The sequence below is a fragment of the Argentina anserina genome, chromosome 4 (assembly GCF_933775445.1).
Source record: "Argentina anserina chromosome 4, drPotAnse1.1, whole genome shotgun sequence".
Classification (NCBI taxonomy): Eukaryota; Viridiplantae; Streptophyta; class Magnoliopsida; order Rosales; family Rosaceae; genus Argentina; species Argentina anserina.
In genome coordinates, this window is record NC_065875.1 from 12,728,563 (window position 1) to 12,789,510 (window position 60,948).

General features: G+C 36.7%; 5 protein-coding genes across 9 annotated transcripts; 3 read left to right on the plus strand and 2 right to left on the minus strand.

The window, feature by feature from the left end:
- Positions 1 to 7,325: 7,325 nt before the first annotated feature.
- LOC126790133 (uncharacterized) lies at positions 7,326 to 13,607 on the minus strand. Of its 5 annotated transcripts, none has more exons than XR_007671669.1 (9): positions 13,489 to 13,607; positions 12,656 to 13,318; positions 11,642 to 12,082; positions 10,946 to 11,462; positions 9,244 to 10,706; positions 8,865 to 9,152; positions 8,646 to 8,761; positions 8,252 to 8,319; positions 7,326 to 8,037 (listed from the first exon to the last, which is right to left on the minus strand). XR_007671669.1 is itself a non-coding variant. In XM_050516278.1 (6 exons), exons 2-6 carry the CDS (start codon positions 13,188 to 13,190, stop codon positions 8,986 to 8,988), a joined length of 3,123 nt encoding a protein of 1,040 aa, XP_050372235.1. In that variant the 5' UTR covers positions 13,191 to 13,318; positions 13,489 to 13,607; the 3' UTR covers positions 8,482 to 8,985. The 5 variants fall into 5 exon arrangements, 1 of the variants encoding a protein (XP_050372235.1); XR_007671668.1 differs by having other exon boundaries at positions 7,332 to 7,500; positions 7,877 to 8,037; positions 8,646 to 9,152; XR_007671667.1 differs by having other exon boundaries at positions 7,332 to 7,508; positions 7,877 to 8,037; positions 8,646 to 9,152.
- Positions 13,608 to 23,633: 10,026 nt separating this feature from the next.
- Positions 23,634 to 27,434, plus strand: LOC126790142 (probable magnesium transporter NIPA2). Its single transcript, XM_050516286.1, has 8 exons — positions 23,634 to 23,760; positions 23,901 to 23,957; positions 25,169 to 25,259; positions 25,387 to 25,547; positions 25,763 to 25,890; positions 25,977 to 26,114; positions 26,516 to 26,608; positions 27,249 to 27,434. The coding sequence occupies exons 1-8, from the start codon at positions 23,634 to 23,636 to the stop codon at positions 27,432 to 27,434; spliced, it is 981 nt and encodes a 326-aa protein (XP_050372243.1).
- Positions 27,435 to 32,937: 5,503 nt separating this feature from the next.
- LOC126790131 (disease resistance protein RUN1-like) lies at positions 32,938 to 44,493 on the plus strand. Its single transcript, XM_050516275.1, is given in 8 exon segments — positions 32,938 to 33,528; positions 33,886 to 34,981; positions 35,099 to 35,377; positions 35,535 to 36,406; positions 36,408 to 37,137; positions 37,236 to 38,110; positions 38,197 to 38,310; positions 44,209 to 44,493. Coding segments are annotated over 6 exon segments (4,248 nt in total). The 5' UTR covers positions 32,938 to 33,049; the 3' UTR covers positions 38,028 to 38,110; positions 38,197 to 38,310; positions 44,209 to 44,493.
- Positions 44,494 to 45,293: 800 nt separating this feature from the next.
- Positions 45,294 to 48,639, plus strand: LOC126790139 (uncharacterized). The gene is made up of 4 exons (XM_050516284.1): positions 45,294 to 45,537; positions 45,644 to 45,776; positions 45,897 to 46,070; positions 47,252 to 48,639. The coding sequence occupies exons 1-4, from the start codon at positions 45,350 to 45,352 to the stop codon at positions 48,491 to 48,493; spliced, it is 1,737 nt and encodes a 578-aa protein (XP_050372241.1). The 5' UTR covers positions 45,294 to 45,349; the 3' UTR covers positions 48,494 to 48,639.
- A 539-nt stretch (positions 48,640 to 49,178) lies between these two features.
- On the minus strand, positions 49,179 to 53,536 carry LOC126790140 (uncharacterized). The gene is made up of 11 exons (XM_050516285.1): positions 53,380 to 53,536; positions 53,180 to 53,291; positions 53,029 to 53,092; positions 52,820 to 52,921; positions 52,646 to 52,710; positions 51,727 to 51,822; positions 51,305 to 51,384; positions 50,898 to 51,102; positions 50,374 to 50,429; positions 49,741 to 49,835; positions 49,179 to 49,518 (listed from the first exon to the last, which is right to left on the minus strand). Exons 1-10 carry the CDS (start codon positions 53,421 to 53,423, stop codon positions 49,766 to 49,768), a joined length of 894 nt encoding a protein of 297 aa, XP_050372242.1. The 5' UTR covers positions 53,424 to 53,536; the 3' UTR covers positions 49,179 to 49,518; positions 49,741 to 49,765.
- Between the last annotated feature and the right edge of the window lie 7,412 nt (positions 53,537 to 60,948).

Genomic DNA, 60,948 nt, shown 5'->3' on the forward strand with positions numbered 1-60,948 from the left:
CGATTGACTGCTTCCTTCCTCTATTTACAAGAATGTGATATGGTGCCCATTAATCCAAGTAAAGTTGTACAAGTCCAAGAGCTTCTCGTATCTCCCATACCTTGGACTCCATTGCTTGAATTCTCCACGTGAGCAACCCTTGCTTCGATATAAGATTGATCGTAGGTTAAAGGTTTGATCTATGAGTTTCTCTACCCATAAACTGATGCATCTATACACAACAACAATTTTGATCTATTCGAGCGACATCTTCTCTACTTCAAAGTCTACATCATGTCTTCTAAAACCGTTCGTGGCTACTCCTTTCCGGTGCAGTGATGCTAGCATAGTTATATATCCACCCACATGAATTTGGATGTTCACAAACACTTCCAGTTCTATAGGGGGTATAATCCAGTCCTCCCATGAGTCATGATGCGACTCTACACTCATGGCGTTCAAGTAAACTGTTTTGGGTGTTTCGGAGTCTGATTTCTCCTTGGAGGCAATCATAGTGGCTGCTATGTGTCTATACTCGCAATGTCTTGCGAAATGACATTCTTTTCCACATATAAAACAGCCATTAAACCGTCCCCTATTTATAGGAGCAATTAATGTGTTGGAGTTGATTCCATTGAATTTTTGACTTTCTCCAACTGCCTTCATCCTTTTCCGACTGACCCTATCTTCATGCACCACGTTCTCCTTGGTTTCTACATGATTTCTAGTGCTTGAGCTTCTCCCAATGTCAACTGAACTATCCCTATGCAAGCTATTGCGGTCTTGCACTTTTAAAGGTGTCTTGGCATTCCCCAACTGCTCGGCAAAGTCCAACGAATGTTTTCGAACTAAGCTTGTCTTTCTGAGGTTTCTTAAGGCCGTACTCGCCACTTTCTCCTCTCGGACTGAGGTCTGTTTTGGACTCTTGACAACGAGAACATCTTTTTCCATTGCTCATTCCCCATCATTGTTGCCTACGCGCACTAGCATTCCAATGTTGGTGTCAAGTCCTTCTTCTTCTGCCTTCACATTGTGCGCAAGGTCTTTCAATTACTTGATGGACATCTCCATTCTGCCCATTGATTGGGTATTGCGGTTGAATGCTTCATGCAGCGTCGCCATTTCCCATCTTAGTTTTCTGATTTGTTCCACTATCGCCTTGAGTATATCTTTATCCATCATTGCTTGATCCTTGAAGAGCTTCTATCAGACTTCGGAAATTGTTTACTGAGTCTCAGTGTATCCAAGTTGACACTAAGCCCTGCCGCACGCCATCGTCTGCTCTATGCGCTGTTTAATCTGAGTTAGGGTATCCAAGTTGACACTAACGGTTTCTGAATGTTGGTGACTATCTGCAGCAAAGTATGGGGTCTTAGTGTGTCCTAGTTGACACTAAGAAATCCCCTCCGCACGCCATCATCAGTTTCGTGCGCTGATTGTGCAATCTCAGTGTGTCCTAGTCGACACTAAGTGCATTTGATGTCGGTGTTTCCTAGTTTACACCAATGCAATAGTCTTGGTGTGCTGCCGTTTTCACCTTACTATGATGAGTCTAGTGTTGTTGGTTGCCACTAGCTCCAAACAAATGAACCTTAGTGTGTCCTTAGTTGCCACTAAGCCCCCTCATTCTCCTCCTTCTGTTCGGTGATCAGTCTGTCTCGTCTTGTGGTGTGTCTTGGTTTCCACCACTGTATTCGTTGGTCTAGTGTATCAATCTCAGCGCTTAGTGGGCGGTTATCAAGGGCAGTTGGTGCATGATGAGAGGGAGGTTATGCAAAAGGGCAGTTGGTGCACGATTTCAGGGGCAGTTACTTGGGCAGTTACATGCCTTGGCAAAGCATGCAAGCCTGCCACCTCGTCTTGACAGTTAATAAACCTAGTAGTGGGGGCTGTCCACTACATCTAGAATAATGGCATGCATGACATGTGTCTTAGGGAAGTTGGGGATGTCAACTTCCATGCTGATTAGTAGGTTTAAATAGCTTGTAGGTGATGCATGAGACTTTGGGGAAGAAACACTTGTAAAGATCTATGCTAGATTTGTAGGTTGTACTTTGAATTCCATATATGAAAAAGATCTGAGTGTGTGTGTTTGCATGATCCCAACCCCCGCACAATTGGGAAACACTTGTGTGTAGAATGACTTGTGAGTTGGGAGTTAATCGCTCATAAGGGTAAACAAAACGTAGAGATTCTGATGCGTAGAAGGAAGGCTGGCTGGGATTGATCACCCTAGCACCATCATAGGTAGAAGGCAGGCAAGAAAAATTAGCTTGCGCACGGTTAGCATATATTGCACGTGATACCTGTTATCGTATATGGATATCTTTCTGACTATCAATAACCAAACGTTTTTTTGGTTACTCCTTTACTCCAGTTTCGTACTTCCTAATCAAATGCTCATTTACATGTTTTTACATTTGAGCATTACACCCTTGTTTTATTTCCTTTCTTAAGGATCTTACTTCGCAGTGTCTCAGCTTTCCAGTCTCCGAGTTGGATTCAATTGACGCATTTGGCGTACTCTGGTGATTCTCTCCTTCTGACCCTGTCTCTTACCTTCTTGTCGAACCAAGTTGGCCCATTGAGACTTAGACACGTTCTTTGTTTGATGTTTGAGTCTTTCATTGCTACCTTCCTCATTTCTATTTATTTTCGTATGTATTTCATTTGCTCCTCACTTCTTATCGTCAATTTGTTTATATTTTATTCATAGCCTTGTAGTTTTGAGTTGATAAGTAGTCGACATGCCAAGTTGAAACCATGACAGTGCCTCTTAAAGTCTCGACGACAAAGGCTGATCTGATAGATCTGGACACCTCACTGACGATGCCTCGCAGTAGATATCTCGATCAATGCCACACCTTGATTCCCTAACGACCCTGAAACAAAGAGAAAAATGGAGGCTAAAACCCGCCAACATTCACCGCGACGACGCTACAATACGATTTTCTTCACTCAATTTTATTTTCTTACCTTTTCGTGTCCATCGTTTCCAAACCAGAATACACGTGTCCAGATCGTATCCAAGCAAGCATACGTGTGTCCAAAATGTTTCCAAGTAAGCATATGCATGTCCGGACGTATTTGAGTGTGTTCGGGCGTATCGTGTCAGTGTCCGTGTTCATCACGTGATACGTGAGGTATTGTACGTGTCCGTGCTTCATAACTTCTAGATATCAAAATAAAGAGATTTATTGATACCCAACTCACCTGCGGCTCAGTAATCTTAAGTTAATTGGTCGAAATCTCAACTATTCTCCTGAAGTTTTTTTTTTAATTATTATTATTCTCTTGATGTTAACTTGGCACAGATATTCCTCTAAAAAGAACTACTACTTGGATATGAGTTGACAACTGGCAAGATGTGTATAGAAGATGTTAAATTGATTATTGATTAGAAAACAGCCATTTTCATCTAAACAATGTTATCTGAATTTATTTTTAGTAATTATTAAAGAAGGCTGAAACGTGAAAGCTAACGATTTCACTATTTTAAGATGTCATACATCAACCATGCACGAGAGTTATACACCTAGATAATATTAGACTATAGTGACAGCTATGCAGCTATTTTCATTTCTAAAATGATAAGCAAGTAAAGTTGAAATTGATGCGAGTTATAAATGGAAATCTAATTGAAACTTGTACAAGTTGACAACTATAATACCCGATTTGCATCCTCAAAATCATGAAATAATCAGTAACTAACCTTTTTGTTTATGAAAGGGCAGGGGACTTGTTGTACTTTTTTTTTACAACAAGGGGACTTGTTGTACTTAGATATCATAGTTTATATGTTTTACAATAGTTAATACGAATCATCAAAACTAGATTCCAAGAAAGCCAGACTTACGTAGTTCTATGTGACCCAATTCCATATATTAAGCACTTGATCGTTTAGTAACGTTGTTCCCTATTACGTCTTTATGATTTCAGACTTTCAGTAGGCTCAAGAGGCAAGCTTTTCTCGAATAATAGTAATGGTTTATAGAATGTAAGGGCATGTTCGGTATCATTTTGCAATACTGTTTTCAATTTTACGAATACATAAACTTGAGTAGATTGCGGTTTGATTTTAAAAACAAACAAAACGAATTCTGGGATCAACTCATTAAGTCTGAATAAAATTGTGAAACGTATTTTCGTTGTTCTCTCTATTTTTTTAACGAGTTAATTTCGTTATCGGTACTCAAACTATTGTGGTAAGGTCAATGTAGTACCTCAACTTTGAGTTGTACTAATGTAGTACCCAAACTTGTAATTCCCTATCAACGAAGGGTCTGAGCTCAATTTCTGATACGGTTTCGTTATCTCGGTCACATGTCCCGCACGTGACCACAAAAAAAAAATTTAACATCGATACCCAAACTCTTGTGGCAAGATCAATGTAATACCTCAACTTTGAGTTGTACCAATGTAGTACCCAAACTCGTTTTTCTCTATCAACGAGGGGTCTAAAGCCAATTTCTATCACAACTCCATTTTCTAGATCACATGTCATAACTTCTTGTATTTTCTCTTTTTCTTCTCATTCTCCTTCACTCTCACTCCTTCCACACTGTATTTCTGAGCTCAGATTTCGAGGCAAAGTAACACTACGGGTTGTGTTTCTTCCAAACTCTTCAATCACGATGACGACTTCTCCCAGCTCCGCCTTGAGCCACAACATCGTCTCCCTCACATCCTCCACCTACGACATTCTCTCCCTCCACCTACGACATTCGAGGCATGTAAAACGGTGCGGTCGGCGGTCGAGAATCTCAGAGTGAAGGTTTGCGATCGTGACATGTCGATGGATCGGGGGTTCCAAGAAGAGGTGGAGGAGCTCGAAGATGGTGTTGGTGGTGAAGGAGGAGGCGGTGGGGATGAGAGGAGGTGGAGCACCTCAATGAAACACTGTGGTGGTGAGGTGTCCGGAGCATAATGAGAATGGGTTGGTATTTTGCCCAATTTGTAAGTTGTTTCTTAATTCTAGATATTTACTATAAGAGTTTCTTATTTAGGGCCTTAGAACCCACATAGAGTTATTTAGGTAAATACCCTTTTTATTTTGATCCATAAGACGAAACCGTGACGTAAATTGGCCTTAGACCCCTCATTGATAGTGAAAAACGAGTTTGAGTACTACATTGGTACAACTCAGAGTTTGGGTACTACATTGACTTTGCCACAAGAGTTTGTGTACCGCTGTTGAATTTTTTTTGTGGTCACGTGCCCTGCACGTGACCGAGATAATGGAGCCGTAACGGAAATTGGGCTCAGACCTTTCGTTGATAGCGAATTCCAAATTTGGGTACTACATTGGTACAATTCAGAGTTGAGGTACTACATTGACCTTACACAATAATGTGGGTGGTGAACTTTTTTCTTTTTGACACCCGCACCTCTCTTTCAGTTTGTCTCTCTCTCTCCCATAAGTTCCATCGAGACTTTTCCTCTCTCTTCATCTGCCAGGGCTTAATTACAGCTTCTTCATGACTATATATTTCTTTTTCAATCAAAGCGGGCAGGATCATGAAGTAGAGAAGAATGAAGAACTGAAAAAAATCCCTATATATTGGGTCATTGAATCTGCTATATGAATTGACAACTAAGCTTGGGAGATATGATTGAATTATCATCTTGAATTAGAGATTCAAGAACTTGCGATTCCATATATGCATGGGTGCTTAAAATTCGTATACTGTATCTGTTTCTTTTCTTATAGTTTTCAACAATTTAGAATCTATATTGCAAAACAAAGTAGTAATCTCCCATGAAAACTGAAGAATAGTGACAAATGATCTTTTCTCTTCAAAGAAAAAGAGTTTGACTTAAGATTGTGCATAAACAGAGTGCCAGACCTTTTTTTTTTCTTTTTAGAATAGTTTTAAAATAGTCGTACCGAACAGATATTAAGATCTCAAAAACTTCTAATTTTATCCTCCGTTTTTGTTTTGCAATCCAGTTTTACAAAAATATTTTCAAAATAGGTTACCGAACACACCCTAAGTACCTTTCCTTCTATTTAACAGCAATCACATCTCCAATAATGGTTTCATTACCTGCTTAGTTAATATCACTACAGATGTAAGGAAATTAAAAAGATGAAACTGTTTTGAATTTCATTTTTTTGTCATTACCAGATTTGTTGATAAATGTGTTTGGTAAGCTTAATAATAGAACTATGACGGAATTAAAACTGATTGGGTGAGCTGCTATTAATCTGGGATTCAAATTTGCTCACAGCATCTTGAGTATGACTCGCAGCATATTTTTGCTACAGGCCATTCCCAACCGTTAACCGTCTGCTTTCTTGTGGGCGCCGACTACATAGTGTTTTCCGATGGTCCTGCACTCTGCCGCTGCTGCTGGCTGCAAATCTCAGATGAGCCAACACGGTGTCTCAACTGCATGCAGCAGTGCAGAATGAGTCAACCACCCTTGTATCTACATCACATCATCGGAGCTGGCACACTACCCCAAAGGCCTATCATCTCTTGCCTCGTCTTTGTAAACGTAAAAAGCAGCAATATGAATATTTCCCGGGGGGAACTAACAAGAGAACTCTCAGCGTCGAGAACAAATATTGGACCGGGAAGAAAAGGGGGTAAAGTCAAGTCTAAGCGCATATGGCACGAAAAGGAAATCCGATTTCGGTAAGACGTGATCTGAATCGTAGTTCAGATTCAAGTCGGTTCAGTGAGGGCGACCGCGAAAGTCACCGAGTTACATGTTTCAATGGCAGACATTGACATGATGGCATCTGTATCCGACATTACACCGTCAGTGTTCCCCAGTTTCAATCAAACCAGCTTCCAAAGGGGTGCAGAAGGTAAAGGAACAATTTCGGTGGAAACAACCTCCCCCTCGACACTTTCGACCCTCCATACATTGCCGGCAATGGCTCATAACTAAGAGTGCTGTAGATTTCTGATTTTCTGATTTCCTAGTTAGCTCCTTTTGGTTTCGTGAACAAGGCAACATGTAAGACCTATTCCCATCGAGTCGATATTTTGATGAGCAAACCTTGCACCGATGAGCAAGGTTGACAACAAGGAAGAACGGAAATGATTTATATCTTCCTGGTCTTTTGGTAGTGAATATACACGTCCGCTGGTTCATGTATCAATATGTTGCCCCGAAACGATATCCCAAGTCTGCTGAATTAAAAATTATGTGGTTATAGCCTGTAAGTGGCTCAAGTTAGTGATGTATGTTATAAACTTCTAATATGTGCGTAGCATTGCCTCAAAGTAACTGCATACATAACCCAAACACTTATCACATGTATACCACAGAAGTAGAGGACAACGCGTTACAGTAGGCCACACAAGAACAAACTGCATTTTCAACTTGGAACCAATTATTTCCCTTAAAAGATATCTCTAACTGGTGACTTATTATTTGAAAAAAAAAAAAGATATGGATGGGAGGAAGAAACATCAAAAATTAAAACAGAGGACACTCGGTAGAGCAAATGATTGATTCTCAAGTCGACCCAAAAGGCAGCAGTAGTCGGACCATCCAGAGCGCAACCTAAAGAACTTGGGGTGAAGGATAAGAAGTGCAACCAAAAAGAAAATATAGAAAAAGGTTCAGATGTCATTCAGAGCAACTCTTAGACAACTTGTACAAAGACTAATAGGGTTTCCATGTTTTCTGGTGTTCAATAGTACTACAACTGCAAGTATAAATGCAGCTACAGAAGATAATACGCTACGGATCAAACAGACAAATGATTTTACTGCTAATCCAACTATCAAAGGGTGGGGATAATAAAGCCAACATTTGTCTGTTTGGTTTAGTGGAAGTTCCAATACGAACTATACAACTATATCTGAAGTACTTCAGAACATATAAATCAGATGTTATATCAAGAAACGGAACTCAACCCTGAACTATTATTAATTACCTGCTAAAGTCAATATTCCATTCACCACGAATTTAAGTAAAGACCGTAAATCAGGTGATCCGCTCATGGCCATATATATGATGCAAGTCTGACACAACTCATCCCAGCATAGTCCGATACCACTTGAACTTAGAAGTAGCTTTACCCAACCAGAACCAGTCCTAAAGGGGAGAGGAAAAGAAAATAGAAAAAAAAAACAAAGGAAGAAGAAGAAAAGATGTGGCAGGCGTAAGACACCAATTTATAACATTGTCGCAAGATACTTCTATTCATTTAATATAACCTCAACCAAATTCCCAAAACTTTCAGAATCTGAACAGAGGCTTGACAGCATAAGCTCTCTATACGGAACTATCAATATCTATGACTCCATACCTTCATCAGTGAAAATCAACCCTGTGAAACTGTCTCAGAAAGCTCCAACCAAAATCACCATGAATAACCTGCATGTGTTTGAGACATAACAGGCCAACCATACCATCAAACATAGATAAAAAATGGACCTCTGACCAACCATATCGACACACACAAAGAACAGAACAGATAAAGCTTCTCAAAGAAAAAGTAACAAATATCACACAGATAGAATCAGACACAGCCCAATCTAACAGAAAAAATTGAAATGAAATTGACAAATGAATATGTTGTTGAAAAGACAAGTGTGCACCAACTTAACAAGAACAAAATACTGAAACATAAACTGTAGCAATATTTATTAACACAGTTGAGTAATTCAGAAAGGAAAAAAAGAGTTAATGATCCAACATACATCAATTTGTTAAAGAAGCTCACTACAAACACTGGATGGATGATTGCAGATGGTATCATAACACTCTTGAGATACAAAAACCACATCCAGTTCAGCTCAGAGACCGATACGAGGACCTGCAACCAGATAAACAAAGAAAGAGTATACTTATGAAGAGGCACACAACAATAGAAAGACTGAGCAATCGTCTAATGAGAGGTGGCAGCCCATTCCCCATACTGTTCGAGCTCCTCGAATAGTCCCTTATATTATGCTGGAGTCTCTATCATAGCAGCCAAACCCATAAACATCTGCAGAAGAGGTAGTTTTGATCCCATAGTCCCAGTCTCAAATCATAGTTTCACAAGTTTTCCTCTTCTCCACTAGCATCATCAGAAAACATATCCCCCTTAGATGTCAGATAGCTTCTATTCTGCGACTTCAGCATTTTGTAATCCTTCCTGGAGCCTGCTCTGTAAACATCATCCTCATTAGCTGACTTGTCATTATCACTTTGATATTTGATATCTGTAGGACAGCAAAAAATCAATATTTAGCTACTCCAGTACTCCCAACAATCAACATGAAAATCAGTATCTACCACATTTGTTAAAATTACCAGCTTTTCCGAGATCTTCCATTCTATTCAATTCATCTATAAAAGTTTGTGAAGCAGGACCTCCTTCACTGTCAAGATCATAGACACCTCGACCGCCTGTTTCCAGCGATCCCTTTGCGGCTAAGTCCTCTTCATTTGAAATGACCATCTGATTATTACTTTTCTTTCTTGAATAATTCATTAGAGAACCCAATTCCTCATTGCCATCTTCATAATGCTTTAATTCATCATCACCATTCTCTCTTTCAGACTTTTGATGTTTGCCATCAGGAGATTCTGACCTAGAGCGCCGCCTCTTGTTTAGATCATTTTCATCTGAACTTCTAGGGGATAGCCTATTTCCTCTCTGATGCTCACGCGCCAGTGATATTGATCTGGACCTTCTTCTATGCCGCTTTGCTTTTTCATCTCTACTTTTATCCGCTTTATCATTGAGGCGCTGCTTTCGTTCAGGTGATTTTGACCTTGACCGCCTTCTGTGCTTCAATTTGTGTTGATCAAGTCTTCTCGGGGATGACTCCCCTCCCTCAAGCTTAGGATCCAAAGAAGATGACCTGGACCTTGACCTTGACCTCAATTGCTTTCTATCACGACGCTTGTATTTTTTATCTCTAACTCCATCAACCTCAGAGTGCCGCCTCCCTTCGACAGATTTTGACCTTGAACGTCTTCTATCATGATGTTTTGATTTTTCATCTCTCAGTTCACTAGTTTTCTCTTCATAGAGGCGCTTACCTTCCAAAGATTTTGACCTGGACCGCCTTCCACTATGGTGTTTTGATTTACGATCTCTAGTTTCATCCGCTGCCTGTAGCTTTGCTTCCACGGATTTTGACCTAGACCGCCTCTTGTGTTTGGATTTGTTATCATCCAGACTTTTTGGAGATGACCGCCTTCTGCGGTGCTTACCTTCCACTGAAACTGACCTGGATCTCCTTCTTTCTCGATGCTTTGATGTTTCTTTGCGGGTTTCATCTTTTTTATCATTTAAAATCTCTTTATCCTCTGGTGAACTGGACCTAGAATGTTTTCTGTGCTTGGACTTGTCTTCATCACCTTTTGGAGATAACTTCCTCCCCCTATGATGGCCTGGTGATCTAGATGCACCACGACCTCTACGTGGAGAACGTTCACGTCGATGTTTGGGTGATAACGAATCAACTCGATGTGATTTTCTTGTTCGAGGAGAAACACTCCTACTCCTATTTCTCCTCGAGGCATACGACTGATGATCATCTGATCGATCTGCATCCCGCCATCTACTTCTTTCACTGCCATTCCTGACATCTCTATATGACCGCCGGCCGTTGTCATAGATTGAATGGTGGCGTGACCTGAAAGGGGATCTAGACCTACGACCTCTTGCATAGCGGGGTGGAGAGTAAGAGGGAGACTTCCACCTACGGCGATAGTTGATAGGTGATCTTGATCTGGATTTCGACCTTGCACAAGGTGATGGAGACCTGCAAAAAGAGTAAGTGTTAGTGAAAGTACTTTGATTAAACCAAGAAGCACTACTTTTAGTATACATATATACCAATGAGGGTGAAAATAAAATTTAGTTCGATGAAACAATTTATATCAATGACCTTAAGAAAAATGGCATGATTTAATGTCAGACTTTAGATGACAAAAAGTATATTTTAACAGGAGTAAGACATGTAAAGGTTAGACGTAATCAATTCAGATCAATGTAGCATACCTAGATCTTTCTTTTGTTACAGTCTCTTCAATTTCCACTCCATCGGCTTTTAATTTCTTACTTATTTCTGCTGCTCTGGCTGCAGCTAACTCTGTAGCTGACTTCATGGTCGCAGCTCGGTTAGCAGCCTGTTGGGCAGTCATGGTTTGCTGCATAAGCAAAGCCTGCTGGAACTGCATCTGTTGCATTGCAACAGCTTGCTGCATCACCATAGGCAAAGATGAAGAATTCATTTGAGAATTTGTAGCAGATTTCTGAGGAAGTGATTTTGCCATCTCAACATTCAACGGACGGCCTCCAACATCCATACTATTCAATGCCAAAGCAGCAGTTGCTTCTTCGGGTTTTGTGTATTCTATATAAGCAAAATGCTTTGAATCAGTGATGGTACATTCAACAACTGTACCACAAAAGCTAAAAAGTTGCTTCAGCTGTTCCACAGTGAGAAGTGGGCTAAGATTGCTAACTTGAAGCGTTCTCTTCAACACATCAGCCTTCACAGCTTTGTCAGAGAAACCTGAGTAGAGGAATCATATTCAGTCCTTGCAGATTTACATATAACATATAAACCGCAAAAAGGGGCAAGCGCATCTTCAAAGTAAAAGAGAAACCAAAGTCGACATAAGAAAGTAGCGAACATAACATAACATCACATGATATATTATTCTACAACCAGATATCATTATAGAGGTATACCAGAGTCTTTGTTTGACTGAGCTTGTGCGTGCACCTGAGCTGCATGGGCTTGAAGAGCCTGGGCAGCAACAATTGCCTGAGCAGCAGCCATTGCAGCTGCAGAAGGTGCCATAGGCACCTGACTGACAGTTCCCATGTTAGTTGTTGCAGCCAATGCAGTCATTAGCAGCTGGTGAGGTGGGTGATTCAACTTACAATCGGCTTTGGCACACCGACCATTAAGGTATTCTCTACAAACTTCCCCAAGGGATGCTCCAATTCCAGGTAATATAGCCCCACCTAAAGCACCAGGAACAATTCCAGGAATCATTCCCAATAATCCAGGAAATGCCCCTGAGACAGAACCTGAATAATTTGGCATGTTAGGCATTGTTTGGTTGACTAAATTTGGAAATGTGGATGTGGGAGCCAATCCTAGTAGTCCTCCAGTACTAGTACTACCTGCACGGCAATAAAGCAAATTTTCATTGTCATGAAGATAATTAGCAACTTGTACATAATTATATGTGTACAGTTTAACCTATCAGCAGCACTTTTAAATAATGAACAAAAAGAAAGGGGAAAAAAACAATATTTTTTGCACACGAATTACACCTAACAAGTTCTTTCTAGTTCCAATTTTGATGCAATTTATCTTGTGGATTTTCTAAAAAAAAAAATTGGCTAAAGCCACATGTATAGATATACTCACAATAGACACACGAAAAAATAGCTCAGTTTCAGATCATTTCTCTATGGGACCTTTCGCTATGTAGTGGTTCCACCAAAAGCAGACATCTAACAAAAACCAGCAAAAAGTGCTTAATATTTGTGACAATTTTTTGCCTAATGCTGAAAAGTGCTCGTGATATCTAGGAAGTACATTTTTTTTTAGTTTTAGAAACAAGCCCAACCGCGACCAAAATTGACTTGGAGAACCTAAGAACTCCAACTAACCATTACTCTCAACAGTTAAAGTAATGCCTGACTAAATGCATTTACATAATTCGATAAAAGCTCAGAAATTGAAATTACCTGCACTGAAGAACACAGGGAAGGGGCTTCCCATGATAGCTCTCCCATTACACTCGATGGTCACCATGTAATTCCCTCGTTTTGGAACCACATAAGTCACTGTATACGTCCCATCACCCATATCCTTCACCATTCCCTCTGCCTCTGAACCGCCAACACCATCTCCCGGCATAACCTTCACCTTAATCTGTGCACCGCCATTCGGAACCTTCCTCCCATCAGAGTCCTTCGTCACCACCGTAAACGAAGATGGCGCACAGGCCGTGCCACCGGCAATGCCCGCCCCGGCAGCAGTGCACTTTGCAGCGTCCACCGGCCCAATGGGCTTGTTAGCCAAGTCCTCAGCCTCATCTGATTCACTATCGGACCCGGCAGCAGCGCCAGCCTCCTTGTCTTTGCTTCTGTCCACATCCTTGAATGTGGCATCGAAAGCAGCTCTGGCCGCGGCGGCTGTCTCAGCCTCACTCTTCACCTTAGCCTCCTCCGCCTGCTTCATCCATATCGGCTTCACCACAGCTAGGTTCCGATCAGCCATCACTGCCCTAGTTCCGCACCCAAATTCCAAACCCTAGAACCTTACTACAACTCAATTCAATTCAATTCAATGGAGGCCGAAACTATATCAAACACCCGAAGCCTCCATTCACACAGTTCTTCACAGCCCTAGAATCAACCAAAGCAGATTACGAAATTGTATAGGGAAAACAAAAACCTAATAATTTAAGAATCAAAAGTTTCAGAGTAATAAACCTAATCTTGGAATGATCGCAAATTCAGAGTAATAATATGAAAATGAGGATAAGATAGGCGTCGGAAAGAATGGAAAGGCGTACCGATGGTGTTAACTTCCGGACGGCGTAGAATCTGGGTTGGCGATAAGGTGGGATATTTCGAATGGGAGATTCGCAGTCTCTCTCTGTTTTTATCCCTTTTTGCCCTTTTTCTTCCTTCCTTCACTTTTTACTCATACCCTCCCGTCATCCCGACAATATATTGCGAAAGAACCGCGATTATACGTCATTTCCTTTATTGGGGATTTTTTTTTCTCATATTAAATTCCGACAACGTTTTACATATTTAAAATATCGGTACTCAGACGTATTCACAATATAATAACCGTTTTAAAAATCAAAATTTAATGATTGAAATTGATGACAACATGACTAAGTATTAAAATTTTGAGCGTGGAATAACTTTTGATCAAATTTCTTAACCAAAAACACCATATACAGCCCCCCACACTTAATTCACACTAGACTCGTGCTCGTGTCATGCACTTGTTATTTGTAAATCGTACTTATTTGCTAATAGAAGAAAAATGTTAAAGTAATTTGTAATGTTTTTTTAAAGGATAATTTTTTTATGAAATTGTGTTTAATATTAAGAGTGTTTTAGGCTTTAGAATAGTAGAGGTTAATTTTTTTTTGTCTTTTATAGTTCTAACCCTTATTAATATCTTTTATTTTAGTTAATCACATCTTCACCGATAATATAGGGAGTTCAATTTTTTAGTAAAGTTGTTTACACTAAAGCCACGCTTCCAATTGTAGTAGTGGAGAGTGAAATTTGTTTCATAAAAAACTCAGATATCTCTTGCTATGAGGACTTATCCAAAGAAGAAAAAATAAAATAAAACCCATGTGAATGTTAAAATTGATCAATCATCCATTTCAACTTTTTTAAGTATGACTTTGTTGGTCTTTTTGGCATGTAATGTCTATGATCTGAGCAACGGGAAGGAATATGGATGGGCAGAAACCAAACCAGGTTTCAAAATTGGCTGAATCAGACTGAAAAAATAGTTGCGGTGACCGAACTGCTTAAAACAATACAAGAAAAGGGAGAGGACTGCACCGTACCGCTGATATGTGAATCGAAAACGGTGGCAGTATGTAAACTGAACGAAAAAAAACCGAACAACACCTCATTATATAATGTTTAAATATTTTTATTAAGTTTTAGTCTTTTAGGTCTTTAATAATGTTTGATTGGAATAGAGTAATGGTTATATGTAGACCTTACCATGTCTGACTCTAGAGAAGACGAAGGGAACTGACTCTAACCATGTCAGCCAAATATGTTTTAACACAACAACTCTTCTATCTCTCTCATGGGCTAGAGTTAGTTCCCTTCATCTTCTCTCTAAAACATATCTGGCAGACATGACTCTCTTTGATTAAGGGGCTCGCCCTATAAGGGAATGAGTCATTGAGTCTTCTCTCTCATACATCCTAATCATCTATGTGGCTCTCTTCTCTCTAGGATTCTATAGTTTTTTTATTTTCATCTTCTTATGCTGTTTTGGTTTTTGATTTTGATATTTTTGGTTTCAATTTGGGGGATGATAATTAAAGACTCGGAAATGCATTGATGAAGTCATGAAGAAGATGTCGAGAGAAACAAAAACCTGTCAAAAATTTACACCGGAACCGGCTCGCGCCGAACTAAATTTTCATTGCACCGATAATCCAGCTCCTTGCATTTATAGTTCGATGCTCGGTGCTGATTTTTCACAAACCAAATACTCCGGGTCGAATACGAGTTTGGGCCTAACCCGATCCGAGTTGACCCACTCCCAGCCTTAGGAAGGAGAGAAAGCATTTGTATACTTTGTTTATCATGTATTCTGAGAGGGTTTTAATGTGGGAGAGACTTAGGGATAATCTACAAATCAATTTCACTTTCCTATAAAACGGTTATATCTTCTTAAGTTACTATTTTTACTGTTTGTTTATCTAATTCATATGTTGCAGACTTATATTTAAGAAGGGGAATTGAAACTATTATAAAAAGTGGTTACATAAGGAAAATATGTTTAATTAGTATCATTCAATTTGATCTATCAAAATTGAAAGCGTGTACCATTTAATTTAGTCACTGTACTGGTATAGTATATTCTCATCAATAGGGAGATTGTGAGTTGGACTCACAAAACACTTTTATAGCATTTTAATTGTTTGACCAACTAAAAGAAGAGAAATTTTACATATATATCACAAATCTCTTAATACACACTCATACTCAATACACCACCTATTTAAATTCTCATTCTCATATTTTTACACAATATATCACATAAAGTACCTAAAATACCTTTGAAATGAAAAAATCACAAAATACCTCATTATTTATCTATATTGGGCTACTTTTTAGTGTGATTAATTATAAAATATATTAACATTTTATAAATGTTCATGTCGTTTTATATTTGTTCTTACGAAATATTATAGTCGCAATTTTTCTTTTCGAATTCTTTAAACATGAAAATAATAAACAAAATAAAGAATATATATAAAAAAAGAAGGTGGACATTTATTTTTTAAGAACATAAGAAGATGAAAAAAAAATTAAGGAAAGAAGATGAAATTTAATGAAATGAAAATCATCATTTAGTTTCATTAATTACCTTGTTTGTGACTAAAAATAGAAATGATCCTCTCTCTTTTTTCAGTGAAATTTAGATCGAAATAAATTGATTGTTTGAATTTCCCCTAGGACTCGTTAATGGGTTGGGCCGGGTTTTAATATATTTAGATAAGTGACGGGTCAGGTATTTTCACAAATATGAAGATCCAAGTCCGCCCATCTAAAGCGGTCTTAGGGCTTTTGGGGGCCGGGCCTTGCGGGCTTTTACGGGTCGGGCCTTGCAGGTTTGTATTAGAAGAAAAAAAACATAATACTCTTATTTAAGGGTTTGGAAAACTAAAAGAATTCTTGGAAAACATTCTAAAAAAAAAGTCACAAATAAATTATTGTTTCGAAATATTGTCGATCAACACCAGTAAATGTGATCGATATATATATTTAGAGACCCTGTAAAAATTTCGTATGTTTTAGACATGGTTTGACCGTCCATACCTACGGTCAACAAAAAAAAGGGTTTGACATATTAAAATCCCATTAACCGGGGCTTTGCCAAATAGGTTTTCTCGTTGCGACCGTACACGATCGGTGACAAAAATTAGTTAATTTCAAATATGTAAACAACTTTTGGCATTCACATCTTGGTAATGGGTCCTCCCTTATGGCATATTAGTGGTGTTTTTGGTTTACCAGAAATTTCTAATGGTCAAACGAGGTCCTAATTGGATGAAATTTTTACATGGTCACTAAATATATATACCGATCACATCGGCTAGTATCAATCGATGCTGAGAAGTTTCCTTCATATAGTCGTTTCATAATGCGATAGTTTTATTATAAACCTAATATAAAGGTTCTAATACATTACTGGACACTTCGACGATCGACAATTCCAGTTTGAAATATGGGCAATCGACACCAGCATATGTAATCGATATATATATATAAGGACCCCGTAAACATTTTGTCCGTTTTTGGACATGATTTGATAGTATGTACCTACAGTGAACCAAAAAAGAGGCGTTTTTACATATTAAAACCCTCATTGACCGATGCTTTGTCAAATGAGTTTCCTCGTTGCGACTACGCACGATCGGTGACAAAAATTATGTGATTTATATGCAAACGGCTTTTAGTGTTCGCATCATGGTAATGAGTTTCCCTTAGGGCATATTAGTGGTGTTTTTCGGTTTACCTTAAATTCTGACGGACAGATAAGATTCGAATTAGATGAAATTTTTACAGGGTCACTAAATATATATACCGATCATATCGGATGGTTTCGATCGATCTCAATAATTTTCCTTCATATAGTCGCTTCATAATGCAATAATTTTATTCTAAACTTAATAAAATATGTATGTATAATATTTTATTACTTAACAGGTTTTTACGGGCAGGGCCTTACAGGTTTTTACAGGCTGGGCCTTACGGGCTTTTAGTGGGCTGGGCTGGGCTGGGTTTTACACCTCTAAACTAAGCCTGACCCTCTACCAGTGAAAGCGTGCTTTGGTGAGCTTTCTCGCGGACCGGGCCAGGTAAAAGTTCATCAAATTTGCAGGCCTCCCTAGGCTTATCGGATCCGCATGGCTAAATGATAAGGCCTAATTTCCCCCTTAATTTTCCTTCAAAATATCTGCTAATTTAAATTTTCTTGTAACTTTTCTTATTTTCTTATTTTAATTATTTCCAAAAAAAATTCTCCGTTTTTTATAATTTAATTTGTTTTTGATTTTTTTAATTATTACATGTACATATTATGGTCATTTAACATACATGCAAAATCTTATTGAATTATTGAATAATATGGGTGTGTATTAAGTGTTTAGGGGTGTGTATTTAAAATTTCTCTTAAAAGAAATACAAAATTGAAAGGTACGTGTTTTTGTAGTAATAAAATAAAATGATATAAAGTTTGTAATAATGATATGAAGTGACATAAGGTTATAAAAAAAGTTCTATATATATAATAAAATATGGAGTCATTCTAATGAGGACCACTATCATGATGACTAGTTGAGGACTTTTCGGTATATGGTTAAAAATGTTCTTTTTTTTTATTGAATTCTAACATCTCATCCATTCAATTTATAAGTCTATATGAGTAGATCATTACTACAAAAATTCAATCAAATTTGTAATCGTTAAGATATAGAACTAAATCAAATTAATGAACAAACCAAATCTGTCAAACATGAACCGTTCAAGTTCATAATGGGTAAATCACACTTATAAATGTTTTCGCGATTCTGAATTTGGGTAAAACTTTGCATAAATGATCTGCTCATAAGTATATGTAGATTGAACGGTTAAGATGAAAATATAAGATCAAAAAGTAAGATAAACCCTCAATTTAAGAGTCCTCATTAGAAGGGCCTTCTAATGAAATAACAATTACTAGAGATCTTGATTCTTATTGCGAGCAATCAACCCCATGTCTATTATTTGTCGTTACAAACTAAACCAAAGTTTATTATATTCTATTCCTAGTTATTTCATTATCTAATTTTTCATTTCTAGTTTGTTATCATCTTATCTTTCTAGTTATGTTAGGATTTATATATGAACATATATATGTCAGTTTGTCATGGGTTTTTGGTAAGATAACCTAACTGACAACGTTAAAGTCATGAATTAAAATCTCAATATTTGGGTTATATTTCAAATATTACTGATATATGTAAGAGTAATGGTCTAAATATCGCTTATCGGTATCGTATTGGTTGAGGGGTAAAATGATATATCAATATATATCGGTTTTATCGGATTTGCTTATTTTCAATAAAATTTATAAAATTATACTTCAATATATACCAAATAAATTAAAAAACGGTACTAAGTAAACTAAAGAAAATAAATACTTGATTTTGTGACAATTAAAGTACACAAACGGCACCTAATAATAAAAATAGGTATTTAAGAAGGATTATTTCAGCTTGAAATTCATCATATATATTTAAAATATATATAAAAATTAAAAATATATATGAAAAAATGAAAAAATATATATATATAAGTTTTTCAAAAAAAAAAAGAGGAAAGAAATATTTAAAAAATTAAAGTTTGACCGATATATCGGAGTTTAACCAATATTTGACCGTTGTCCGATATATTCAACCGATATGGGCGATATCGTATCGTTTTCTAAATATCACTGATATATCGCCGATATATCCAATATTTAGAATACTGTGTAAGATTGTGTGAATTATCTTATAATTTTTATTAAAAAATAAAACTAATATGACACCTTAGCTAAAAACGAACAATCCACAATCAGTTGAGGTGGTTGTCGACTCAAAGGTCACCCTCAAGTATAAGAGTCAAGTTATAGTGTAGTGAGATTGTGAGTAGAGGATGTCGTACCCAAGAGATTGGAAAAACCCTCTCTAGCTAGGAGAACTTATGGGATGCTAGAAGAATATGCAAATGTACAAGTCACAAATCAAGGCTCACAAGTGAACTCAAATTCATGGTGGATATATGCAAGATGGTGTAGTGATTTAAATTTGTTTCGGATGTGGAGTTACTTCTAAAAACTAAATGACCACTTAAAATGTAAACTAGATGTGATGAAATAGATGGAAGTTAGGACTTAAGGTTTCCACCTCTACCTTCTCTTGTGAACAATGATACTACTAAATTGAATCATGTCACTCTACCTAGCCAATTTCTCTCATTGTATCTCTCTTGGGTATGACAAGGGACAAACTCCTTTGTTGGTATCAAGCAACCCATCTTAGGAGTAGTACTTAACTACTCAAGTCATACATATGAATCCGGTTAAGTATCAAATGCATTACCCTAAGTGCATAAAGTTTGGAGATGAAGAAATCATGCAAACCAACCATGCTTATCTCTAAGTAATTGTATTTCACAACTCTAACATGCACATATGATATGCTATCATGCTTCAAACAACTAAGGTTAATCAAGCCTTAATCATTCATCATGTCATGGCAAACAGTCATACACAAATTAATTAAGTTTAAGCATGAATGTTCAACTTTTGAACTAGCATATTATAGTGCTAATGAAAAGTGCATCAAATAGAATATTTATATCAATGTTATACAAAATTGGCTAGGGCTTTCACCCTAACCCCAACAAATTAACTACTCACTTATAACCAAATACACAAGCTTCAACATGTTTATGAACATTAAAGTAAAGAGAGGGTATAGAGGTGACTAGTGAATCTCAAGTTGAGGATGATGTGGATGAACTCATGGAGATCTTGACATGGTGGTGATGGAGATCCTCAAATGATGCTAAACTCCTCTTCTTCCTCCTTACTTGATGATGGTGTATGAAAAATAGTGGATGATGAAGTGATGAAACTCGGTGTTTTTAGAATGAGATGGGTAGATAGAAATGTTCTATTCCTCTATTTCTCTTGGTTTTGGTGGTGGAAAATGGTGTGTTAGGAGATGGTGGTGATGGAGGTTTTTATAGAGGAGAATTGTGGTGGAAAAAGTGGAGAAAAGTAAGAGATAATGATGTAGTGAGTGAGGTGGTCATGGAGGAAGTGGGTGATCATGGAGGAAGTATGTGATAAAGGAAGGAATATGGAAGAAGTGTGTGATAAAGGAAGGAAGTGAGTGATAAAGAAGTGGGTGATTATAGAAGGAAATAGGTGATCATGGAGGAAGTGAGTGATAAATGAAGAAACATAGAAGAAGTGGGTAATAAAGGAAGGAAGTGGATGATAAAAAAGTGAGTAATCATGGAATGAAGTGAGTGATAAAGAAAGGAACATGGAAGAAGTGGGTGATAAAAGAAAGAAATGGATGATAAAGAAGTGGGTGATCATGGAAGGAAGTTGTTGATCATGGAGGAAGTGAGTGATCATGGAAGAAGTGAGTGGATGACTAGGTAATGATGGACCTAGAGGTGATGATTATACACAAAATTAAATCAGGTTTTTTGCATATAATATATGTGTGGATTTTTAAACAATGGAAAACCATGATTTTTATGAGAACGAAAGAAAAGTAGTGTAGTTAAATCCCAACTAAAAAGATGAGATCTAGTTGTGATAGAACAATGTATTGCTCATCCATAAAATTAGCCGAAAAATGCATGGCACCACTAAAAGTGGTGGTGCTCTGCTATAATTGTGCCGCTAAAATGGTGGTGCTCCGAAAATTGCCGAGACTTGTCGTTTTTCTCTTCTTCTCAAGATATTCTACAAAATATGAAAATGAATTAGTCTAAATTAAATTAAGCACATAGAATAAGTAAAATTACATATTTTAAGACATTAGAATATATGAGAATTATGATCTAACAGTGGACATATAAATTCTATTTGTTTTTTACCTATAGATTTTTATTGTGTATATATCTAATTATCATAGATGAAAGTTCTTATTCAAATGAAAAATTATGATACATTAACAATGCTTTGAACATGTATCAAATTCATGACCAAATGAAATCTCAATTTAAACTGATATTTAGATCGTTAATTTATTTGAGAAGTAGGACCAAACGATATCGCTTAATACATTAGTATTACTTAAATCACATAATACAAAGGGGGGACATAAAGCTTAAACCCCACAATACAACTACTCAACAGAGAAAATCCTGAAATTACTGCAAAAATCTCAACTGATGTATTCCATCAAACACCAATTAGAAAAGAGTACATCATAAACAACTCTATTTGCTTTACAATTTTGGTGACATACTGGGAAAATAATGCTCACTCGGTGCCATAGGTTTCTAAAACGAACAATCTCCCCACTATGATGCCCACCAACCAAAAGGTCCAGTGACCTTAGATTTCATCATGGAACTAGGAGGCAACGACCAATTCACTACTCGCCGACATCCTAGAGCATACACTGCACGAAATGTGCGATAACCGAGACAATACTCACCCCTACTTCTTAGACACTTGAAATAAAATAAAACAAGAAAGTAAATATTGCCAACCACCACAACCATGAAACTTGGAACACCGACCAAACTCAACTTATTTGTACGCAGATCCCAGCCGCCGCCAGCCAACATCTGCATTGGGATTATCCATGTACAATGGTAATCACCCTGAACCTCACCTTTTATTAGACCATTAATTTATATTTATAATAAATTTCACCATTAATTAGATCCGCATCTCTCTCTCTCTCTCTCTCTCTCTCGAATGAGATTGTACAACCTTAAGACAGATTAGAGTGCATCATGGGCCAGATCAGACATTTGTACACTATAAATGTGACCAATTAGTCCAATGCACTCTAAATTCCAAGTCGACATAAACGAATAAATTCGACTCATGTTTTTTACAAGCAAGATTTCATGTATGTATGAGGATAACTAAAGTGGGGTCGAGGTAATAATGATGAAAAAGAATCAATTATGCACCATCAACCACATAACATTCAATTAAAATAGGTCAACACATTTGATTAATGAGCCACAATAACGTTTATTCGTTTATAAACAATGCCTTCAAAGACTCATAAATGTTATAATCATATATTACTTGATTTAATTTGATACAAATATTAGTACATGAAAACATCAAAGAAAACTTGCTATTTACCCAATGGGGTTGGTGAGCGGAAGCATGCTAGGTACAAGTGGGGCGGACACTGCAACCGTACTCCTGGTAATAGGAGCTCCTTGGTTCAAACCCTAACTTGTGAAAAACATCTCTTGGGGAGGGGCCATACATTGAAATACTCATGTCCCCAGAGGGATAGCTCACCTGGCCTTGTAACGAAAACAAAACAAAACTTTATGTTTCATTTTTAGATACTAAGTTTTAGTCTTACCTTACATTTTAAAATTTTGTGGTTCTCTGACTTCTCATATCTAGTAAATTATAAATAAATTTTGTTTAAAGTGATAATTAATTATAATAACCAAATCAATGAATAACTACTCTAACCATATAGGTCTAAATCCTAGTTGCTAGTTAACATCCAGCCAACTTCCTCATAAAATTAACATGTGGGTTGACAAAACACCAAAATAACTTTAAAAACAACAATGCAGCTAATTAATAGATAGAGCCAAGGTTAAAAATGATAAATGTCAACAGTGAAAATAGGATCGCATTCAGGATTTTCAATAATAACCAAGAATAGAGATATTATAAATAAAGACGTGGGAAGCAGAGAAGTCCAGTCTCTGAGTCGTCAATATAACAAACTTTACGTTTGTCTTTTACCCCATCACACCTCAATTTTCTCTCTTCCCTCTCCTCTCTCTCTCTCCCTTTGTTTCTCTCTCTTCGTCTTTCAGAAACTCTGTAGCCATCTTCACCAATTCAAAGGTTTCTTAATCAAAATTAAATCAAATACATAACATCATCATGGTGGTGAATTTTTAGCTCCTATTGCTTTATTTGCAGTGTGCCAAGACGGTATGGTTTTTATGATCAATCAATGTCTCTTTTTTATGCTTATTCTATATCAAGATTGAGTCTTTGTTCATATATATAAGATATTAAATGCTATGGATTTTTCTTGTAGTGATTTGATTTGATGAATTTTAATGTATGTAGGTATAAAATTTGAGATTGACAATACTTCTTGGCCCTGCAAGATTTCATATTCTTTTATATAATTTTGTTCAATCATCTGTTGTTGAGTGAACGATGGGATTATCACAAGACAATGTTCATGGACTCATTCTAGCTGTTTCTTCAAGTATTTTTATTGGGAGTAGTTTTATAATCAAGAAGAAAGGCCTAAAAAAAGCAGGCACTACAGGAGTTCGAGCAGGTTCGAATTCATTCTTCTTTAACCTTGTTTGATAATATAACAGTCTATGATCCTAAAGTTTTTTTAAATAATCTTAAAACTATATGAATATGCAACATTACTTTGAACAATCTCATTAGATGTAGCTATAATTCTTTCAGGGTCTGGAGGACATACATATTTGTATGAGCCTTTATGGTGGGCTGGGATGATATCAAGTAAGTTTTGCCAAATTTTTAGATAGGTTTTTTCTTCCCAGATTCTTACATTCATTTTTTAAAGATCATGAATCGTTATTTTGTCTTCAATTTTTTAGTAATTAATAAAATTATTAATGATAATCATCATATCACTCTTAGCTGATATTGTATTTTTAAAGGAAGCTGATACTGTTATATCACATTAGATTTGTTGTGTTATATTTTGCATATAATTATGTTTCATATTTGATCACAAATTCATAAGAAAATCTTGACAGATTGACATGTGTCTATGATCATGTCTTGACCCTAATCATCAATTCTCCTAGACTCAATTGATGATAAATTAATAAACAAAGTCTTTGCCAAAAAAAAAAAAAACAGATGCAAATGCAAATGCAGATCATCACTCTTGCAAGGAGAAATTTTTTATATGCTATTGTAGTACCACGTAGCAATATCTAGTGGCTCTCCTTACATGTTATATTTCGACATGTGAATTTATTACACCAAAGTTATAATTTAACATATTTTTATTATTTGTAAATTGACCTTTATGGGTATTGATGATTTTGAACTAGGGTTTAGAGTTTAGAGTTTAGGGTTTAGGGTATTAGAGTGTAGGGTTTTAGAAAGAACCCAAAAATAGTCTAAATATATTTTTTCTAATTAAATCTTATAGGTCAATTTGTGATTGAAAGGATATACCACTAACTATTTCCATGTGGTGCTACGTTAATGTATTGAAATTAGATTAAATCAATGAATGAATTAAAACTGTTCAACGTGAACTGTTCGTGTAAATATCAATTTTGAAAGCTCAAGTCATTGTCAAATTGGATGAAATTTTATAGAGATGATCTTGAATAGCATACCTAAATATTGAATCGCTTATGGTGAAAAAAATTTGATCGAAAAGTGTGCCAAAATTGGAACTTCACTATGAAATTTCAGAGTGAAACTTCACTCTAAATAGGGACTATATATATATATATGTATATATATATATATATATAACTGAAGTGGCTTCACAAGTTTTCTAAGATGATAATGCTTTATATTGTAAAGTTTTCATTTACAGTGTTTGTATGACATTCATTTATTAAGATCACTCTATTATGAGTTTGATTTGATTTTTTTAAGTATATTTGATTGTTCGCTAATTTCTTTACTTTACATCTCTGTATATTTCCGTAATTTATTAATCTTTAGTATATGTACTATTACAGTGATTTTGGGGGAGATAGCTAATTTTGCTGCGTATGCATTTGCTCCAGCAATTCTTGTAACTCCACTTGGAGCATTAAGCATAATTGTCAGGTATGAAAAATATTTAAGAGAAACATCTTTTGTAGTTATACCGTTTATACAGGCACGTGCATGCTTGAGTGTCTTCATGATGATGTATTTATTTGTTGTTTTTTATAACGTAGTTACTATTATGCAGTGCAGTGCTTGCTCATTTTGTTCTAGCAGAAAAGCTACATATATTTGGAATGCTTGGATGTGCTCTTTGCATGGTGGGATCTATAAGTATTGTTTTAAATGCTCCACAAGAAAGACAAATAAATTCTGTTAAAGAAATTTGGCATCATGCCACACAGCCAGGTAAATTTTAGCTTATAATTACACAATCATATATTTCTTTTTCATTTACACACACATTCTCTCTCTCTCTCTCTCTCTCTCTCTCTCTCTCTCTCTCTCTCTCTCTCTCTCTCTCTCTCTCTCTCTCTCTCTCAATAATAAACTTAGTCTTTGTTACACCGTGTTCTTTAACATTCAACACATGAATAATACAGACTAACATTTTTCATTATTAGGTTTTATTATCTATACAGTTTTCATACTGTTTCTCGTTGGCATTCTCATTTTCTATTTCGTTCCACGATATGGGAAGACTCACCTCATCGTATATGTTGGAATTTGTTCTCTCATGGGCTCTCTGACGGTCAATTTTTAAACTCTAAGCTTCTACATATATAATTTCATAATCTTCATATGTTGTCCTTATAAAATATTTTGACAAATTTGCAGGTTATGAGTGTGAAAGCAGTGGGTATCGGTTTGAAGTTGACTTTTTCAGGAACAAACCAACTAAAATACTACGAGACTTGGGTTTTTGCTGTGATATTGGCGGTTTGTTGTCTTTTTCAGATTAATTATCTCAATAAGGTAATTAGTTCATAATTACTTAATATCAACACAATATGAATATCCATATCTTTTATCTAAATTAGTTTTTGGAATTAAGGTGTTTGACACTTACAAATTTTAGAATTTTCACATTTTATTACATTGATATATGTTGATATTTTATACGATCCTACCAAAAAGAGTAAGTTTTTTTTTTTTGAAAACGGAGAGTAAGCTTTACTTGGCTTTAAATTGTTTTTGAAAGGTTGATGGAATTCCTCTTATCTGAGAGGTGCTGCTCCATTCCCTTTAAATTAAACTTACATAATGAAAAATATATGTAGTTAATATCATAACGCTTGCATAATCATTTATTTTGTCTCTCAAATTTTTGATGTTCATGCAAAATTTAAATTCATATTATTGATTTAATTTTGCAGGCTTTGGATATCTTTAACACTGCCGTAGTTTCTCCAGTGTACTATGTGATGTTTACTATATTCACCATTCTTGCCAGTGTGATCATGTTTAAGGTGATCTAATATGATATGTATTTTGAAATCGTTGCAATATTTTAATTTTTTAGTTTTCTTTCTTATAATTAGTTGTGGTTGAGATTGTTTTTATTGATATATATGACTTAAAAAAATATAATGTCGATCTTTTTCATAGTTTAATGCAAATATAATTAACTATGAATAGTTATTGTACAATTATTCAAACTTTACATGTCACCGTTGAGATTACTCTCTTAGTACATGTATGTAGTCATTTATTTATTAGTTAATAATTTCAATAATATGTTGAGTCTTAATGATGATTCTATGTCAAACTCTATAGAGGAAATTGATATGAGACATCTCAAATGCCTTGTGGGTATCTTGTTTGTTTTCATTATGTCATATTCAAACACTTAATGTTAGTTCATACTATTAAAATTTTATAGAAAACTTGATTTCATTCACTAGAAAACATAATTAGTAATAACCTAGTAAAGTGATTTTTTACTTACCTGATTAAGTGATATATACTATCTTATGTTTTGAAATACTTATGTTGCATTAGTTGTGATAATTTATAAAACCAGTTTAAAAGTATTACTGATGCAGTAATGCTTGTAATCTTATTTTTTTATGTTAGTTTATGATTTTAATGGTGCTGCTATATCTACAGGATTACGAATCACAAAATGCATCACAAATTGCAACTGAATTATGTGGTTTTGTTACTATCCTATCTGGCACCTTTCTGCTTCACAAAACTAGGGATATGGGAAATGATCCACCCAAGGAACCTATCTTCCAAAGTCCTCGTGCGTCGGAATCATTTTCATCTCCACTTCCTATCAGCCAAAGATAGACATTAATTATCTTTAGTCTTTGTATGCACATCAAAATTGCCACAAATAGTTGAATATTAAAGGATTACACTGAATCATTTTTTGGCTTACATGTGAAGCCGACAAAGGCAAGGGTCATAGGATAACAAGTAGATAACATATGAGAATTAGTTGACTTTTTGATGCAAAGATAATTAGCTTTTGTTAGGTACAAAAGATCTCATATAATAGGTTTACCCTCCCCCTCTTTTTTTTTTCTATCTTCCACATTGTTACTTCTTCTTTGGATTACAATTTATACATTTTTAGGACGCTATGTATTAACTATGAATTTTAAAAGATGTAATAGATAATGTAGATTTTTCTTTTATGATACAATCTTTTTAATTTGAAGCTATTTTGTCCGGTTGGCTTACCACCAGGGACGGAGGCAGAATTTTAGAATAATCTAGGCTGGATCTCCTTAGATAAAATTTTTAAAATGCATGAAAGATTATTAATTAAAATATTTATACTTGTATAATCCGAAATCATGTTATTAAATTGTTAAGGTACGAATACATTAAATAAAAACAATTCAAGTACCTAACCTTACCTAACCTTAAGATGTATTCTATGATTTTTGTAGCAAACTCATCAATTATTGACTTATTGTTAATACTATCTAAAATTTTCTTTCAATATGAACTAGCATGAAATCCTCAAGAAACTATTCTTTTCTTATATTTTGAGGTCGATTTAATTTAATAATTCTCAAAGCTGAAAATGCATATTATATAGTTGTTTCAGAAACATGAAAAATTAATACCAAACAAAACAACCTATGAATCAAGTGGTAATCTTTTGCTAATCTTGTTGCAATCAATTTTACGCAAAAATCTGAAAGACTTGTATTATTAGAACCTCATGACAAATACAAATATCTTTTCCTTAAAAATCTATTTGCAAATTTAAAGCATGCAACTCAGCAAAAGTAAAATCTTGTAGATATAACTTTGCAGCAAGACTATAAATATTATCCTTCGTAAAAGTCTTAAAACTATTACAAGTGTCTAAAACTGCACTAAGAATGAGAAGTTCCATTCTTTTCCCTAAAGGTCCAAAACAGAGGATTTGGAAAAACCCTAAACACCTAGAGAGAGCCTTCAATGAGTTCTTCATGCCTCGTCTAACGGTGTGCCCTTGTGGCGTCATTGTCGGACGAGATTGAGTGATCGAGATCTTGTATCCAGAGGAGAAGGGGCTAGCTGGAGCATATGCTATCAGAGGTGGGTTGATCCATCTGGGTTGGGAGGGAGGTTTGATAGAGAGAGGTTGCGGCAGTTTGTGGTGGGGATGGAGAGTCTGTGAGTAGCACTTACAGAGGCGATTGTTGGTGATGTTGGACGTTTGGATTCGCCGATTGGTGACACCTCGACGGGGGAGTGGTGGGAGGCAGAGGGTGTGAGATCAGATCTCTTGAATCCGATTTTCCTTTGTCAAGTGCTGGCTTTTGGTTCTCTTGGGTGACAAGTTGGTTGTGGTCACAATGAGGTTGCTGGTCGGAGGGTGGTGGTGCTTGCTCGTATCTGGTAGCTTTGGCTTTGGTAGAGCTCAACATCGTTCGTGCCTGGGTTTGGGCCTAGGTTCCCGTTATCTTTTAGGGGTAATTGATTATAGACCCAAAAATCAATATCCTTTTTAATTTAAATTCACCCTTAAAACTCTCTCAGTTAGGTTGAACAAGAAATAAGAAAAGAACTATTTGCTATAAGAAATAAAACTTGTTCTTGATTGCCACTGGCACAAATACATTTGGTATGTTTCTGAATTGCTTAATGGTAGCTTCACTTTAATATCCCATCACTTTATATTATTCAATTCATCTTGAAATCCCTTCATTTTTGAAATTCCTTGTCACATCCAAATCTCTTACCCAAGTACTACCTTAGAGTATGTATTTTTGTTATTCTATGTTTTCAGTGTGTGTGTGTGTGTGTGTGTGTTTGCTAAATTTGAAGAACCTATGTAACCGGTAAAAAACATAATCCTTATTGGTTAGTGGAGTACGTGATTCTACGAACTATGTATATTTTTCCTATAGTCTACTAAATATGTGAGATGATTCATGTGGTTACTTGTGTATTGGTTGAGATTTGTAGGTTTCATAATTTTGTTGAGTAGTGGGTTTCACAATTTGGTTTGGATTTATATCTGTAGAGTAGGTGTGGTTTTGTTGTGCATCTAAAGTTGAGGTAAGAAGTTATATTCTATAGAGCATCAAAATCTACTTAGTAGGTAACATGATTTGCATTTGTTTAATAGGTATACGTAAAGTAGATAATTATTTAGTAGGTAGTGAGATATGCATCCATAGTGTTGGAATTGGGAAATTATGGGGATTTCATTATGTTCTTTAAATTATAGTGTGTAGGGTTGTTTCGATTTATGGTAGGTGTTTTCAATCTGCTGAATATGTGAAAGGATAAAAAGTGTATTCCAAGTATATGAAAAAAAATCTTTGATAATATAAAGTGATAAAAGGCTAAATAGACATCAAGAGATGGAGAAACAAAAACTAAGGCAAAATTTAAGGGCTCATTATGACAAATTCAAATAATTAATCGTCTTATATAAGAAAAATAAAATAAAAAAATTTATTCAATTATAACTCTGTTTCACTCTTGTATATTCTATAACTTTTCTAAATTAATGTTGATACCCGCTTTTCTCAAATTTCTCCAAAGTGAAATTGCAATTTTCATTTATTATAGATACAATTAAATGTTAACTAAATTAGAAAATTGGTCAAAGCTAATTTTAAGGAGTTTCAATTTCTCAACCTAGAGGGAAAAAAGTGAAACCATTCTAAATGAAAAATATTTGTTATACAAATATTAGGTTAAAATAATTAATTTGAGTTTAGATTGAAAAAATTTTTAGGTGTGGGTTTAGATTTAAGTGGGGGCTTCAAATTGGGTTTTTGTCTAATTATCTCTATCTTTTATTGGGATTTTCCCTAGTCAAATTAGTTTTTAGTTTATTAGTTTGAAAGGTCTATTGTTGGGCCTTTACTAGTATTCTTTTCTTATATTGTTAGTGTTGGACAATGTTTATTGTTATGCTTGTATCAATCATATAATAAGCTAGTTCCGTTTGAGTTGTGCTTATTACTAAATAATAGTTTTATGCCGCATACTAGTCTTGAGTTTAGGCTAATAACCTCTTGATTGGTGTTATTATCAACGGAGAGGTATGTAATGATTATTCAGACTACAATTTTTTATATAAAAAACCTATATACATTGGTTTGCCTTAAAAAAAGAATGAGAAGTTCCTTTGTTTACTCTAAGAATGTATCATCTAGCTATCTCAACTGTCTGTCCTTGACACCAATTTATATATAATTGCATCCCAGTTAAGTAGTAGGGAAAGTGGGTTGCTACCTAAACTTGAAAAGAGTAAAAGCTAAGTTTAGAATGTGTGGACAGCTTCGGAACATGAACTTGAAGTGCAGATTTTTACTACTGGTATCTCTTCAATTGTAGTTTAACTGCTTGTATATATCAAATATTTTTGCTTCAACGTTTTTGCATATTTTCGCATTTCTTGTGTCTTTAATTGGATTTACTCTTGGTAGTATGAAATTGAAGATGTTAAAAAATATAGTCCGATGCCCTGGTTCTATGGTTTCAGACTCGATGAAGATTGAGACCCAAGAATGATTGATTTTTTTTCCCCTGAGAATGAATAGATTAAGAACTGCAGCTTTCTTGAATATGAGTGAAAATTGAAGAGTCTTACTCACTAATTGACTTGCTAACAGTCCTAGCTGACTTACTAGTTACCACAATAGCAGTGCAACCATAGTTTCTAACAACTTATGAGGTAAGCTCGGTCATAATTATGAATACCATACTGTAACTTTCCCTAGCTGCAAGTTTGGATATAAGAGCATGAACTCTGAGCAGGGCGTGCCCTTAGTAGAGACATCTACAATGTGCTTACACTGGGAATCTGCTCCTAAGTGCCTTGTCTGCTTCAGTTAAGCATAGCCTGCCTTCATACTTATTAACAGAAGCTTAGAGATCAGGAAATTAGAGTCTTGGAAGGTTAACGTGTTTATGTTTTACGAATCATGCCAGACAAAGTTAACACGAGACAGTAATGGATGAACCATAAATATTGAAAGCACCTTCTATTCTTGAAGCTGCCGGTATAGGGTCATGCTATTGTCTATATTATGATTATTATCAGCGATTGTGCTTCTACTGTCATCTCCACACTAATTTCCGCCTCTTTCTCTTTGGAGAGAGGAAATAGTTATTATCTTGTGGCTGCCTGAACAACTGTTTTAATCGTGTTTTCATTAGTGATATTACAGTTATTACTGATATAGATTATAGTAGTAATAGTACTCTGATCCTTTGCACATTTTGAGTTGTTTCTCTATCGTATATCCATCAGTCTCTTCTTGATTATGGACCTTGAGGTTGAGTTTAAGATAAATTAAAAGATGACAAGTTTGATAGACAAGTTGGTGGCCATCTAACAGGTGTAATACCCTCCGTGTCATACTCAGCTGCCCTCATCTCTTGAAAATGGAAACTTGATTCTACATTGAAACTTAAATAGCAGTTCTAATTGAAGATATATCTTAGTGTGACCATGTACGGGGCTTTGCTAATGTTATTTGACGCTTTGACCTGCTAGTCTAACACTTCTTAGTTTATGTCACACACATTAAACTGTGTGTACGTATTGATTGCCCATATCAAACATATATAGCAAAATACCATATGAATTAAATGTTTAGATGCTCCTAACTTGCAGGGATGATGAGAAGATGATTTAATATGGTGTGGAGCTTAGCTGGAAAACTTACAGTACCCCTTGATGATGCTTTCTTGAATTTGATTGCAGCAGTGCCTCATTAAGTATTCCTCAGTATAGTTGCCAGATAAGGTTGAGAAGGAAAACCCCTGCAGAAAGGATATACATAATGCAGACATCTTCCTTGTGGTCTCTATACAAATAACCTATACATGGAGGAACTTACATTTGTTCCTTCCTTAGTGATTCATCTTCATGAATTCATCCGAAGTGATATATGCATCTGACACTGAAACCATGAATGTGGGAAATGGAACAGATATAGAATTCATTGAACCGGATTCAAACTAGGAATCCAACAATTAACATTTACTGAATTACTGTCCTCCCATTCCCCTTACTAGCCACATTCTGGAAAGCTCTGATCGCTTTCACTAGAGCGAGTCGTCTTCAGAACTAGCTCAATCTCTTTCGCTGCTTCTTCTACCCCTCCATGTTTTTCAAAACTACAGAGGATATTGGCGGTTCGACTCGCCCCGAAACTAAAAATTTGTTTGGAGTCAACCCCAAAAATAAAGATGGGCTTGGGCTCGGGTCATGGAAAACCCACTACCAAGCCCGTTTGGGTAGGAGGTTTCATTACAAAGTCGTTTACTACAAGTCGGAAAACAAATTAGTCTCAGTGAAATTCTTCTACTTTTGCAGTTTGCTTTCATCATCGCTGAGTTGAGAACCCAAAGAACTCTGCTTCTTTCTCCTCCTTCTCCAAACAGGGAGAAACTCTTTCAAAGTATCTCTCCTTCTAATCATCTCACAGCTTTCTATGGTGATCATCGAACAACTCTCTCCTTCTTCCATCCATCCATGGAATTACCATGTCTTTTTGAGTTTTAGAGGTGAGGATACCCGCTTCAATTTCACAGGCCATCTGTACGCCGCTTTGCGTCAGAAGGGAATCAGCACCTTCATGGATGACCAGCTCATACGAGGAGAAGAGATATCACAAGCGCTTCTCCAGGCGATTGAGCAGTCCAAGATCTCAATCATTGTGTTCTCTAAAGACTATGCGTCCTCCAAGTGGTGCTTGGATGAACTTGTCAAGATTCTTGACTGCAAGGAATCAAGTCAGCAAGTCGTTCTGCCAGTGTTCTACAAAGTCGAACCATCGGATGTACGAAATCACAGAGGCAGCTTTGGGGAGGCACTTGCTAACCTGGAACGCAAATTTAATGGCGACAAGGTGCAGAAATGGAAAAGTGTTCTTAATGAAGCGGCAAGTTTGTCAGGGTGGACTCTCTCAGAGTAATTTTCTTTCCACTAATCACTAATGGAATTAAGTTTACGTTTTCAGCTTCAAGTTTTTCTTCTTTTTTTTTTTTTTTAAATTTATTTACCGTTTTGACAATAGCTCAATTAGTCCTGGTATATTATCAAGTTATAAAATTATACAAATGAAAGTACCATTGTCAATGAAATATACAATTGAATTCTAACAAGATAATATCTAACAACTCCGTGGTAAGCTGTCTCTACTATGACTTTATCCTCTACAACGCAGTATATGTTGTAGAGGATAAATGTGTTTGAGACTTTGACCGTAAATATTAATGTCTTTTTGTGTTCTCTATTAAATTAATGTGGTGTATTCTAAATGTCCAGGAAACACTCTGAATCCAATGTCATTCAGGAGATCGTTCAAACGATTTCAAAGCAACTTATAAACTTCACAGATTTGGATGTGGCCAAGTACCCAGTAGGAATAGAACCTCGTGTGCAAGAGATCCGTAAGCTTTTAGATGTGGAGGGAAGAGATGTTCATATGGTAGGGATATGGGGGGCTGGTGGAATTGGTAAGACGACAATTGCAAGAGCTCTCTATAACTCAATTGCTCATAAATTTGATGGGAGTTGTTTTTTAGAAAATGTTAGAGAAAATTCAGAGGGTGTTGGAGGCATCGTTAAACTACAAAGGATACTTCTTCACGAGATTCTAAGGGGAACAGAATTGGAGGTGGCCAGTGTAGCTAGAGGAACCACTGTGATCAAGGAAAGGTTACGAAACAAACGAGTTCTCTTGGTTCTTGATGACGTGAATGACACGGATCAGTTAGATAGGTTAGCTGGTCAATGTAGTTGGTTTGGTAAGGGTAGTGCAATCATTGTAACAACAAGGGATAAAAAATTGCTGAGAGTTCATGGAGTTGATCTGATACACGAGGTTCAAGAATTGGCTGATGAAGAAGCTCTCAAGCTTTTTAGTATGTATGCATTTGGAGGAAGTCAACTCAGGGATGGTTATGCAGAACTCACAAGACGTGCATTACGGTATGCTCAAGGCTTACCATTAGCTTTGACCGTTTTAGGTTCTTCTCTGTGCAATGAAGAAGTAGAGGTATGGGAAGCTGCATTAGATGGTTTCAAAAGCAATAAAATTGAAGATGTTTTGAAAATAAGTTACGATGGATTGGATGAGAGAGTGAAGAAAGCTTTTCTTGACATTGCATGTTTTTTTAAAGGTGAAGATAGAACACATGTAGTAAATATACTAGAAGCTTGTGACAACAAACGGTATGATATTGATGTTCTCATTGGAAAGGCCCTCATCAGTATTAGATCCGATGGTGTGATTTGGATGCATGACTTGCTAGAAGAAATGGGTAGAGATATAGTTCAAGAACAGTCACCTGATGACCCTAGAAAGCGTAGCAGGTTGTGGTTTCATGAAGATGTTTTCCGTGTTTTAACAGAGAATATTGTAAGTGCATATCTGAATTCACCTTTAATTATTTTTGCTTAAATTGTAAGTAGTTATGAAATTTAATTATCTAGAGGAGGTGTTTGGTGTGTTGACACTGTTGCATTCTCGTACCAGGGAACAACCGATGTCATAGGCATCAAGATGAATCTGCCTGAAGATTCAGATGCGATATGCTTCAGTGGTACCACTTTCTCCAACATGCCAAATCTTAGAATGTTCATATACCGTGCTGGACGCCATTATGGAAATTTTGATAATCTGCCAAATAGCTTGAGGGTAGTTGATTGGCCTGGCTGTCAACTACAATTTTCGTCATCCAATATAATTCCAAGAGAAGTTGCTGTATTCAATATGCCTGGTAGTGCCATCAGAGTGATGGGAAATGGATCCAAGGTAGGTTTCTTCAAATACTGTCATCTTGTATTTATTTTATTTTATTTTTTGGTCTGTTATTCATGTTTCAAATGTAAAGCAATAGCATATGTGTGGTTTCTAGTTGATTCATTTATCGTATGTTCGTGCATCTCAAACATTTTCTTGTGTCTTGCAGCGTCTCACAAATCTGACGTCAATAAATTTGAAAGATTGCCAATACCTTATAGAAGTCTCGGACTTATCCCAATGCCCAAATTTGCAACGTTTGGATCTAGATAAGTGTAAAAATCTGGTTAAAGTGCATCCCACTGTGGGATTCCTTGATAATCTTACTCATTTGAGTCTTCGGGGCTGCTCTAAGCTTCAGAGATTTCCAACAGAAGTGAGTTGGAGATCCATGACGGAACTTCTGGCTTCCGATTGTGGAAGGCTTCAGAATTTCATAATTCATGCGGGGAAGATGGAGTGCATTAAAAAAATACAGCTACTAGGAAGTGGGATAAAAAAGCTGCATTCATGGATTGGATGTTGCGCTACCTTGGAATTTTTAAGTTTGTCTAAAACTTCAATCGAAAAACTGCCCTCAACGATGAAACGCCTTACTTCTTTAAGACAACTGTACCTGTCTGGCACTCCCCTTAAAGAATTGCCTTCATGGATTGGGAAGCTCACTTCCTTGGTGGAATTGTACGTGGTTAAAACTCTTATTGAAGAACTTCCTTCATCAATTCAGTATCTTACATCCTTGACACAACTGTTGCTGTGTAATACTCCCCTAAAAGAATTGCCTTCAGGGATTGGGTGTCTCACTTCCTTGGTGGAATTGGACGCATCAGGAACTCATATAGAAGAATTGCCTTCATCAATTGAACATCTTACTTCTTTATGTTTTCTGAAGCTATCCCAAACTCGCATTGAAGTATTGCCTTCATGGATTGGGTATCTCACTTCATTGGAGATATTGTACGCGTATGAAACTGATATCAAAAGATTGCCTTCATCGATTGGGTGTCTCACTTCCTTGGAGGAGTTGAATGTGTCAAAAACTCGCTTAAAAAGAACTGCCTTCATCCATCGGTAATCTCACTTCCTTGAAGGAATTGGATGCTTCTGGTTCTCTTATTGAAGAACTGCCTTTCTCAATTGGAGATCTCATTCGCCTTACAAAGTTAAACCTAGAAGGATGTGCAAACCTTACAAACGTGCCGCACAGTGTTTATGGAGGGCTGCAAGGTCTTCAAGAACTGGTTCTCTCTTGTTGCCCTAAGCTAGTTACATTTCCAAGTAGGGCGAGGGCATTGGTTTCACCAAGTGCAGAATCACTTCCTCTGATGCTTTCAACCAATTCAAACAGTGGGCATGATCGTCCTGGTTCGTCATTGTTTCCCAAGCTACGAAATCTACAATTTGAAGAATGCAAATTATCATCAGTCTCTGATCTCCTAACGAATCTTGATTGTGTGTCCACATTAGAGACACTCAATCTTTCACGAATCAGCTTTGATAGTCTTCTGCGCATCAGAAAATTTCATAGGTTGAAATCTCTTGATTTGGGTGGTTGTCAGCTTCGAGACATTCCAGAACTTCCACCAGAGATAGAACATATAAACCTGGATGATTGCGTATGGTTGGAGAGTTTTTCGAAACTGTCAAATATACTGCAACAGACAGACACTCCCGCAAGTCTTGGCAGGATGCACTTGTCTAATTGTCGTAGACTGGTAGAGAGTATTGGCATAGACATGGTGTCAAAGATGGCAAAAGCATTACTGAACCAGGTTTTGCATCTCTATCTATACAGTATATACTTGTGCCTCTGTGCGTTATATCAATCACTGATAATAAAAATAATTAGCATAGCATGTATCTCTTGCAGCTGGTGTCTGACGGCTTAACTAATTGGTATGTGGATGACTATAATATTATACTTCCAAGTCTCCCAGGAATTGAAGTTCCAAAGTGGTTTGATTCGAGTAAGGTGGAGACAAGTGTGCTTCCTGGTCATAAAACTAAGTATGATATATGTGAACTTTTGATCAAAATCCCTAGGACTTTGAAGGGCAAAAGAATAGGATTGGTTGTCTGTGTAATTTTTGAAATTACTGAAAACTACTCTCCTGGTTCTTGTGGTTGTACCACGACGGTTGTGATTAATAAAACAGAAGAGTATGGTGGCACAGATGAAAGCGATTTTAATTCTAGTGGGACCAAGTTATCAGCTCAAGAAAATGTGTGTGTGTCATTCACATGTATTGATTTCAAGGAGATAAAGGTAGTGGATCATGAAGTTCGAGTGATTTTCCACAAGAATTCATGGAATCCCTATAATTTGAAGCACCCGGGGTTGCTTCTTAAAAGTTTTGGGGTGCACCTGACTACTATTGAGGAGACTGATGATGATCATACAAGTGATGAAGAGTTGTCACTGGCAAGATATTCGCCGAGGAATACCAGCAGCTCTGATTTTGACAACGAAGAAGGGGCAGCTGTAGCATCAATTGTATCAGATGACAGCAATTCCAGGGAAGTACACGATGATCATCATGATGGGGAAGAAGAACAAGAACCTCATCTTCCAACAAATAGATTGGAAGACTTGGCTAGACAAACAAATATAGGAAGAGCAGTATCAGCATTTCTGAGGTGCTTTGGAATTACTTGCTTGTGATCTTGGTCAAGCACAAGGTGGAACTAGCCTCCCTAGCCAGATAGCATCAAATACAAATCGAGGCCCTGAAGAACACTACGATGGTAAATAATCGCATTTCAGGTCACATGGATAAACTCTTAATCTGTTATAATTTTTCACTGACGGGGTTTTTTCATGCAAAAAATAGCTTTTCTTTTGCTGAAGTCTATCTTGAGGGATGGCGCTTGATGGTGAGGGGCAGAGGCACCAATTAATCTGGAACCAGGTGATGGTCAATTCTGGATCAATCAGCATAAAGAAGGTTGGGTTTGTTCTTCATTATCAGTTCCTGTTTCCTCATTGTTTGCCGGTATTTAGCGCCCTCTGTTTATCAGGAGTCAGGTGTGACAGGGATATAATGTTACATGTCTTCAAGCACTGATAGGTTAATTATAAACAAGGCATGATACATATATATTATCCTAGCATTATTAATTAAATAAAATGCATATGATTGCATCCCAGCTAAAGTTGGGAAAGTGGGTTGCTGCCTAAACTTAAAAAGAGTAAAAGTTAACTTTAGAATCTGTCGACAGCTTCGGAACATGAACTTAGAGTTCAAATTTTTACTGCCGGTATCTCTTCAATTGTATTTTAATTGCACATAATGTCAAATATTTCTGCTTTAATGTTTTCGCATATGTTCGCCTTTTTTTTTTTATAATTGGATTTACTCTGGTAGTATAGAATCGAAGATGTTGAAATATTTAGTCCAATACTCTGGTTCTAGTTGAATTGAACAGATTATTGCTTGATGATTCATTTACAGATTACACTTCATTATATAGGCTAATTCTAGCACTATTCTACCTACTAATTTCCACTAATTTCCACCAACTATTCCACTAATTTCCACTAACTCCAACCACTAATTTCCACTAACTCCAACACTCTCCCTCAAGTTGGTGCATACATATCAACCATGCCCAACTTGCTAAGTGAATCATAAAAGGCATTTTTAGACACTCCTTTTGTAAGCATATCGGCAAGTTGCTCTTCTGTAGAAACAAAAGGAAAACTGATGATCTTCGCGTCTAGCTTCTCTTTTATAAAATGACGATGAACCTCCACATGTTTCGTACGATCATGTTGCACCGGATTATGGGAGATATCAATGGCTGCCTTGTTGTCACAGTACAGCTGCATAGCACATTCAGGCTTAATACCCAAATCTTGTAGCAAACTTCTAAGCCATAACAATTCGCACACTCCCTGAGCCATACCTCTGTATTCTGCTTCAGCACTAGATCGTGCTACCACATTTTGTTTCTTACTCTTCCATGTAACAAGATTACCTCCAACAAAGGTAAAATACCCTGATGTGGATCTTTGATCTGTAATATTTCTAGCCCAGTTTGCATCTGTGAAGCCACAAATCTCGAGGATATTGTTGTGATTAGAAAACATTACTCCTCTCCCTGGAGCTGACTTCAAGTACCTTAAAATCCTCACAACAGCATCCATGTGATCCACACTCGGATTATGCATAAACTGACTCACTATACTTACTGCATACGCAACATCTGGTCTGGTATGTGACAAATAAATCAGGCGTCCAACTAGCCTCTGATAACGAGTTTTGTCAGTGAGCACTTGATCTGGGTACTCTGCTAACCGATGGTTTTGCTCAATAGGAGTATCAATTGAAGTGCAATCTAACATACCTGTCTCCGTTAGTAGATCAAGGATGTACTTCCTCTGACACAGATAGATACCATCACTTCCCCGGGCTACCTCAATTCCTAAGAAGTACTCGAGTGTACCTAGGTCCTTCATTTCAAACTCTGTGGCAAGCTGTTTTTGTAATCTGTCCACCTCAATAGTATCATTACCAGTAACTACCATATCGTCAACATATATGATTAGAGTTGTTACCTTCTCTTGTTGGTGTTTGAGAAACAATGTGTGGTCTGAATTACTCTGCATGTAGCCAATTTTCCTCATGAATTGTGAGAATCTTCCAAACCAAGCACGAGGTGACTGTTTAAGACCATACAAATACTTTCTTAATCTGCATATAGAGTTACTTGGAGAAGTGGCCACATATCCAGGTGGAAGATCCATGTATACTTCCTCTGTTAGTTCTCCATGAAGGAATGCATTCTTAACAATAAACTGCCTAAGTGGCCAGTTCAAGTTAGCAGCGATAGAGAGCAATACCCGGATAGTGTTTATCTTTGCATCAGGTGCAAATGTCTCATCATAGTCTATGCCATATGTCTGGGTGAACCCCTTTGCTACTAGGCATGCTTTATACCGGCTTACTGACCCATCTGGATTGTGTTTCACTGTAAACACCCATCGACATCCTACAGTCTTCTTGCCATATGGTGGAGGTACAAGCTCCCAAGTATTGTTCTTTTGTAATGCTTCCATCTCTTCCTCCATTGCTTTCCTCCATTTTGGATCTCCCAATGCATCCTGCACTTTGTTAGGTACTGATACAGTAGATATTTGATTCACGAATGACTCATATGACTTAGATAATCTTTTGGTAGATATAAAATTGGCCACCGGATACTTGGCTTTAGTCTGAAGGGTAGGTTCATATTTTTTTGTGAGTTGACCTCGAGTAGACCTATTTGGCAAAACATATTGTCTACTATTAGCCTCAATAGAATGACTAACCTCAGATGAGTGATATTCTGTACCAGGAGAGCTTTGGTCAGGGGTATAAACAGTAGTACGGGATACATGTGGGGCAGTTGTGTTGTCAGCTTCTAGTGCCTGAATCTCTTGAGTGACGACCTCTGGTGGTGCCTGTGTGGCTGACACCTTGGTAATCTCAACAGAACTTGTTACCATATCGACTGGCTCATTTGTCTCCCCCTCTCCATGATACAACTCTTCAAAATAGGAATTCCCCCCTGAAGAGCAGTATCAGAAGAGGAAAAGTAACTCATGTCCTCAAAAAAGGTAACATCCATAGTGACATAGTACTTCCGAGTAGGAGGATGATAGCACCGGTACCCTTTCTGATGTCCTCCGTATCCAACAAACACACATTTAACTGCCCGGGCATCCAACTTAGAACGCTGATGTTGTGGAAGATGAACAAAAGCGACACAACCGAAAACACGGGCAGGAAGATTATGAAAAGAAGGTAATGAGACATGAGATGCAAGCACCTCATAGGGAACTTTCCCTTGAAGAACACGAGATGGAAGACAATTAATGAGGTGGGCGAAAGTAATGACAGCATCACCCCAAAGGTATTTAGGCATGTGGGCACTAAAAAGAATACATCGAGCCATATCAAGTAAATGACGATTTTTTCTTTCAGAAACCCCATTTTGCTCAGGTGTGTAAGGACACGTTGTTTGATGAACAATTCCGTGTGTGTTAAAGAACTCCTGAAAGACATGATTCACATATTCCCCCCCCCCCCATTATCAGAACGAAGAACTCGAATGGTGGCATTATATTGGGTTTGGACAGAGACATGGAAGGTACGAAAAGCTGGAAAAACTTCATCTTTATTTTTAAGAAGAATAATCTATGAAAGACGTGTGCACTCATCAATGAATGACACAAAATAACGCATGCTTGAGACAGTAGATTCTTTAGAAGGTTCCCAAACATCAGAATGAATTAATTCAAAAGGAAGAAAACTTTTAGTTGAAATACTAGGGAAATAAGTTGATCGATGACTCTTACCCAAAACACATGTCTCACAACATAAACAAGACTCGTCCACATTAATAAACAAAGTGGGCATGGATTTTTTCATAACACTAAAAGATGGATGCCCTAAGCGACGATGCCATAACCAAATTTCACTTAGCTTGTCAGAAGTGGAGAGTAACGCGGTCCGAGACTGCCCCCCTGGTTTTTTCCCTGCGTACGTCAGATCCAGATGAAACAACCGGCCCCGCAAATACCCCCGACTAATTACTTGTCCGGTGAGAAAATCCTGAAATATCACATACATAGGAAAAAATGTCACAGAGCACTGAGCGTCAGCGTTCAGTTGGGGAACAGATATCAAATGATGAGATAGAGCAGGTACATAGAGTACATTGTGAAGCTCTATGGTAGGAGTAATACGAACAGACCCTGTCCCCACCACGGGAAATGGCTTACCATTAGCATTAGTAACATAGGGTACGGGTGGAGGAGATAATATGGTAAAATAAGATTTGTCATAAGTCATATAATCAGATGCACCAGAATCAATAATCCATGTATCAGAACTACCAGAGTGAGAAATATTGAAAGCCATACCAATTAAAAAAGAATATGTCTTTGGTGCACTTGCACTGACGGTGAGGATGCACAGACAAAGAAAAAGACGACTGATTCTTGCCGGACCGGGTCGGGTCGGGTGAACCGGGTCGGATCGGCGAACCGGGTCGGGTTACACGCAGTCTGGGCTGGGCTGTGCGGGGTTGCAGTTTGGGCCGGGGCGGTTTTTGGGCCGGGCCGGGGCGAGCTGTAACCGGGTCGGTGCAGAGAGACCGATCTGGGAAATGCTTCGGCGACGAGCAGCGACTGAGGAATTCCGGCGAGGAGCGGTGAGCAGCGGCGAGGAGCAGGGAGCAGCGGCGAGGAGCGGGGGGCTGCGGCGAGTCGAGTGCGAACCGGAGGTCGTCGGGTTTGCCTGGCGTCGGAGGAGCAAGGCGACTCGTGAGGGAGCCGGACGGGAAGAGCGTCAGAGGGCACAGGGAAGGAAGCCGGAAAAGCCGAAAAACCGGTGAGGCAGCGGGTGGGTTGAAGGCAGAACCCGGCCGGAAAAAAACGGGAAAAAATCCCAGAAAAAGAAACAGAGCTCGAAGGCTATGATACCAAGTTGAATTGAACAGATTATTGCTTGATGATTCATTTACAGATTACACTTCATTATATAGGCTAATTCTAGCACTATTCTACCTACTAATTTCCAATAATTTCCACTAACTCCAACCACTAATTTCCACTAACTCCAACCACTAATTTCCACCAACTATTCCACTAATTTCCACTAACTCCAACAGTTCTATGGCTTCAGACTCGATGAAGATTGAGACCCAAGATGATTGATTTTTTCTTTCCTGAGAATGAATAGATTAAGAACTGTCGCCTTCTTGAATATGTGTGAAAATTGAACAGTCTCACTCACGAATTGACTAGCTAACAGTCCTAGCTATCTGACTTGCTTGTTATTATAACAACACGTACTGGAACCATAGTTATTGACAACTAATTAGGTAGACCTGGTCATGGTTATGAATACCCTAACTGTAACTTCCCCCAGCTGCAAGTTTGAATGAACTCTGAGCAGGGCGTGCCCTTAGTAAAGACACCTGCAATGTGCTTACACTGGGAAGATGGGAATTAATTTCTATAGCTCATTGTGATATTTGTAACTAGAGGACAGAGGCATAAGTGCCTTGTGTGCTTCACTTAAATATAGCGTGCCTTCATTATTATTACAAGAAGCTTAGAGATCAGGAAATAAGAGTCTTGCATTCTCAAAACAAAAACAAAAAGGAAATAAGAGCCTTGGAAAGCTAACATGTTAATGTATTATTAACCTTGCTAAAGATAAAGTTAACTTGAGACAGTAATGGATGAACCATGAAAAATATTAGTAACCACCTTTTATGCTAGAGGTTGCTGCTATAGGGTCCTGCTTTTGTCTGAAGCATCAGCGATTGTGCTTCTATTGTAAACGCTGCTATCTCCACACTAATTTCTGCCTCTTGCTCATTGGAGAGAGGAAATAGTTGTAATGTTGTGGCCGCCTGAACAACTATTTTAATAGTTATTTCATCAGTGATAGAGATTAGTTGTACTTGATCTTTTGCAGATTTTGTGTTGATTCTACGTCAAATCTATTAGTCTCTTCCTTCTAATGGACCTTGTGGTTACGATTTAATATCAATTGAAAGATCAAAAGTTGATAGAAACGATGGGGCGAAAATCTAATAGTTGTAATATTCGCTCACTGTCATGCTCAGCTGCTTTCATCTCTTGAAAATGGACATTTGATTTTAGAATGAAACTTAATTAGCAGTTCTAATTGGAGATAGGTCTGTATTTATTTGACGCTTTGACCTACTAGTCTAATATTTCTTAGTAATTGTCACACTCATTATAGTGTTTGTGTCTCTTGCCCTTTTCAAACGTACATAGCAAAATACCATATCATTTAAATGTTAAGATGCTCTTAAACTTGCAGGCATGATGACAAGATGATTTAATAAGGTGTGGGAGCTTAGCCAGCAAAACTTACAATACCCTGGATAATGCTATCTGATCGGAAAATGTATATGGCCAAAAAGGAGTGTCTTTGAGTTAAGGACATGTCCGTGCTGTGCTTACTGTAAAACCTTAGTCAGTGGTTATGTAAAATTTAAAAGAATAGATGGAGCATTGAGGCTTGTTTAAGTACCTGATTTAAACAATTGATGCCTGATCTGAAATCTGAAATAATTTTTAGAAGATTTCATAATCGGCACTGAGTCAGTAGCTAGGGCGTGTTTGTCTCAGTGGGTGTGTATTTTTTTTTTCTTTTTGATGAAATGTCTCAGTTGGTGTTGAACATCACCAAATAAACCGTATATTGTTTCAAACATAAATTTTTTTTTTGTCTGTTTCAGTAGGATAGAAATTGTGATGACTTTAACAAACAAATTGCAGCAGTGCCTCAATTATTCAGTATTTCCTGATAAAGTTAAGAGTGAAACCCTGCAGAAAGTTTACATTTGGTCCTTATCAGTGATTCATCATATTCAGGTGTTCATCAGATGTGATCCGATACATATAAGACAAAACGTCAATTGCCAATTCTGTCACGTTATGGTGTGATATAATGAACCTGAAACTGAAATTATGAATGCGGGAAATGGAACAGATAGAATTCATTAACAGTAGTTACTGTAGTTTCTGCATGATGTGTGGATATCAATGATCAAATTGCTCATTCGCCTATTTCTCCTTTATCCACTTTGTAGCTTCCTAACTGAACTAGGAATCCAACGATTTACATTTACTTCCACTTCCCTCCCCCTCTGTGGAAAGCTTTGATCTCTTTCGCTAGCTCCTGTCATCTTCAGAACTAGTTTTATACACAAAAAACAAAAAACAAAAAACAAAAATTAGTGACCAAAATGGATTTTAAGTAGACTTGGGCTCGGGTCGTAGAAAGCCCACTACCAAGCCCGTTTGTGAGGGTCTTCACTTCAAAATCAAAATCCTTGCCCTATCTCCTATGTATGTGTAAAATCCCAACAAATCCGAACACAAATTCAAGTCTGTGAAATTCTGCGAGATTCTGAAAAAAAAAGGAGAAGAAGAAGAAGAACCAAAGCGACGCCGCGATGGGGATGAAATTTCTGAACAAGAAGGGGTGGCACACCGGGAGCCTCCGCAACATCGAGAACGTCTGGAAGGCGGAGCAGAAGCACGCCGCCGAAGAGAAGAAGCTCGACGAGCTCCGCAAACAGATCATCGAAGAACGCGATCGCTCCGAATTCCGCAACCTCCAGGAGCAAGCCGGCCTCGTCCCGTAAGTCTCTCTCTCACCGATTCTTAGGGTTAGGGTTTTGGATTTAGGTTTTTCTCAATTCTCCGATTGAGTTTCGTTATAAATTCGAACTGATCGGTCTTTGCAGGAGGCAGGAGCGGTTGGAGTTCCTCTACGATTCCGGATTGGCCGTCGGGCGCCCCAGCGGGTCTGAGAATCTCAAAGAAGCCTTCACCAAAGCCGAAGAGCCGCCGTCTTCCGCGGAAGCCGCTGCCGCAAAGGTAGTTATATTTATTTATGCTTTTTTGAAGTTTCTGATTGCAAGCAGTTTGGAGGTGTGGAGTTTGATGGAGGTTGTGAGGTTCTAATGAATTTTGTTTTTTCTTTTTCTGTGGTTTCAGGAGTCGGCATCGTCTGCACCGGGGGCGCTGTTTGCCGCGGAGAAGCCGCAGTCGGCAAATGATGCTTGGAGAAAGCTGCACTCGGATCCTTTGCTTATGATTAAGCAGAGGGAGCAGGAGGCACTGTCTCGGATCAAGAACAATCCTGTCCAGATGGCTATGATTCGCAAACAAGTGAGTTTTCTTGTTTCTTGTTTTAAGTCTTGTGAATGTTGTTATAAGATATTTGATAATTTGCTTCTTGATTTGTATGAGTAATATTAATGCTTTATTGGTACAATGTGGGCTTAGAGTGATAAAATAGGTTTACACAGCAAATCGGCCATGTCATGTTAAGTGGGTTGATATCACTTGATCTTGCAAGAATTTGCAGATGTATGATCTTTCTTTGTAAAGAAAGAGGTCTTATTTATCAATACTACATTTGTGTGCTGCAGAAGAAAGGTTGGGAATCATGATTTCGTTATGTGGATTCGAAGGGTGTTAATTAATATAGCTAGCCTCTAAAATTAGTTTTCACCCATAGCTTATCTTGTACATCTAAACGGACATTGCCAAATAACTTTACCTCTAGAATGCAAAATAAGAAATGGCAAGGCTAGATTTGAAGTCCACCATCTAAGTAGAGTTCTGCTGCTCTTAGTCCTGCTGCAGTCTAAGGGTACCTGTAGTATAATGGCAAAAAGAGTACCATTATACCAAACATTAATCGCTGACACAATTTTCATTATCTCTATTGTTTTTCTCCTTTTTATCTATGGACAAAAGTAAAATCTCAACCAACTCCTCCCCCAGCTATTATATCAGAACCATAACCACATAACAAGAAAAATCATAGCATAGGAAAAGTGGTTGTACTGCAAAAACAGTTAAACAGCTGTGATACCTGATAAAAAGCTACAAAGCTGTCTTCACATTTCAGTCAGAAAACCTGGACAGGAAAACAGCTTGTCATTTGGTAAATTTCAGCTATATTGTTGTTCCTTTTTCTTTGTTAAACAAAACATTTTGTACAAATGCTTGCAAGTTGCAACCAAGTTTCTTTTACCTAGGAATATCTTTGGACGTTTGATCATCGTGGCCTTGGTAGATCTATGAGGGTTTTTGCCATTTTTTGTTTTCCTTTTGAAAATATGTGCTCTCCTCTAGCAGAGCAGGGGAACAAGTAGCCTATTACTATTGACAGTCCTTGATCTTTTTCTTTTTACATACAATGTTTTAGTCAATGTGATGATCAGTTTAATAATTTTATAATGTTTTCTTCTCAGTTATTTGAACTAATAAATAAAATGGATGGGGATATCCGAATTAACGTTAAGTTTGCAATAGCCTAACCTTTGTATATCTTTAACAAGGTTGAAGCAAAGAAGCCCAAAGAAAAACAGCATGAAAAGGAGCATCGGAAGAAGCACCGTAAAGAATCTTCAAAACACCGGAAACAAATGTCTGATTCAGAAGATGACACAGCTGATATGGAAAGGAGGAAGAATAATCATCGTAATGGATCAAAATATGATAAGCATTCAGAATCAGAAGATGAGCCACATGATAAAGCACATCGAAGTGGAAAGAACCGTGTTAAGCATTCAAGTGTTGAAGGTGAATCACGTCACAGATCACGTCAAAGTGGGAAAACGCATGCGAAGTATGCAGATTCTGAAGATGAATTGCGTAACAAACATAGTAGCAGTAAACACCATGCTAGTCGTTCAGATTTGGAGGATATGTCACGTAACAGAGCACATAGAAATGAGAAGTACTCAGATTCGGAAGATGAGCTACATAACTTAGGGCGTCGCAGTGAGAAGAACCGTGTTAAGCATTCAGATTTAGAAGACAAGCCACATGATAGAAGTCGAAATGAAAAGAGCCGTGGTAAGCATTTATATTCTGAAGATCATAACAGAAGAAGTCGAAGTGAGAAGAGCCATGGTAAGCATTCAGATTCTGAAGATCATAACAGAATAAGTCGCAGTGAGAAGAGCCGTGGTAAGCATTCAGATTCTGAAAATGAACTACAGAACAGAAGTAGTCGAACTGAGAAGAACCGTGGTAAGCGTTCAGATTCAGACGATGAGCATGAGCTGCATGACAGAAATCGTCAAACTGAGAAGAATCGTGTTAAGCATTCTGATTCAGAATATGGGCTACAAAATAGAGCACATCGAAGTGAGAAAGATCAAGCTATAACAAGAGCAAAAGATGACGGTCAAGTTATAGTCAAGGGAAAACATGAAAGTTCAGAAATAGAAAACTCATCCATGAGAAATCGAAATGACTCCCATAACAGGCGTCGGTTTGTTCCTCCTAAACTTTCAGAAGAAGAAAGAGCTGCTCGGCTAAAGGAGATGCAGATGGATGCCGAGTTGCATGAAGAACAGAGATGGAAACGTTTGAAGAAGGCTGACGAGAATGATGCACAGGAAGCTACCCAATCTATCAGAGTTGGCGGTAAGAATTTCTTGGATGCTGCTCAAACTAGTGTTTATGGTTCTGGGAAGGGGGGAAGCTCAACGATAGAAGAAAGTGTCCGTCGTCGAACACATTATTCGCAGGGCAGGTCTGAAGCAAGCGAAAGCAATGCATTTCGACGGTAAAGCTGTTATATTCTGTTGGCTTTTCTTGCATCGATTCTAGCTGTTCTATGTTTTCCTTTGCTCCACATATTTCAAAGACCTGTAAATTTATTTCTTGTGTAGTGATAATTGAATGTCGAGCTGTATGAATATTTTTTTTATCTTTCCCTTTTGATCTGCTCTTGTAATCCTCGTCATCATTACAGTAAATTTGACTCTATATATGCTTCTTCAACTATGTACATGAAAGCATTTGCGATGCACCGTAACCTGCTGCAATTTCAAGTTCTGTCGATCATTCTAGGCGGAGGCTGGCCTTCCCTTTTTGTGGTCTTGAAAAATAATGGCAGACCATGTTCTGAACAAGGAACTCGAGTGCAGTGACATCTCGAGGGAGACGATGAAGTTTAAACTTCATATTCCCCTGTATTTGCGCCTTACTTTTTATTATTATCGTTTGCTCCTCACTCTGCTCTTGAGGCGGATTGTTTGGTTTCCCAATCTGTTACTTTGAGTTAATGCAGCATTGCCAATTCCAGACGAGTTTCCCTACATTTGGGTAGGGAATGCTTGATTAAAATATATTGGAAGGTAGAGGAAAGCTTTACTTAATCAAGAAAGCTAAGCCTCCAGAAGTCGGATGTAGGTACTTACAAATGATTTGGGGAAACTCAAAAGCTTACACAACGTTTGATGTACACGGATCTTGATCAACTATGCAACCAACATTTTGTTTGAAATAGTAAAGAGAACCGTACATGTTAATGACTATGATCAAGTCTAACCAAACAAAGTATCTCATTTAAGCAATTTCTTTACAAAAAAGCTCCGAAATAATGGGTCAGTGATCATTGACAAACTTAACATACAGGAGCACTCATTGAGTGATACTGTAATCCTGATCATATTTGGCATAGATAATAAATATATGATTGGAATCACTTTCAATGGAGAAGTAAACAATGGAGAGACCCTAACGAATGCACGCAACAACATGAGATCATCTAATGTGGAACCCCAAGTACTCCAAGGAGAGTGACAAGAGTCTGCATGGAATTATGTTTAAGTGAGAATCTTTGAAGTTCAACTAAAACCTTTTGATTGACATCTGCAACTGTTTGGATGATTTGATTAAAAGAAACTGTTTGGATAACCTTTCAACTAAAACTATCATGTACTGTCTCATATTCTCTTCCGTTGCACTGTGGATGAAAAGCAGAAAACAGTACTATTTGCTTATTGATTCATTTTAAAACTGAAAGATTTACCTTCATTTATTTGCACTCGTTCCCTCTATTCGCCCCCATGCTGCTTATAAATTTCGCCTTGTACTTTTGTTACGAACCACTGCAATGAAGATTTACTGCAAATTGCATAGAAGATGGAATCTGTTAGTCTGGTGATAAAACTTTGTTCATAAACCACCTTTACCAGAAAGCAAATTGCGTATGGGGTGTAATCAACCAAAACCTTCTGCTCTCTGCACAGTCCTGAACTCAAATTCTAGGAAATATGTGCCCGATGATTTCTCATGATTTTTTTATTATGAATTTTTTTTATGGAAGTTTCAGTTGTCTCCAATCAGCATGAGGTAGATCTAGAAGAGGCGATATATGACTTTTAAGGAAAGTAAAAGTTAGAATAATACAAAAAATGATGGTAGAAACTCCATGCAAATAGCAACATAAAAGACTAAAAATTCCAGGTAAGTGAGACACATGGTAAATCTCTTTACTGTGATTCGTCTGTGAAGGATTTTCAGTTACAGTATACCTTTGAAGTTATAATATTTAAGCACTAAACATTACAACAGCAAAAGATGCGGTTGGCAGAAAAGCAAAGCAATGACAGAGAAAAACTTAAAAAAATAATAAAATCTTATAACAGGGAAAGGAAAAAACCTCAAAGACTTCGCAGCATCAAGAATATCTCGTATACATACATCATTTGGGAAAATCTGGATAGAACAAGAAAGCTTTAGCTATTCATTTACATGATCCAGAGTTTATGGGCTAACACTAAATTTACTTATGCTGTCATACGCTAAAAAGATTCACAAGATATGGTAACCACCTATATAAAATATCAAGAATAGTATACAAGAAAAATAAATTTTTATTACGTTCTTTTCATGTGCAAATGACATCAAACCCGCTGAAACCGACAAATGCAACTATATCAGACCACATAACACAAGATAGCAAGCACTATAACATTCGTCTAAATCCTATTTCTGCTAAAGGAAACCACTAATAGAGCATTCATATAATACTCCCTCTCCACCAACCCCAAGTCCCAACGCAACAGTTTCACATTACAAACTATACACCAAATTTTTTAATATCTATGCAGCCCTGGAGGTCACTCTTTAGTAACTAAGGAAGAAAATTGATGAAGATAAGTTTTAAATCTCAAATTTTGATACCTCGACTTTCCGTAAGTCCATAGTCCCTTCCACAAGTTCAATTAGTAGCTCATGGTTCACAGAAGTGTAATCTTCATTTCTTTGCTGGGACAGACCTCTTGACTTTGGAATATAGGTCCTAAGCGACAACCTAATGCAGTTGTCTTCAAACGAAATGACCTTAAGACCTGAAAATGCATCTTCAAACTGTTCAGTTGCGTCAAGCCTGCATTCATCAAATAAAAAGATGACCAAATTGAAAAATAAAAATAAAAGATTAATAAGATTTGAACACACACACATATTATTTAAAAATCGGAAAGAAGAATACCACCACATGTATATCAGGGTAAAACTATAAATGGAAACTTTAAAATAAATGATTATACTGACAGTCAAAAAGGGACAGGTCAGAGTGCCATAGTTACCATTTAAGTTTGCATTCTAAATCTTGTAGAGACTTCAAAACGAAATGATTCTTGTCAATCTGATTTTCAAGTTCCAGTTGCTGCAAGGGGCAAGGTATACATCAGATATCCTATATGGTAGAAGAGCCATAATCGAAATATATATATTCAATCAACTCCCGAAACAAGGGTTCCTAGCGAAGTACTCCACATATGACAGATATAGTGCTTTTTAACAACAGCTACAAAATTGTCATATGTAAAAGTAAAAGTTCCACGAAAACATAATTTTGAGTCTAACACATTATAAGAAATTTTTTAATCTAGATATATGAGTAAGATGCCAACTCAGAATGCTGTAGTTATCATTTAAGTCTTATATTCATATCTAGGATAATACCTTACAGGTACACACTATTATCTAGTAAGATTTTGAATGGAACCTGAAATTTGTCTTCATTGACATCCATCGGATCTAACAGATCTTCCCCATATGTAGGCCAATCAGCATCTGCACCCAGTTTTGCTTTTTCCAGATCCTACAAGTGGAATGAAAAAATGACATTAAAAATTTTCATTTGTGAGCAAACTTAACCTCGGACAATCATGTGTGATTTGTGTATGGTTATCTAATTACCTATACTTACACATATAAAGACGAAAGCAGGATAGATTAACGAAAGGGAAAGTAAAATGAAAACAACAGGCAAGAGATCAAAGGAAATTTTTAGTTTACTGCACAATGGAAAGATGGGAATTTTTAAAACTTAAATATTATGGTTACAATTTAAGAGTATGAAGAAATTGCTAGATCACAATATGTCTAACACAGTAATTGTGACCAAATTCGTTGTCCAATGCATTATCCCATGAGAAAAGATCTGGTTATGGGTATCCAATAAACTCAAATATGGTAGCAATATGGTAAGAGATGATCATAAGCATGAACATATTGGTACCGGGAAAGCTTAACCAGGAACTCAGTACCAATTTTGAACCTAGAGTCTTTTGGTGGGGAAAATAATCATTGAGCTTCAGAAAACTTTAGAGCTATCAGAACTAAAGATCCTACAGTGCTAATCTCGCATCAGAAGAACTTTAGTTATAAGCATATCCAGCAGTAATCGCTATGCTTCTATCATGTTCTTTGACATAAGCACAGAATATGTAGACTAACCCACCCATCTATAAGCATGCACTTGATGTAGAAATACCATCAAACTATGTACAACCAACCAAGCCAATGTTTTTAGCCTCTAGATTCAAAGTTTCTCAACAATCAAAAGAGCTGGCATTACTTATATTACCACTAAATCGGCTGCTGCCATACTTTAACAACATTTTCATAAAAGGAAAACCAACCTGAAATCCAACAAACTCCAATGAACACTTCAACTGCCCGATATCAGCATTGAGCCGATTAAAATCTGCAGACATAAAAACAAAACGTATAAGAACAAAAAAAAAAACACTATCTCATTACATATCACTCAAACCCGATGCACAGTAGCAAGCCAGACCAATACTGCACCCCACCTTCCTCACAGTTTCGTATAAGACCCTCAATGTCATCAGAAACCTTAGCACTCTCGGCCTCCACCGAGCTAAGCTCCTGCTCAAATCTTCCCACATACGCCTCTGATAATCAAACAAATCACATTAAACAAAAATAAGTAAAAAACAAAAAAATACCAAACTTCACAAAAAAACCATTAAAACCTAAGCAGCTTGTAGTGAGAACTCACCAAAATCCTCATCCCCTAAAAAACCGACATCGGAGCAATCCGATACTATCTTTTCAACTCTACTCTGCAACATTTGACATTTAAAATCAGAAAACCGTAACGAAAATTAAGAAATTGGACCAGAAATTTGGGGGTAAAAACTCAAAATTACCTGGAGAAAGAGAGCGCAGTCTTTGAGTGAATCCTGGAAGTCTGAAGAGGGTGGTTCGGAATCGTCGTCTCGGCGTGTTCGATCGAGAAGCGCTTCGAGCTCAAGCACTTGTCTGCGAATTTAGAAAGAGGGGAAAGCGTTTAATTGGAGTGAGGAAGTTAAGCGAAGAATGTGGAGGGGAGAGTGGAGAGAGATAGAACCTGTGGATGGTGGCGAGGTCTGAAGAAGGAGGTGGGTCTTCCATTTCTTCCGTCAATGGCTCCCGCCCTAACTCCGGTAGTCAAGTTTGAAATGGGCGGAGAAGGAAGAAATGAGGAGTTGAGGACAGCGGATTGTGGGCCGGGTCCACATTTGGCTGACCCTGTTTTAGGGTAGCGAATATAAATATTTGTTTCCTGCTTTTTATTTTAATTGTGAGGCGCATGCTAAGTAGTATATCGAAAATTTTTTAGACACGGACATGTGGTGGACACGTTAATTAAATATTATTTTTAACATATATTTATTTAAAACATTAATTTTATAAATTTGAAAGTATTTAGAATTTTAGATGTATTTATATGTCAAAGTGTGCATTAAAATTATGAAAACATAACTTGTTAGAATGACTAAGAACTTGATAAGTACATTGGATAACCAAGGTTTGAATCACACCACAAGCATTCTTATTTTAATCACGAGTTTTTCTCCTTATATATATTAAAGTGTGCATAAATATAACAAAAAATGAATCTGTTTGAATGGTTGAGGAGTTGTTGAGTGCCTTGAATGACTAATGTTCGAATCTCACCATAAGCATTTTCACTTTTATTATGAGTTGGTGCGTGTCCGATTCAGATACTCGTGTGTCCGGACCGTGTCTAAAGTTAGTTCGCGTGTCCGTGTCGGACACACAATACGATGTCCATAGCACGTGTCCGTACTTCATAGGGCGCATGCCAAGATTCCGACTCGGAGTCGGATCACACAATAGATCTAAACTCGAGTTGTTTTAAGGTAATTGAATAATTATTGCAAGCTCATACCCAACACATCTCGTTATTGATAAGGTGATACAATACTTAGAAAAGAAGGAGAAAATGATTATGGAATTATGAGGTAGTGGAAAATTTTCATTGCGGCATTTCATAGAATGGTTAATTCCACCTATGTTACATGATGTGTGACTACTTGGACAATTTGGTACATGATGTATGAATACTAACAAATTAGTACCTGAAGTTCTCATTTGTAAGCCATTTTGGTATCTCTATCAATTTTGATCATATTTTTAGAGTTATATTCGTCATTCTATCCCTAAACTCATTAAATCTACATTTTTTTTCATTTTTTCCTATAATTATCTTTCATTAGAGATAATTAAATTAATATATCTAATCAACTTCGCATGTGTTGAATATAACAATTTTCTTAATATGCTTATTGCATCCTCATTATTTTATGCAAAGGAAATAAATTGTTTTTATGCAATTTTAATTTTTTTAGAATTAATTTCAATTTACTCCCCCTCCTAAATTTTACACTCAAAATCAGTTCACCCCTTAAATTTTTATTTTAATCAGTTCACTCCCTATACTTTCAAAATGACATCAAAGAATGACAAAAATCAGATTTTTATATAGATTATATCGATAATTATGCTACGACACCTAATTTTAAAGCTTCAGTCTTGTTGTAAAATTATTGAAAATTTTGTTTTGGTCTTACATATATGATTTAAAGCATTCTTTTAATAGTTTTTGATCGGATTTTAACTAAGAAAATCTGAATTTTGTCATTTTTATGTCATTTGAAAGTATAAGGGGGTGAACTGATTAAAATAAAAGTTTAAGGGGTGACTGATTTTTGAGTGTGAAATTTAGAGGCATAAACTGAAATTAATTCTTTTTTATTTAGAAAAATATTCTTTAAATTACTTATAACTATAAGTAATCTAAATTGATAGCTACATAACGAAAATTTATATACGTAAATCATCACAGATGCTAAGTGGATGAGTTATCAAACTTTTGGTGATAATTTAAAGGCAATTTAGAGCTAAAATGAACAAATGGAGTAAACTAGAGCTAGGATGACGGAAATAACCTTGAAATTATGGTCAAAATTAACATAAGTACCAAAATGGCATAGATTTGAGAACTTCAAGTACCAAATTGTCCGTTTTTATACAACATGTACTAAATTGTCCAAATAGTCATACATCATGTACCATATGAGGAATTTACTCTTCATATAAAGTTGATGATAATTAATCATAATAATATAGAGGATAATTAGAACGTTAAATAAACTGGATATATACCTTAATGTTACGTTGTATAAAAGGTTTGCTGGTGTGGAGTAGAATGATAACCAAGTAGCATGAAGGTTTACCTAAAAGTCTAGGACTCTACATGCACCGATCCACCATTAATAAACTGCATTATCAGTATTGATTAAGGGAATAGGTCTTATGGAACTGGCACACTGTTAATACTTATATTTAGGGCTGTAAGTAGGCTCGAGCCGCTCGTGTTCGACTCGTGTTCACCTCATTTGATAAAAGCTCAGCTCGTTTATTAATAAAGTTTAACTTATTAACTTTTATAGTATAATATATAAAGTATAATTTTTATATAATAAATAATATTAAATATACAATATTAGTTCGAAAGAACTGAAAGGTTTCTTTTTAAAATAATTAGTTAAAAACTTTAAGTTCAATAACGAGTTTGATTTGTTATTTTTAGTTTATTACAAATAAAATAGATTTTGTGTGATGCTAAGACATTAGATTTAATTTTTTAAAATTTCATATGATTCGAGGCGGCTCAATTCGAGTTTGACATCATCTTATAAAATGAGCCGGCCCAAGCCGAGCTCGAGCTTTTTCAAGCCGAGCCGAGCTTGAACATGAAGTACAAAAATTAAATTTTAGCCCAGCTCGAGCTCGAATGAAAATGAGTCAAACATGAACAACCTAGTTGTAAGACCAGAGTTTTTTAATCTCAATTACCGACACTTTAGGAATAACTAATCGACATTTAAATTAAATATCGAGTATGTAGTTTAATACGTTTTATTAAGCTACACGTCGCCACGAGCTCAGAAATGTCTTCAGAATATTTTTCCAACTCTCGGTTTTGTTTTTACAATTTTCTAAAGTTGTATTTTGTTTTAAGGTATTTTTCAGTTTTGGGTATTTGTTTTCAGGCTTTTGACAAAATTCTTTTGTTTGACCCGAGCCCAAGACCCGGGCCCAAGTTTTTTTATTTTCTTCCTCTCTCCCTCTCTCCCTCATTTTCTATTTCTTCTTATGTTCCTCCTTCTTCACCGAGACCGCACCGAAGACCGACCTATCTTCTCCTCCTCACTCCACCGTCGTCTGGAAAAGATTGCGGCATGTATCACCACCACCAAATTATCCTCCTCCTTCTCCAAAAAACCATACCAACAAGTCATGGCCTTGTCCTTGTTCTCTCGGAAATCGGAGAACAAAGCCGAGCTCTAATCTCTATTGATTCCGGTGATTCTATGACTTCTGACGAGCTCCTGGCCTCCTTTTCGGTAAGACTAAGCTTCTATCCAATCAATTTCTACCCTTGGTTTCGTCTAATTGAAGCTAATACAATATCTTCCTTTTCTACATCCATTACCGCCGCCGTCCTCCTCCGTTTCAGTGATGCAATCACGAACTCTGGTGAGTCTTAGATCTCAAATTGGTAAGCTAGCTTCTGTTTCTGTCACCTAATTCGTTAAAGCCTAAATCGTGTTCCAACGAAACCTTAATTCCATTTTCTTCATTTATGTTCATGTTCAGCCTTATTGCTTGATGGTGAGGCGAGTAAGAGACGAGCTTAGGAACCTCTTAGCAGCACTGGAAGCATGGTGAAGACATTTGGAGATTTGTGAGTGAGGTAGCAGCTCAGATTGGAGTCAAGAACAGAGCAGCAGCCTCGGCTCTGCTATTTCAGTTCTTGAGGTAGCGATTCTGCTCCTAACCCTCTAATTGATGTATTTTTCGTGCATTTGGTTCTTGTTGGATTTGTTGTGGAGGCTGTACTGATGTTGTATGTCGATTTGGGAGTGTTAGAATATGATTTTTGCAGCCGGAAAGGTGATCGGAGACAATGGGATGAATTCCCGTGTTTTTATTGTTTTACTTTTACCTTTTTACTATTTTTACTATGATATGAAATTACCAAAATGCCCATGGCAGTTTTACTGTTACTATTAACTATTTGACTTTGACTTTTACAGTTTTATCCTTAGTTACCTTTTTACTATTTACTAAATGATTTTAACCGTTTTACTTTTACCTACAATAACTTAGTGAAAACCCAATTTTAACTAAAAAGGCAACAAATAAACGTAACTTTTAGTTACGACTAATGTTAGTTCCGATTCTCACCCGGTTCGAGAATTGAGAACTATTTAACTTAGAAATGTGTCGGTATAATAAATAAGTCGTCGATATGATTCTGAATAACTTTTATATCCATAAAGTATGTTTAGTATCGATCGACGATTGAAGTTGGATTATTTTTCCGAGAATTGGTCAACATGGTCAATCCCTGGTCAAACTAGGAAAATGATAGAGTCAACTTATTTTCGATATTCAATTTTGATGTTTACTCTTTATATGATTCATAAATTCAGAGTTAATGCTACGAGATCGAGCAGTGGAGCGGCAACAGCAGCCACTCAAATTGATTTGGATAGCGGATGAGATTCTGCACGTCATTCCAAGTAGGGGAGCTAACCCTCTTATGTTGTATTATGGGCCAAATAAATTGCATAGTCTAGTTCTCGGTTGAATAATTTATGATGCATTAAATGTTGTGAAAACCCGAGACTAGGCCTGATTTCGAGATATGGTAAGTAGTGAATCCTCATGTGTGTTGACCTGAGAGTTACGGGACCATAGCATTCTAGGTAATCCTATGGTGTCGATGACCGTGAACCTCTGGAGGGGCAATGCTCTACTTATTATTGGATCCATTTTAAACTTTACTATTGAGGGCATTCCGTTTAAATGACACTTTCGCTACTCTGTTATTTATAACAGATGTGTAGTTGGCCTCGACTATTTAGTCGCTAAGATCGGTCGAGTATTGCTTGAAGTTGAATTTGCCTTACCCTACCTTTGGAGCTCCACAAACTATTTTAGCATGATATTCCCAAACTTGCATTACTTTTTAATTAAATGGTTTTCTCTGCGCTAAACTACCCTCAACGTTTTTATAAAACTTATCCTTACCTGATTTTGGTTTTCAAACTTCATGGGTGGGATGACCCATACTGGACAAGCGAGGACGATGCTCACCCCTACGATAGTTGTCTTGTAGGTTCAATTGTTATTACCGGAGCTAGGAGCCTTATTTGAGAGTTACAAGCGTATTCTCCCTTATGCATCTCATTCTCATCTCTTGTATCAATATTTTCGAGTAAAGTTTTTCCGATGTTGTTTCTTTAGTTATTCTTGCCACTTTTGTATAAAAATTGGGTTGTCTATTTGTTTAACACTACCTTCCGGATTCTTGTTATATAATTTTTTTTATTTTCGCGGAAATGTAAAGTATTATTATTTATTCGTGAACGTGTTTGTCTTGTCGAAAAATTTTAATCACTTGTTCACGTTAGTGAGTGTCTGAGCGAAACCTAATCACTATGTTGGCTTGCTAATCTCTTTTTAAATATTAATATATTGTTCATGTTTCAACCCGGGATGTGACACTAGTATTCGGTTCGGCTCATTTACACCCTTACTTATATTGCTCTCATTTTGAAATAATTCTCTTAAAACAAGATGAATAAAGCATGGGTAGAATTGTAAAACTACTACTACAAAATATCTACATGAAATTTCTTAAAGTAAACATCAAGCGATATTACAATTAATTTGTTTGGGACAGATCTTAGTGTTACATTATCTAGGATGTAGACATATTGTATTTAACATTTCTAATTAATTATTATGTTTATTAACCCTTAATCTTCCACACATGTGAGTACAGTATCTAGCTAGCCCATCCACGAAAAAGCTTGAGTACAGTATCTAGCTAGCCCAGCCACGAAAAACTTGTGTACAACCTAATATGTACGTATGCGTTCAAATGAACTCTTTCTCATGTGCACAATTCGATTTTAACCATTTAAAAGTTTAGTTTATCAATAAATAAGATCATTTATGTATAAAATGAATGTAAATAAAAATCGTTTACTTAATCGATTGTATCAAACAAATTCAATAAGAGTGTAACTATTCATATATTCGGCAACTAATAATAGGAACTCATTGAGGTAATTAATAATAAAAATTTCTAATTTTGCTTCTTTTTTTTTAGGAATTTTTTTTATTCCCTAAGAATAAACTGCAACTTACTTTGAAAAAAAAAAGTTGAACTCAATTCAGAGAGTCAATCTTATTTTAAACGATTAAAATTTCTTGATTTTTTGTTTTGAATAAGCTATATTGGATACAAAATTTTATTTATTATTGATATATGGGGGTTCTATTTAGGTATGTCAATGAGCCGAGCCGAGCTGAATACTAGGTTGTTCATGTTTGGCTCATTTTCATACGATCGAACTTGAGCCAGGCTAAAAATTTATTTTCGTCCTTCATGTTCAAACTCGGCTCGGCTTGAAAAACTGGAGCTGGGCTTAGGTCAGCTCGTTTTATTAAATGAGCTCAAACTCGAATCGATGCGGTTTGAATTATATGAAACTAAAATTTTAATAGAAATTAAAAAGAAAATTCAAAATATAATGTCATAGCATCACACAAAATCTATTTTATTTGTAATAAACTATAAATAACAAATCAAACTGGTTATTGAACTTACCATCTTTAACTAATTTTTCTAAAAAAAACATTTTAGCTCATTCTAAGTAATATTATTTTTTAATATTATTTATTATACAAAAATTATACTTTATATATACTATAAAAGTTAATGAATTAAACTTAATTAGTAAACGAGCTGAGTTTTTAACGAGTCAAAACTAGCTCACAAGCTAAACGAGTCGAACGAACCGAATAGTTGTTGTTCAAACTCGGCTCATTTTCAAGGTTAGACTTAATATTGAGCTCAAACTTGGATTATTTAACTTTATGAGCTTGAGCCGAACATGTTAAAAGCGAGCCGAACACGAGCGGTTTGAGCATACTTACATCTCTAGTTCTATTTGCACCTTCCATATTGATGTGTATACCTTCATAATTTTTATACTTTTATTTGATTAGGTCAACTCCTTAAAATTTTTTTAAGGACAAATAGATAAATATTAAAAAGAAAAGAACAATAACCCTGTAATTGTTTCTCTTCGGTGCCATCATACGATCTATGAATCAATCTAAATACACAACCCAAAACTTTGCTTGCATCCCTAATTTCGGGTTGGGAAAAAAAATATTATATATACACCAAAGTTATAGTATGAAACTATGAATCCTTTGTAACAAAAAAAGAGAGGTTAGAACACCATAATTAAGTATTCGCTTTACGGAAAACAAAAGTAGTATAGAACATCATGATTAAGTATTCATACATCTCTTCAAAATTCGTAGGGTGTCCAAGCAAGTTTAGGCCTTTACAAATTAAATATAATGGAAACAATGACATATTATTAGACATAGTCATACAGCTAGTCAGATGGTATTTTGGTAAATATAAGGATGTGTACTTAGGTTTTCAAGTAGTTAACAATAAAAAAAGAGGTGTATTAAATAATTAAGGTCTGCTAAGTAATATTGGAGGTGCAAATAAAACACCCCTTTATATATT

Coding starts and splice junctions, on each gene's coding strand:
- LOC126790139 (XM_050516284.1), top strand. CDS start 45,350: ATGGGGATGAAATTTCTGAACAAGAAGGGGTGGCACACCGGGAGCCTC. Junction 45,777..45,896: donor CGGAAGCCGCTGCCGCAAAG/GTAGTTATATTT, acceptor CTGTGGTTTCAG/GAGTCGGCATCGTCTGCACC. Junction 46,071..47,251: donor TGGCTATGATTCGCAAACAA/GTGAGTTTTCTT, acceptor ATCTTTAACAAG/GTTGAAGCAAAGAAGCCCAA.
- LOC126790133 (XM_050516278.1), bottom strand. CDS start 13,190: ATGGCTGATCGGAACCTAGCTGTGGTGAAGCCGATATGGATGAAGCAG. Junction 12,083..12,655: donor CCCTGTGTTCTTCAGTGCAG/GTAATTTCAATT, acceptor ATTGCCGTGCAG/GTAGTACTAGTACTGGAGGA. Junction 10,707..10,945: donor GTAACAAAAGAAAGATCTAG/GTATGCTACATT, acceptor CTCTTTTTGCAG/GTCTCCATCACCTTGTGCAA.
- LOC126790142 (XM_050516286.1), top strand. CDS start 23,634: ATGGGATTATCACAAGACAATGTTCATGGACTCATTCTAGCTGTTTCT. Junction 23,958..25,168: donor GTGGGCTGGGATGATATCAA/GTAAGTTTTGCC, acceptor GTACTATTACAG/TGATTTTGGGGGAGATAGCT. Junction 25,548..25,762: donor GCATCATGCCACACAGCCAG/GTAAATTTTAGC, acceptor TTTCATTATTAG/GTTTTATTATCTATACAGTT.
- LOC126790140 (XM_050516285.1), bottom strand. CDS start 53,423: ATGGAAGACCCACCTCCTTCTTCAGACCTCGCCACCATCCACAG. Junction 51,103..51,304: donor TTAGAATGCAAACTTAAATG/GTAACTATGGCA, acceptor TGATGAATGCAG/GCTTGACGCAACTGAACAGT. Junction 49,836..50,373: donor GATGCTGCGAAGTCTTTGAG/GTTTTTTCCTTT, acceptor TGCAATTTGCAG/TAAATCTTCATTGCAGTGGT.